The sequence below is a fragment of the Gossypium raimondii genome, chromosome 11 (assembly GCF_025698545.1).
Source record: "Gossypium raimondii isolate GPD5lz chromosome 11, ASM2569854v1, whole genome shotgun sequence".
NCBI lineage: Eukaryota > Viridiplantae > Streptophyta > Magnoliopsida > Malvales > Malvaceae > Gossypium > Gossypium raimondii.
In genome coordinates this window covers 21,035,043-21,107,131 of record NC_068575.1, presented here as the reverse complement: position 1 = coordinate 21,107,131, position 72,089 = coordinate 21,035,043, and the positions used below count along the sequence as shown (strand labels likewise).

Here is a 72,089-nt window from a genome sequence, read left to right as displayed (position 1 = left end):
ATTAAAATTTGAATTATAGGTTAAATAAATTAAAGGGACTAAAGTAGTAATTTTACCTTAGTTACTTTTAAAGTGGACGGTTGTGGTTTAAAGTTCTAATTTTATCATATATAATATGATTTAAATTAACTTTAACATATATGTTTTATAATAATTATAATGATAATAAATAATAGTAATAAAAAACAAAACTATTACATGCAAACATTAAAGAAAGAAAAGAAAATAAGAAAAGAAAGAAAGAAATAGTAAAAGGGACAACACACGACTTTGGGGACTAGGAGTTCAAGTTCAATTTGGTTAGCGTAATTTATCTTTTTTCTTGTAATTTTTACATTTTTGGAATCCTGGTACTTAGAGCTACTCGACTCATGTTGTAATTTTTAGTATTGTTCAAGATTTTGGATGTTTCCATCGTTGAGTATTTTAAGTATCAGGGATTAAATTGATAGATTTTTAAATTAAGTGTAAAAGGACTAAATTGTGGAGTTAATTGTTGATTTTGAGCAATAAGGACTAAATTAAGAAAAAAATCAAAGTTTAGGGATAGAATTGCAAAATAAAGGGTTAAATTAGGTTAGAGTGAAATTATTATAAAAAATTAAGATTAAAGGTGAGATTAAAATTAGTCTCGATTTAGGGGCTAAATTGAAGAATAAACAAATATAGTAGAAAAACTAAAATTCTTGTGAATTTAGTGATATGATATTAATTTATTGTAATTATTTTATTCCACAGCAAACGTCTCCCAGAATCCTCGAGTAAGAAGGGGAAAGACAAGGTTGACTTCGAGTAGCTCGGAATAGATGATTTGTATTTCTATAATCCGAACTAAATAGTAGATTGTTGCATATTTAAATGTTTGCATGTGGTAATCATTTAAGGTGAGTACTTTGGTACTTGGGATTGAATTGAATTCATAATTGATTGAAATGGGTTGATTTTGTATATCATAAAATGTGTTACTTATTTGAATTTTGAATTGAATATATGTCTATATGTGAGAATGTACATATATGAGATTTGGACATTGGATGTATTTAAAAGTGAAATGGAACCCTATTAAGTGTTTCGGGCTAAGTTAGATATAGATGGCATGCCATAGGATAGGAAGACTTCATGGATTTCTTCGACCTCGATTCAATGAGGCATTGAGTGCCAGTTTGCTTCGGTTTAACTGATGAAACACTAGGTGTCAATTTATATAGAGTTGGGCACAGTTATTACTTCGAATTTATCTGATGAGACACTGTGTGCCAAACTGGTGTGTTGGTTAGATCCGTGTATCTGTCCGATTCCGAGTCATGTTAATAGGAGAAATTAAATAATAAATTTATGCGTTTGATATTGAAATGGCAAAGATGAATAATGAATATGAGATGAGAAATGAAAGATGAATTGATGAAATGAGATGTGAATATTGAAATGAATTCAAGTATGGATTAAAGAGATAAATCATGCCATAGCATGAGTTGAAACATTCAAATGCCATTGTCATGTACTAAACATGTGGAATCTAGTAAATGTGAATAAGGAATGAGTAAAATTATATTATTGATTTGAAACACATGTAAATAGCATTACTTGTTGTCTTCTTACATTCTAATTACCTATATCAAGTTTATATTGTTCGGATTATAGAAATACCACTAATTTTTACTTCGCGTGGTTTTGTATTCTGTGCGCAAGCTAGGTACTTTTCAAATTATTTTCGACTCAACATCCAACCTCAATCCCGAGCTCAAGTGTGGTGATATTTCATTTTGTAATGACATGTACCTAGGAAGTCTTTGTTTGAGGTTGTTATAATGTGATAATATTTGGTTTTCTAGTGGAATGATGATTATATGTAAATATGGTAGTGATTGAGGCTATGTTGGTATAATAGCTTAGCTTAATATTTTGGTATTTGTTAGTTTAAATTTTAGTAGCTTAAGTAGCTAAGTGTGAGTTCAATTATGGTAAAATTTGGCATGAAGGGAAGCTTTGAATGATTGATTGCTTTGCTAGTGTGTTTGATGATATAAAATGTGGTACCAATGAGGGTACATTGGTTAGGCACTTAAAGTGGCTGTTTTGGCTTGTTTTAAGCATGCTTAATCGTGTCTTGAATAGGTCAAATGGTTGGTAATTGAGTTGCTTAGTTCCTAAGTAAGTAGGAAATTGTAAACTTGAGTTTTAAGGTATAAATGTGCGCACGACCTGAGACATGGTCTGTCACAGGGCTGTGTGTCACACATGGGAAACATACAAGGGTGTCTGCCCTGAGCGTGTTAAAAAAATAGTATAGGTGTAGTTTCCACATAGGTTGACACACGGCCTGTGACATGGTCATGTAACCCAAGTCATTGAGTTACATGGGTAGAGACATGGGCTGAGACACGATCATGTGTTTCAATTTAGTGAGTTACACGGGCAGAGACACGGGCTGGGACATAGTCGTGTGTCTCAAGTCAGTGAGTTACATGGGAGGAGACATGGGCTGGGATACGACCATGTGTCCCAAATTAGAGAGTCACACGGTCTGGGGCATTTCACACGGCCATGTGTCCCTTATTTTTAGGTATTTTGAAAATGGCCTTAAACTTTTAGAATTGTTCCAAATTAGTCATTGCCTGTTTTTAAACTATTTTTAGGGCCCCGTAGACTCGTAATAAGGCCGTAAGAATAACTTTTACTCTGAATTAGAATGAATTAGCAAACCTGAATTAGGTGAAGTAGGTCATTCTATTAATATCATCGAAGATAGTAATAGTCAGAGTATGGACCAATACTCTAATGCTAATAATTGGAATGGTCTTGTTATGCATCTCACTTCTAGCTTTCAAGAGGGGATAAATTGTGATAATAGTGTAGACAGTGGAAGACCAAGTTTAGCATTGTATAATATGATTGATTATTAGATTGAATAAGACACTATTACGTAAATATTAAATTATATATATTGCCCTTGTATGATATAATGTTAATAGTTAGCTTGCACCTTTGATTTTAATGGAAGTAAATGTTGGTGATTGGTTAGTAATGCCTGTGACCCCAATCCGGTGACAGAGAGGGGTTAGAGGTTACACCCTCTCTCTCCTAGTTTAACTAAGAGATCTTTTTTCTATTAAATATGCATTAAATGCATTTTACTAATTCAATTAAGGCTTCACTTTATCTCCCCATAAATAGATGATACCGGTAGGACTAAAAACACAATAAGTTATATAAAAACTTTTAGATATTTTTATTCTGCCTAAAAATAGTGAGAATTTATTTCTAAATATAAATTCTATTTTTCCAGAATAATTATTCTACTGGTTTCTATAAGAGAGAGAGATTTACTTTCCTACTAAAAGTAAGAAAATTATTTTTAAGTCTATGTTTGATTCAAAATTATTTAAACCTACACTTGAAGTAGTTCATGGTATAAGAATAGCAAAGAAATTCGTTCAGTTGAAGCCGGGAACATCTAGGATCCGTTTAACCTAAAATACAATACTCTTCCGAGAAAAAATTTAGTGTTATAAATATCACAAACTAACTTGGTTTTTCAAAATTTTATTTTTTCGCTATGCAAGAAAACCATTTTCGAACAAGATTTTCTCTAAAAACTACGTTATTTATAGCAATAAACTTTTTACCAAATTCATACCTATGTTTAGGAATAGGAGGTCTAGGTTATTTCTTTGCTTTCTACCAACATAATCTTTTCCATTATTCTAGAACATCGGCTTACTTAAAGTGTGGGCTTTAACTTACGAACTGATGAACACAATAAAAACTTTATTGATGTTCCAATATGGGGAAGATCAGTTACTCTTCAGAGGCTAGAAACCAAAAAAAAACTTTCCAAAGTTCAAATTTATTTGAAGAATACATCTCACTAAAATTTGACAAACTGTCAATGCTAAGTATAATATTTTTGACAAAGCCCATGGTATTTATTTATAGAGAAAATCATAAGAGTTTTAATTGAACAATAAGAAGCAAAACAATAATATTCTAATAGAAAACATTTAGTCCTAGAATCCTTATATGCCACTCATCCCATTACAAATTGGCTTACTAGGCCTTTTTTCAGATTCGGTTCAATTATATGTGTTATTTGGTTTTTAAACCAACGCATATAATTTTACCAACTTAATAACTTGTTTCATATTTCCAAAATATTATTTATTTAATTAATATTCCTAATTAAAATATATTCTGAACCCAATTCTAATTTTGTTAAAGTCATGAAAATTTTATTACAATAAATCAAATAATAATTTGAAGAAATTAAATTAATCCCTAAAAGTCATTTCTTGCTTATAGTAACAAAACGTATTCATTGCAGATAGTGATGCATGCAATCTATTTCTTTAATTTCTTAATTTCATTTATTCATCTCATCGTTCAAAAGCACACCACGAGGGCTACACCGAGCTACCAAAGGGATTGATTGGACATATATAATTAGTGCTCAAATAATCTGTAATTAAATTCCAACTTTTCATTTATTGATTACAATATTATTTAGTCATTGAATCATTCTACTAAACTACCATGATCGAGCTCTCCCTATTATATACCATTACGTAAACAACTTTATCAAGTGCTCGTCTAATGACCTTATCATATATGTGTTACCCTCTTAGGATATCCTTAATCTCATTGGTTAAATTCGTTCACCCAATATGATCTTATTTTATCTCATGGTAACCATTGCATACTCCTTCATGAAAAATTTAAATACTAACACATAGTAATTAAATCATTTGTCCCAAACAAATGACCTGTGACAATATTACTTTTCCATCTATCATATAATGCCTATGAGAGGATATTTTTTACCCTTTATTAAGCTATCAATTTTTCCATCGTAAATGAAGTTATGTCATGCAAAAGTCATATATAGAACGTATCAACATTTAGCTCTATTACCAATTAAACTCAGGCTTTCAATGTAACACCTCATACCCGACCCAATTGTTGGGTTCAAGTTACGGGATGCCAGATCCATTTTTGGAGCAACTACAATATTTTCCAAGTCTTATATGAGCTTATGAAAGATCTTTTGCTAACTTGAGGTTAAATTAGGATTGAATTGTAAAGTTTGCAAAATATCAGGTTAACATCATGACTTTGGGGGTTCCTCATTGCGGTGCAACTCTTTGACAATTTTTCATCGCGATGAGACCGCCTGTTTCCAAAAGGGTTGATTTGGTACCTATGCAAATCACCTAAACACATAACCAATTCTTCCATTTAGCCATTTAACCAAAAATTTCACATTCACATGCTCAATTCAAACCATAAACCAATTTTTAAACATATACATTACTCAAAATGTCATTCAATATTTTGTTACATATGAAAAATTCTATAGTTTTAACCATTTGACCATTTGGTACCAAGTCATTTCTTTTAACATAAAATAACATGTTCATATTAAGTTCATTTCAATTTCAACCATCTCAAACATAACATTTTCAATACCATTTGATTATGTCAAGTAAATCATTTCTACTTAAATATCAACATATCCACTTATGATATTGATCTTCCACAATTCGTTGTGGCAATTAGGGTCTTTTCAGCACTTAACAAGCTTGCTTTCTAGCTCATTTATATGTTTTTATTACATTTTCTGTATTTAGCAGTTTTTAGCCATGTAATGACCTAACAGGTGAATACGGGCTTTGGGATGAATTAGTGAGCTACTTGAGTGTGCAAGACACAATTTTAGGGATGGTAACGCAGAGGAAAATGGCAGCGTTGCGACACCAACATGTGGTGTCGCAACATCGAACTTTGAAGCCAAAGAATTCCCTTTCAAAAGGCAATGTCATGACACCTATCCTGTGGTGTCGTGACATTGGGCAATGAACTTGAATAATTAAGCCAAAGGTGTTTTCGTCCGCACAATAAGTATTTATCAGTTTTTAGGTCTTTAATTAACCTAATTAGGTCAGACAACTTTGGCTATAAATAGATGTGTTTCACCTCACTTTAGGGGGTTGGACGATTGAGCCACTTAGTTTAGTTTTAGGTTTTATTCTAGTTTTTACTTTATTTCAATTTAGTCATTTTATGTTATAAACCATAATTTTTTCTTTATTTAGCTTGGATTCAATTTCGATCCAAGCTTTTATTTAAGTAGTTTATACATATTTCTTTTCAGTTTTCAATTTCAATTGGGATTATCTTCACAATTATCAAAGGAAACATGACTTTCGCGTGCAAATCGATATCGAAATAGATCAATTTCTCTATTCCCTTTTTCTGTTTAATTTCCTGCTTTGTATGTTGAATATGAAATTAGGGAAAATTGCATCTAGATCCATGAGTGGTTAATCTCCTTAGGGAGATTAACGATCAGATGTGAGAATAATGGAAGAATTAGGGTCTGAATCCGAGTTAGTTGGCTTAAATTATGTGTGATTAAATCCTAGAATTGATGACCCTAGGAAGTTATTTAAGATAAATGAGGTCAAATGATATGTTAACCGAGTAAATCATAATTTATCCCGGTCAAGAAAGTGTGGGCAAAAGATAAGTGAGTATTGGTTGATTAGTTAGTTAGTTAGAGGTTGAAAGGTAATAACTGGTTAACTAAAAGCTAACTCGATAAAACCCAAGTTTTGAAGTTAATTAGGAACACTAAAGTGAGTTAATTTTTTACTTAGTTAATTTGATTAATTTCAATTGCTAATTTTATTTAGTGAATTTTATTAATTTATGTTATTTTGGTTAATTAATTTTAAATTGATTTTTCATATTATAGTTTTAAGTTATTACTGTTTAGCCCTGTTAGTGTAGAAAACGAAATTTAGTTTATTTCGACCTCCCTTGGGTACGATCCTGGGAATACTTCCTGAAGTGTTTCGTTGTAACACTTTACTATATTACAATTTGACCCGCATACTTGCGGACATCATTGTTTTATTAATTATCTTTTTACTACAATATTTATAGTCTAAACGTTTGCATATCTGTCGATGGTCAAGTTGTTGATGCCATTGCCAGGAAGGTTTCAGCATTAAATTAAAATTTTATTTTCTACAATTTAATAAGATAAATAGGAAAATCTAGAAATATAGATAAAAATATTTAATTTTAGTTATTTTAATTTTATTTAATTTTAAGTTCTCTGATTTTAGTGCATAACTTGAAGCGGAATCATTCCTATTGAGCCAAATCCTGAACTAGAGAGGACACTGAGATGCACCCATCAACAAATGTAAAAAAATCCACTCGTAGTAGCTGATTTACCTCTGGAAAACCCCCTATTTGAAGAACCACTCAAACCACTATAACAACTTTAAAGAGAGCCATCAATGGCTCGACAAGAGAGAACATTGCGCGAATACGTGCTACCTACTTTAGACGCTGTTCGAGGCAATATCGAGAGGACAACAATTAACGTTAATAATTAAGAAATAAAGATGGTCACCATCCAAATGATTTAGAATAACTTGCAGTTCTGGGGTAATATGATGGAAGATCAAAATCAACACCTAAATTGATTCCTTCAGCTCTCTGATACTTTCAAGTATAACGAGCTCACCAATAACGTTATTTGTCTTCAATTTTTTCCTTTTTCATTGTGCGACAACACGTACGAATGACTTGATTTGCAAGAGCCATGTTCAACCACTACAAGAGACAAATTAGTAGGGAAAATTTTACATTTTTTCCCATTAGTCAAACCATCCAGTTGAGGTGTGGCATTTCCAAATTCAAGAAAATCGAAGGCGAGAACCTATATGAAGCATGTGAATGTTTTAAGTTACTACTAAGGAAATGCCCACATCATAGAATGCAAGATTGGTTGCAACTACAAATATTTTACAACGAGTCAGATGATAGCTTAAGAGATAGATTAGATGGTGCATCCGATGGGGCTTTCATGAATAGCACATATGAGAAGCCTTTCAATTAATTGAGGACATGGATATGAACTCGTACATGTGGCCCAACAATTGATTTTTGTATACTCCAAAGCCATTGGTGACTAAAGCGGTCAAAGAGGACGATAAGTATCAACAAATATTGGAAAAGCTACACCACTTGGAGACCACTGTTAAGTCGTCTATAAACGACATAGCTCGAAGTTATGTTCCATACTCTGAAACCCAACTAGATGAAGTCAATTATTTGGGTAATAGAGGTAGAAATCGCTATTCTAACACTTACAACCCCGGTTAGAAGGACCATCCCAATCTGAAGTAGGGAGGCAATCAAGGTAGCAAAAACCTGACCCAGAACAGACGAAATCCTCTGTATCAACCTCCGCATATTCAAAGATCTAAAGAAAGATCCATGGGAAATGATCACGTTGGTTGTGGTCAAAGATTGGACCGAATCGAAGGAGAAATGCAACTAATGAGGTCTGACATTCAACAAGTGAAATTTGAATGCACTTAAACTCGTGTCGATGTGGCCAACTTAAAAGAAATGTGCAACATTGTAAGCATGTTGATTGAAATGTGAAGGCAAAATGGGCATGGGCATTCCAAGTAATACAGAAAATAACCCCCAAAGGAAGGAAAAGAACACGTAAATGCCATCGTGCTCTGTTCAGGTAAGACTTTGGCAAACCCGAATATGCCCATGCAAAAGGAGGATGATAAGGTCGAAACGGTAGAACGAAACCCTTGATGAGCCTAAACTTAAGGTCCACATGGAGAAACTAGTTGAACCATAAATTGTAGAACATTTGGAGCCAGTTTCAAATCACATACCATTTCCATCAAGGTTAGAGGAAAAACAATGAAGGGATGAAGTGGAATTCGTAAGTTTTTTGAATTTATTTAAATCTCTTAACATTAATTTTCCACTATTGGAATTAATTGATAAGATATTGAATACGCCAAGTACTTAAAAGAGATAATGTCTAGGCATAAGAAATCAAAGAAGGGTGAACAAATTAATATTGACGCCTCTTGTAGTGTGATAATTTCCCGAAAATTACTCCAAAAATTGAAAATTTTGGGTAGTTTTACAATTCCTGTAGAAATAGCGGACAAACATTTTAGTAAAGCCCTTTAAGACTTAGGGGCTAATATTAATTTGATGCCCTTGTCTACTTATTTAAAACTCAGATTGGGGGAATTAAAAAAAATTGATTACACTGAAATTAGCCAATAGGTCTCTAGTACACCCCAAAGGTGTACTTGAAGATGTATGAGTAAGAGTGAGGGTTTTATTATACCTATCAATTTTTTCATTCTAGACTTTAAAGAGAACCAAGACATTCCCATTCTGTTTGGTTGGCCATTTTTAGCTATGTCTAGATCGACCATTGGTATTGAGAAAAATGAATTAATTATGCAAATTAATGGTGAAATAGATGCGTAAAATGTTACCATGATTTCCAAAATAAAGTATAAAAGAATTATTACGTAATTTTTTATATCACCCCTAACAGCCTTGATCAGAGGTATGGTTTTGGTTCAATGCATGTAGGGATGAGTGACAATGGAACAAGAATTCAATAAAGGGACTTCATGGGCTACCGGACCACACCTAATTTAATCATTGAAATCTTTAATCCGTGTTGTAAATTAGTGTAAATTAGAATTTTTTGTGTTTTGGAACTTTATCTAGGATTAGTAATTTTAATTAGGATTGGATTGCGGCCTTAGGAAGCCAAAGTGTGGCTATTTGGGACGTATTTTCAAATTAGGAGTAAACAAAAATGACCGACACTCCCAAGAACACGAGATTTGGAAAAATGTTGGCCATGTCACGACACTGAACCTTGGTGTTGCAACACAGAACTTCCAATACTCCAGTATTTTCAAAAATATGTTCATGTCGTGACATCAGATCTCAGTGTCGCGATATGGTACTTTAAAGCATCCAAATTCAAAAATTCCAGACTAGTGTTGTGACAATGAACCCCGGTGTTGCAACATCACATTTTGAGCCTAAATTATTTTAAAAATCAGGGTCAGTTTTGTGACTCGTAATTACGAATTTAAAAAACTCGGAGCATTTGAAGTTCAGTGTTGCGACATCGATTCAAGTTTTTACTTTTTCGACCCAATTTCTGTACAACCTGAACGGACCCTATATATATCATAACTCATTTTAACCCTAATTTCCCCACTAAACAACCTCTAATCAACCTCTACTATGAGTTGATGAGGCACTAGGTGCTAAATTACTTCAATTATACCGATGAGACATTGGGTGTCAAACTTATTAATGAATGTTGGGCGCAAACTATTTATTTCAAATTTATCCGATGAGGCATTAGTGCCAAACTAGTGTGTTGGTTGGATCTATATATCTGTTCGAGTCCAAATTGAGTTAATAGGGAGAATAAATGGTAAAAGAGGGATATGTATAATTGAAACGATGATGATAGAGTCCTCAAAATTATGATATTGAAAATCTGAAATTAAAAGTGTTATTGGATAATCGAGATCCCAAATAAATATGAAATGTGAAGTAATGTGATATTAGGTTTGTGAGATGTAAACTGGATTGATAATTGTGATATGATAATACAAAGTTGATTAATGATATAAATAAATATCATTAGTATTGAATGCTCTCATGTATCGATATACGAGTAGGAAGGCCAATATAGAAATGTGATAAATCTATGAATTTGATACAAAATTCAAATGATAAAATGGAATAATGATTGTCATTATATTGAAATTGGATGTACTATTGAAAACAAAACAAAATGATACGATATAATCTTTAGATTGATTAATTGAAGCTTGTATACATTGATATAGGTGTACCATTGAGACTTTAAGTTGTAATTGTGAATTGAAATGTTGATTGGAATGTTGTGAATGGTATTCAGTTGTTGATTTCCATGAAATTGGTATTAAAATTATTTGAAATGTCAAATGTTCATATTATTATATGAATTGGTTATGGGATGAACTTACCTTGTTGATATAGGATTGCCAGATTTAGGCAAAATCGTCAAGTTGAATAATGTGTTGTATAAATTCATAAAATGAGGTAAGTTTTTTTAATAACCATGAACTTACTAAGCATTTTTAATGCTTACTCCATTATTTTCCTTTTTCCTTGTAGAGCCAACTTGCGGGACATGTTAGGCGAATCGTTGAAAAGCCCACACTATCCTGGTATTGATTATGTAGTTTTTCTGTCTTTTAAAAAAACTTGATTTTGTGGCATGTATATAGGCAATTCATTTTTGGCCAATCTTGAATGCTGGTACTTTGGTTCTTGATTGTGTGCTTATCCTTGAATCATGGTAGATTATGAATTGGTAATGCTTGATGAGTGGTTGATTATTAGATATATATATATATATATATATAATATAAGGTTAGTTGTTGGCTTGAGATTTATATGGTGAACATTGATAAGTGTATGGCATGTCTTATGTTTATTTAAAAGGTAAGGTTTGGTATGTTTATCATGGCAAGAATGTACCATTTCATTTTGAGATACAATATTTGAATGAATCATTGGAAAGAATCATGTTGGTTTTATAAATGTTGAATGTTTTGGCTTGCTTAGGTACTTTAGGTTGTTTTGTATCATGATTTGGATTGAAATCTTAAACTGTTTAGGCAAGATTTAATGTATACAGTCATGTGTTTGGTAATGCTTAAGGGTTGGATTGTATGAGTTGAAAAAGTGGCCATTTTTGATGTCACACGGTTTGACACACAGACGTGTGTCATACAAGGTTGGTTGACACGGCCGTGTGCCACTGGTAATTTAGATGCAAGATTATTGACACGATCTTAGTCTCTCACACGGCCTAGGCACACAGCCGTGTGAATGTTTGCAAAGTTTTACAATTAGGTCCACACGGTCTGGCCACATGGCCGTGTGACATTTGTTTTACATTTTTACCTCACTTTTATGTAAAGTTTCAAATTAGTCCATACTTAGTTCTGAATTTTTTTAGAGCTATCGTAAGCTCGATTAGTACTCGAATTAATTATAATCATAATACTTGAGTGTTTATGACATGAATGATTATTTAAAGGATTTGTTTAAGCTATAATTGAACTAAAATTTTAAAAATGTTGCAAATTAGTCCTAGTTAAATTCTAGATGATATTAGAGCATACATAAGCCTATATATGATATGAGAAATGAAGTATTTGTTAATTATAAATTGAACTGACTATGATTGGATGATTTTTGTTTAATTTGAGTAATAATTATGCATTTATGAAGTATTCTACGTTTATTTAAGGTAATCAATATGAATTGAATGTGTTATGTTCCGGTTATGACTATAGCATTTTGTAAATCGGTCCAACGACCAGATCAGGTTATGGGTGTTACAACAAATATGTTACACTTTTTTGAAAAAGATCCAGATAGGAGGATTTGTAGGAATTTGTTGCAAGAGATGTTAAATGTGGAGGGTGGGAACACAATTGCATGTTTATTGTTGTGGTTATGCAATGGGGAGGACTTCTTTAATGGCCATTGCTCAGGGTACACATTTGAAGTGGATGGGGAGGCTGAATTTGGTGTCAAATGTTCTTATTGCTACATTGAAGTAGAGTTGATAAAGCTTACTGTTATGAGAGAAATAGAAATGTTTAGGGTTTGATTGTAATGAAGTTTTAATTTTTTTATTTAGATTATGAAGTTTAAACGTTGAAAATATAATGATTAGAAGATTATTAAAATAATTTTATATGATATTAATAAATGTCGGATTAAATTTAAGTAGTTGCTTATATTAAGCATTTATACAATAATGCATAAGTAATATGTTTTCTAATATAATTTAAAATTAAATTTATAACTTGAAAGAAGTATAATTTTGTAAGGAAAATGAACACGATGAAATGAAAAAAACGAAAAGCAAATTTAATTGGAAAGTTAAAGTTGATGTAGTTAGAAATTGGAATGTTTGAAAAAATATTAACGACATTAACTATATATTTAAAATAAACACTAAAAATTAATGAAAATAAATAAATTAAAAATTTAAAGCATAATATTGATTACGTAAGCAGACAATTATGTTTGATTAAAAAATAAGTTAAAAATTATATATTTTAATTTAATTTGTACATATTCAATGTGTATCATTATTTATTGTAAATCAAGAGTTCACACCCTATATAAATAATAATTTTTGTAATTATTGAAGGTTGGTGTGAGTTGATGTATTAGGTCAAACTTAACACATTTAATTGTTATAGTTAAAAAGGTCGCTTTTCATTATGGATAATGAGTCATCTAAGGAAAGAATATATATGGATTAGAGAGGAATCAAACTTGGTACAAATAATTATGTTTACTAACGTGGGTTACCAATATAACAATATATTAATTTTGATTAATGGTTACTAAATAATTTTTAAAAGTAATTTCCCCACACTAAACAAATCAGTGAGAAGTCAAAAAAATCAATCTTGTCTATGAAACAAGACTTTGTGATAAGGGTGTTGTTTAAAGTTTTCCTTCCTTGTGGAAGAAAAATTATTACAGCCTCTTCCACCGAAAAATCCTTCCTTTTTAAGGTTTTTTTTTTCTGAGAGGGAGTTGTATAAACATAATCGTGTTCACAAAATGGAAAAAATGAAACAGTCAGGAACATCTGAGCAGCAATCTTCTAGATTACTATCGTTGCTTGAAGGCATCCTTGCGGAGATTTGCTATCATTGTGTTGCAAAGGACGGGAATGGATTTGACAGTCTACTACTAAGGTTGGTTTATGAGTCCTTAGAAGTTTACTCATTTTTTTGTCTTAATAGGTTTAGATGTTGGATTTTTGTCTTACTTGATTTTTTGTGTTTTGAATGGGGATTATAGATAAAGAAAAAAATTTTATTAACTGTTTCCCCCTTCGGTTTGGAAGACGTTATGGGTTTAGGGTTGTAGAAATGAAGGACTTCTTTGACTTTGTAGTAGAAATGTGACTTCCTTTTTTTTGTTGATTCTTACTAGACATATCTTTGTTATATGAACCGTTGCAATGTTGTTATAGTTGCTGAGCATTGAGGAAGACCTTGAAGGCGAAAATGTAATGAAGGCTGTCAATGTGTATTAAGGAATGATTCCTGTTGTAACTAATGAACCATTAGTAGTTAGTTTGTTAAGAAATGGTTAGCTGTTAGTTATTAAACAGTTAACAAATTTTTATAATTTCTTTTTGCTCAGACTTTTGAAAATAGTTTTTTTGGTTTCTTTCCGTTAATGATGAAGCTATTCATGATACTCTACAGTCATTCTATTTCTCTTCATAGTATTTGAGCCAAGGTTTTGTTGTTGATTTGTTGAATCGCCATGGCGACTGAGGAGGTTGAAGAGAGCCCGAATCATTTCTCCAATACTGGTGGCGAACATGTAAGCTTTCCTTGTTCAAATCCAGGTTCAATCACTTATGTTGTTAACAAACAACTTCAACAATTATTTAAACATGATACTATCAAGCTTGGTGAGAGTAATTTTCTTTTATGGAAGCATCAAGTTATGCTAATTCTTGAAGGTTATGGTGTGTAAGGTTTTGTTCTGGGTACTATTAGTATTTCACCACATGGTGTTGTGGATAAAGAAGGGAAATTAATCGAGAATTCTGGTTATGTTCTACATGTCCAACAAGACAAACTATTGGCTTCTTTGTTGTTTTCAACTGTTGGTACTGAGATCTTAGTCTATCTTACCAGTGCTCGTACTAGCTATGATTTATGGATAACCATTGAAAAGAAGTTTGTAGCTAAGTCTACTGTTAAACTCTCCAGTATGTGACATGCGTTGTATTCTCAGAAGAAGGGTCACTTATCTGTTAAAGAATATTTGTCCAAGATCAAGTCGATGAGTGATATGTTGATTGCGATAGGGAGTTCAATTTCTAAATAAGAACATGTTAGTATAGTTCTTACAGGCCTTTCAGTCGAATATAAGTCAGTGCAGGTAGTAGCTTCAGCTACTTGTGTGTCCCTTGATATATTAACGAGCTACTTCTTGATTGCAAAACAAGACAACTTGAGTTCTTAACCAGTGTTCCAGTACAGGCAAACTTGGCTAGTAAATAAGTTCATGAAGGTGGTGATTAGGAAAAAGGTCTGACAGAGATTATCAACGGAGTAAACAATCGTATAGAGGTGATTTTCAACGAAATAGAGGTTTTCATTGTGGTAGAGGATGTGGGGGTTGATTTTCATATAATCGACCCCAATGTCAGTTATGTGGTAAAGTTAGACATGTTGTTCAAAAGTGTTATTACTGATTTGATGAGAATTTTACAAGTATCTCTGATGGCGATAGGTCGATGTTAGTAAATCATCATCATCTTTTCAATCCAAGACAGACTGTATCTAACTATGGGGTGTATCACTATTGTAATAAATTTCCTTGCTCTCAAGGAGGTAGTGGTCAACCATCTAGGTCTTCAACTAGCTGTGATGATCAGATGTGGTACCCCGACTCCGGAGCCACAAATCATGTTACCAAAAATCTCTCTTCACTTAGTCATCATACTGAATATACAGGTATGAGTCAACTCTTGATGGGCAATGCGACTCCTATCCCTATCACTCATGTAGGGACCTCCTCGATTACCACTAGTAATAGACTTTTGTACTTCAACCGTGTTTTACATGTTCCAAATGTATGCAAAAACTTGATTTCTGTAGGTCAATTTGCAAAAGATAACAAGGTGTATTTTGAACTTCATCCTTATCATTGCTTTGTGAAAGACATCAAGACAGGGATGGTATTGTTGGTGGGACATGTTCATAAAGGGCTGAATCGGTTTGCTTTATCAACACATCATACAGATTATGCAGGGGTGAATGATACTGGAGTTGGGCTACCGCACGCTCATTCGTTTGCAATTGGCACTTCTGTATTTGAGTTGTGGCACAAACAACTTGGTCACCCGTGTAATAGAACACTTACTCAAGTGCTGAGAAATTGTAATGTTGTATCGAATAAGTGTGTTCTGAAAAAAGTGTGTGCTCTTTGTCAGTATGGGAAATCTCATAAACTTGTTTTTCCTGATTCTCAAACTGTATATTCATCACCTTTTGAGCTAGTTCTATCCGATTTATGGGGGTTGGCTTCATTACATTCAGAAGGTTGTCTTTACTACCTTTCATTTGTAGATGCTTACAGTCATTTTACATGGATTTATCTTTTGAAGACAAAAGCTGAGGTTCTTGACAAGTTTCTTCAGTTTCAAAAATTTGTAGAGGTTCAATTTGGGTACAAGATTAAAAGGCTTCAAAGTGACTGGGGTGGTGAGTATAGACCATTGACTATGATTCTTTCCCAACTAGGCATACAACACAGGCTAACTTGTCCACATATATCTGATCAAAACGGTATTACCGAGAGGAAACACAAAAATTTGGTAGAGACGGGTCTCACGCTGCTTGCACAAACTTCTCTACCCATGCATCTCTGGAGTCATACATTTTTACATGCTTCTTACATAATAAACATGCTCCCTACACTACTTCTTCAAGGAAAGTCTCCTTACGAGAAGTTGTATCACACATTATCGGACTATATGGTGCTTAAGGTTTTTGGTTGTTGTTGTTATCCATACCTTAGGCCATATAACAAACATAAACTACAGTACCGTTCTAGACCTTGTACTCATCTTAGGTTTAGTTCTAATCATAAAAGTTATAAGTGCCTTGATGAAAATGGAAAAGTTTATGTCGTATTTGATGCAGGTTGCTATCTGTTTTCCAAGAGAGGGACAGTGATAGAGACTTCATGTACCAAGGACACTTCTTCAATGGTTTGTCAACAGCCAACTGTTCCAATTTTGCCTCGACAATTTTCTACATAGTGTTAGGTACTAAGTAGAAAATGTAAGAAAAATACAGAGTAATACTTTCATCAATCTTTATTACTTACTTTCTTTGAATACATTGTTGGATCCATGTGTGAGGAACGAATCGGGGTGATCAAGGTTACGAATTTACCTAATGTTTATTCAGAGTAGACAGCAACACCTCAACAACAAGTAGTCTGATCTGCTGTCGAACCAAAACCGCAATCTATCGTGATCCCGGTCTCTACGTAATCCACCCAGTTGACTACGAACGGAAGGAATCCCCAAAACAATTTTGAGAGTTATTTTTCTTATGCGGCTGCTAGACTCAAACAAAGAAAAACGTGATTATTTATATCCTTTTGTTTTTTAGGGTTTTTAAGAATTAAATAAATATGATAATATTTTAAACCGAAAATTATAATTACATTAATTATAATATAAGTTCGGTAAACCATATATTTATTTGAATTCTTATGCTAACCAAATTCATGTCCTCACTATACGTACAACAACCTTGTACATAATGTGTTGAAATTTGATTACCGAATTAAATTAATTCTATAATTAATTTAATTCAAGCGACCAAAAACAATACCAACTATGGTATATTCCGTTCATTTCAACTATAGGGTGTGACCTCAGAGGTTCTTGTAACGTTAGCGAGAACACTAGAACGATTCTAATGCTACGAACAATGAGTGGCATCTAGCAATGCATCATTGCTACCTAAGTCACAAGAGATCATGATTCGACATAACCTTTTATGATTAACCTTTATGCAATAATCCTTAAGTCCTTTATCTCGGATTGGACACAAGTCATGGAATAGTCACACTTGCATTGTCCATTCCATGTTCCTTGATCTCTTAAGCAGACTACGATATACAAATAAGTATGACATCTAATATCAACTTATTTGAGCATGGCCATGCATTTCTAGTCTTACTTAATCAAGTGGCCTAAGATATTACTCCCATTATGTAGGAGGGCCCTCTACATAGATTGTGGTATATCCAACATCAGTCTTTATAGAACAACCAGTTACGGTGTACGTTTGACTGTATCAAAATATACAACTCACGATGTTGGGATTATGATGATCTCAAGTCTGAGGATCATATAAATATTAATCATTATGAGTAATGTCGTGACACTTACATAATAATCCAAGAAACATACTCATAACGGGTCAGTCCAATATGTTGTTCTCTAACACACATATTCATGTAATGATTCTGACATTCCATATCAATGACAACTCTTTATCATCAATCAACTACACGTTAGTCTTAATGCATTATCGTTGTCCTATCCAACAATAATACTTGACTAAGGAACTTTTAAGAATAATCATATTATTCTCAGGACACTATTATAAAACAGTTTATTTATATACACAGAAAAGAAACTGAAATAATAATGGTAACGCCTTATATTAATAAACATGATAAATCAAGTATGTTATTACAACCATCTCATGATTGATCTTTGGGCATACTCTAACATACATTGGCTATGTTTATATACTCATACAAGAATAACTGTTCTTAACTAACTGCATATCCAACTGATTACCAGATTCTATAACAGACTAAGAACCGTAACAGTCTTTATATTATTGTTAACATTCACCCAACTTCTCAAGAGGTAAGACCTGAAGCAAACTTCAAAATCAAGCAAATAAAGAGACAGAAAAAGGTTTAGTGAGAATATCTGCAACTTGATCATACGCAGGCACTTCATTGACAAAGAGAGACCCATCAGCCACCTTTTCGCGAACAAAAAATAGATCAAGTTCAACATGTTTGAACTTAGAGTGTAAGACTGAATTAGCTGTAACAGCTACAGCACTTGAATTGTCACACCAAACTGTTGGAGGATCAGAATAACTAATTTGTAACTCTGTCAACAAAGAAACTAACCACGTAATATCACTAGAAGCTGCAGTAATACTTTGATATTCAGCCTCTGCTGTAGACTGGGAAATAACTTTTTGTTTCTTAGAACACCATGAAATAGGAATATGACCAAAGTATACACAAAACCTTGTAGTAGACCGACAATCATCAAAATCAAGTCCCCAGTTGGCATCAACATACCCAACCAAAGGTAATCTTTTAGATCAGTGAAAAACCAACCTATGACTGATGATACCATGTAAATATCTCAGGATAAGTTTCAATGCTATCAAATGAATCGTAGTAGTGCATGCATAAACTGACATACATGATTTACAGCATAGGCAATATTTGCCGAGTCAGAACTACATATTGAAGAGCACCAGCTAGACTTCTGTATTCAGTAGGGTCTGCAAGCCGATCACCTTCATCCTTAGACAAAGTTAGTGAACTAACCATTGGCGTATGAACAATCTCAGCATTAGTCAGAGAACTCCGGTCAAGAAGGTCTCGAATGTACTTGCGTTGACACAAGTGCAGACTGCCATTGGAGGACCTACTGACTTTAATTCCCAAAAAATAATGAAGCTCACCCATATCCTTTAGAGAAAACTTGATATGTAGTTGTTGAACAAAATAGTTGATTTCATTAGTCGAACTACCAGTAATAATAATATCATTCACATAAACCAAGATATAAATAGTGGACTTGTTTGAAACTTTAACAAACAAAGAAGCATCAGCTTTAGACATGACAAAACCAGAAGAGGTAAGAAACTGTTTCAACTTTTCAAACCAAGCACGAGGAGCTTGTCGTAAGCCATACAAAGCCTTCGTCAGACGACATACTAAAGTCTCACCATTTGGTCTGTATTGAACATATCCAGGAGGTTGTTGCATGAATACTTCAACAGTCAGATCTCTATTTAAAAAACATTGTTTACATCAACTTGACGAAGGTTCCAACCATTAGATACAGTAACAGATAAAATGGTTCGGATCATAGCAGGTTTGACTACTGGGCTAAATGTTTCTTTGAAGTCACACCCAAGAACCTGAGAACCTCCCTTTGCTACCAACCGTGCTTTCCAACGATTAATTAACCCATCAAGATTCCTTTTGATTTTGAAAAGCCATTTGCACCTAATTGCTTTTCAACTAAGAGGTAGAGAAACCATTTCCTAGGTAGCGTTGGCCATTAAAGCATCAAATTTAGCTTGACCAGCACTTTTCCACTCTGTATGAGCAAGAGCTTCTTCAATAGATCGAGGTTCAAAATCTATAACATCAACTGACAATGCCTTCGGCTTAAAAATTCCCGCCTTAGATCGAGTAACCATAGCATGGGTATTTCCTATAGGAAGAGAAGGAATAATTTGAGACACACTAGATTGATTGACTAGACTAGCTTCTGTGGACGAACTCGAAATACACTGCTCCCTAATACTGTTCCAAAATTCAGTCAGTAAATCAACTGAGACTGACTAACGAGGATGACATGTATCTGGTAACTCAATCGGAACAGACTGGTCAGACTGACGTTTGGAGCAGAAGATAGAAGAGCGGTCATTGGTGACAAAACACTGATATTGCTGGGTTCTGCAAAAAACTGAATAGAAGAAGTACAAACAACAGGAACATGTGTAGGAGAACTTGAAGGGAACTGAATAGTAGATAGGGCAGGCAAGCGAAATAGAAATCGACGTTTATCAAATACAACATGACGAGAAATAACAACATTACCCTTTGGTGTGAGACAATGATAACCCTTATATTGAGAACTATACCCCAGAAACGTACATGGTTTAGAACGAAAATCCAGTTTGTGTGATAAAAAAGGACGTAAATACAGAAAACAACAGTAACCAAACACCCTTAAGTGATCATATGTAGGTTCGTGGCCATACAGACTCTAATACAGAGACTGACCTTTCAGTACCGAAGTAGGTAGACGATTGATAAGATGAACAACACTGCAGAATGCATATCCCCAATACTCCATAGGTAGATTAGCTTGAGCTAAAAGTGTAAAACTAGTCTCCACAATATGCCTGTGTTTAAGCTCAGCTACTCTATTTTGTTCTGATGTATGTGGACAGGAAACTCGATGGACAATCCCATGACTAGCTAGAACAGACGTAAAAGCACGAAACTCACCACCCCAATCACTTTGAAAATTTTTAATTTTCTTTCCAAACTGTGTAACAATCATTTTCTAAAACTAAAAAAAATAGTCAACTGCTTGAGATTTACGTTTAATCAAATAAACCTAGGTAAATCAACTACACATATCTACAAACGAGACATAATATAGATTGCCCCCACTCGCAATAGAAGTGGGTCCCAACAAATCGAAAACAACCAATTGAAACAATTTCATATATTCAGTAGTAGAATGTAAAAATGGCAATTTATGTGTTTTTCCTTTTTGACAGGCAATACACACATTATCAAAACATTTTTTATTTGAAACAATTTGACACTTATCAAGAACATGTTTAACAACTGCAGCAGACGGATGACCAAGTCTGTTGTGCCACAGAGTAAAAACATCATCAGCAGATGAATAGTTTTGAACCCCGATGTTGTGAACAATAGAACGTGAATCAGATGGAGCTGACTTAGTGGCTAAAAACTGATATAGACCATCACATACTTGGCCCCGTAACAAAGTTTCCCTAGTCTAGCTGTCTTTAATAACACAATAAGACAGATGAAACTCAAAAAACACATTATTGTCAGTAGCAAACTAAGACACAGACATAAGATTCTTTTGTATGCTAGGCACACACAAAACATTAGACAGATGTAATAACTTTTTTGTTGTAGGTAGAACCATATTACCAATAGATGAAATTTTAGCAGGAGTTCCATTCCCTATAACCAAAGAAGAAGTACCTGAATATGGAGTTGTCGTCTTGAGCCCAGAAGCATTCTGACAGACATGATAAGTGGCTCTTGAATCTAGATACCAGGACGAGGTCCCTACTGGCACAGGAATATACGAATCAGTGTTATCAAAATTAAAATCATACTGTGTGGCATCCAAAAAATCAGATACACAATAGTCAGGAATTTAGGGCAGCCCAACACCCTATGAGGAGTCAAAATCAAATACTCGAGCACGAGTTTTGGTTCACCACAGAACCTTGAAACCATTATGTTGCCGAGAACTGTCCAAGCCCACATAATTAGAAATGGGCTTAGATGAATTTTGTGCAAAATGTTGGCCAACATTAAGCTATCCATCGTGTGGCCTATTATGATTATTTAGCCTACATGGCTGACTTGAAACAGTTGGCCTAAGCACCCTAGCGGTGGGCTCAAACTGTTGCTGGCCCAAGTTACGCCCAAATTCGCATTGTACATCAAGCCCAAAGGAAGGCCCAAAATCGTGTTGCAGAACACGCCCAAACAAAGGCCCGAATCCATGCTCTACATCATGCCCAAATACACGGCCCAAACTGCTCCCATAATCACGCCCACTTTATGACTATACATACGGGCCTCTAATTAGAAACCCCATATCCAAAAGTCAATCGCACCCATGAAGACGACTCACCTTCTAGATGATTTATTTGACCGGTGTGACAGGAATGAAAATGCACCGGAGTGAACTCGCTCGGACCACCGTTGTCACTGTTGAATCGATAAAAACACCTTTGAGCGAGATGACCATATCGACTGTAGGTTTGACACTACACCGGAAGACGAAACCCGTGCCCACGTGAGCTAAAAAATGAGCAACCACCACGCCCAGAACGTAGAACCGACTCAGTCACCGCCATAGTTGGAGAAGCTTAAGCCACATTCGTATGCATCGGTACATCTTGCACAGCTTCCATCTGACGAGTCTCAAACACCATCAGCACATCAACCAACTGTTGAAATAGAAGCGTCTCCAATGAAAATGACGCAAGAGTCAATACCGCATGAAATTCAAACAGAAGACTAGCGAGGATCACTTTTACCTTTTCAGCCTCTGAAACGACAAATCCAAAGGCTTTAAGTAGGGCACAAGTGTTTTGAATCTTGGAGATGAACTCGGTAACAGTCAACGCGCCTTTCTTTAGTGAATACAACTCATGCTTGATTCGTGAGATTTTAGCATTGATTGAGGCAACAAACAACCGATTGGCAGTAGTCTAGATATTACACGCCGTTTTAGCAGCTGTAAATGAAGACAACAGAGACACATTATTAGTAGATAGTAGCCAAGAGGCTAAGAGCTTATCTTATTGAAGAAAGGCAACAGCATCTGGATTTGGAGTCAATGAACCATCCGGTGAGGCCACAAAACTAGGCAGAGTAGGTAGAGTACCATCTAACAAACTCATATGTTGCTGCCACTACACAAAGTTTTTCGCATCTAATTTCACTGTGTCATGACGAGGAAAAACTTGAATCAATCACGAACTGGAAAATGATGTAGTAGGACGATCAACAGACATAGAGTCTTGCGAATTAGCCATAAAACAACAAATAAAACAGCAGCAGACGTTGACACCAGGAGGAACTAGGGGACTGATACCATGTTAGGTACTAAGTAGAAAATGTATGAAAACTACAGAGTAATACTTTCAATCAATCTTTATTAATTACTTTCTTTGAATACATTGTCTATGTTTATATACTCATACAAGAATGACTATTCTTAACTAACTGCATATCCAACTGATTACCGGATTCTATAACAGACTAACAACCATAACAGTTTTTATATTACTGTTAACACATAGTCACCAGTTGCTCCTGCTGAAAGGCCATTTATTGCTGATTGTTTGTGTAGTTCTGATGAGGGTTTTGTTGCTGACATATCACCACCAATTGATCAAACCTTAGGCTTTTCTAAAGGGTCATTCCGAGAGTCCACTTCTCGCACAAGGTTAGATTCCATTAATATTCCTATGGAGCAGGTTGGTAATACTTCACTTGGTTCACGAGAAGGGTTAATTCCTCATCTAGAGAGTACTCCTTTAATTGCTCCTGCTCTTATTCCTGTCAACACACACCTCATGCAAACAAGGTCAAAGCACAGCATTTTTAAACCAAAGCTTTATATTACTGCTTCTGCTAATCATGAGCCCTCAACAATCAATGGAACATTCTTGAGTCCAAAATGGTTTGACGCTACTCAACAGGAATATGACGCGCTTTTAAAAAATCACACGTGGGAGCTTGTACCTTTGCCTTCTGACAGAAGGGTAATGGGCTGCAAATGGATTTTTAAGATTAAAAGACATACAAATGGGGCAATGGCTCGTTACAGAGGTTGACTTGTTGTGAAAGTATATCTATAAGAAGTAGGTGTCAATTTCAATGAAACGTTTAGTTCGGTTGTTAAGCCTACAACAATCTGAGTGGTTTTGTCCTTTACTATTACATTCGGCTGGACCTTAAGGCAAGTTGATATAAATAACACCTTTCTCAATGACGATCTTACTAAAGAAATTTGCATGGTACAGCCCCCAGAGTTTGAACAACATAGTGAAGGGTTGTCGTTGGTGTGCAAACTCAAGAAAGCCTTGTATGGCCTTAAACAGGTGCCTCATGCTTGGTTTCAAAAACTGAGAGACCACCTTGTTACAACAGGGTTTGTTTTGTCTAAATCTGATGCTTCACTTTTTATCAAAATTTCTGGAGATGTTCTTCTCTATGTTCTTGTTTATGTGGACGATATCATAGTCACGGGTAACCATCATCCAAGTATTGATGCTTTCGTGAACTCTTTAGACTCGAGGTTCTCTCTGAAAGGTTTGGGAAAGTTAAGCTATTTTTTGGGCATCGAAATCACCTACACTGCTTCCGAGATATTTCTCAGTTAACGAAAGTATATTCTGAACTTGCTGCAAAGAAGTCGCATGGATAACTCCAAAGGCACACCTACTCCTATGATTTCTTCTCCTGTGTTGTCTGCGAACACTAGAAGCCTTATTGAAAATGAGTCTAAATACAAGAGTATAGTGGGTGCATTATAGTATATTGTGATCACTAGTCCCGAGATTACGTTTGCAATAAACATGGTCTGCCAGTTTATGCACAAGCCCCTTGATCATCATTTCAAAGCTACTAAATGTATTTTACGTTTTTTACAAGCCAAAGTTGATCATGGAATTTGTTTCACTGCTGCCCCTAGACTTTCTCTTAAGGGCTACTCAGATGCCAGCTAGGGTGATGATCCTAATGATAGGCGATCCACATCAGGGTTTTGTATTTTTCTTAGAGGGAACTCGGTCTCATGGGGTTCTAAGAAACAACAAGGAGCCTTGCTCATGCTACAGCAGAGGTCACCTGGTTGGAATCATTATTGGGAGAATTACAAGTTCACGTTGCAGGGAAGACAGTTCTTTGGTGTGATAATTCAAGTACATTGGCGGTGTCTGCTAATCCGATTCTACACTCCAAGTTCAAGCATGTAGAGCTGGATATATTCTTTGTTCGTGAAAAGGTGGCAATGGGCAAACTGATCGTTGGTTATGTTCTAGCTCAAGACCAGGTGGCAGACGTGCTTACAAAACCTTTGTTAGCTAGGTTTTTTAACAGGTTCAAGACACGACTTAAGGTTGTCAGCAAAACCGAGGGGTACTCACCAGTTGGGTGAATATTAAGGAATGATTCATGTTGTAACTAATGAACTGTTAGTAGTTAGTTTGTTAAGAAATGGTTAGCTATTAGTTATTAAGCAGTTAACAAATTTTGTATAAATTCCTTTAACTCAGACTTTTGAGAATAGTTTCTTTGGTTTCTTTCTGTTAATGAAAAAGCTATTCATGATACTCTATATTCATTCTGTTTCTCTTCAACGTGGATAGGATGGCCCCTCGTGTCCGGTCCATGCATATTGTGCCACAAATATGTGACTTCATAATGAAGTTCGCAGAGGCCATAAACAGTGAAGCCTTGGTTATGGTGGGGACTGCAATGTTCTTCAATTAAGGCAGGAATGAAGAGGGTATACAAATTATGAGGCACGCAGTGTCGGCTGAGCCACCTCTTCCATTGGTACTGTATTGAATGGCCATAGGTTTAATTGTGACAGGTAAGGGTAGCCATATAGACCCAAGTACTGCTGAAGGTATGTTCATTATGCATTTCATATATGAAAGTGATCCACAGAAGAGCCAAAGAATATGCAGTAGAGAGAAGCTTTGGAGCAGGTTGACTGCCGATAGTGCAAGATTAGTTCCAAGAATGTGGATCTGCCCTGATGACGACAAAGAGAGTGGACACTGCTCAGGCGACGAATATGATGTTTTAGGGATAGGTGAATTTTGGATCGAATGCCCAAAATGCCAATTTGAAGTGAAATTGATGAAGCTGACAATGCGGGATGAAATTTAGCAAGGTTGTGGTTTTTTAAGCATTTTAACATTGTTTGTTTGAATTTGGAACTTAACCTCCATTTTATTTCTATAAAACAAAATTGAATATTTTGCATATATTCACTAACCACATAGAATCTCGGTAGGCCAAATAAGACAAAACAATGTCATCTATAGTAAGACAAAAAAGAGAGCATTGGGATGGCTTTTAATAGTAAATGATTCAGTATCTCCCACTTGTTTAACTTAAATTACTTGTAAGAAGTATCTTTAAGGATTAAGCGGTTAAACCCAATTAAATTTCTTTCTCAACTATAAATTTTATAGTAAGAGACTAAAAGGTCGTATTGTTATTTGGTTGGACCGATAATTAAGGGAAATGCGTTTAAATTTTTAATTGAAAGTTTAAAGTTTCATTGAAAGTATTACGTAATTGCACTAAAATATTTGACTTTATTATTTAAAAAGATGCTGATAAACTAACCTTCCAGCAGGCAGGGTTTGTATAAACAAACGACGTTGGTGTCTGACTCCAAATGCTAATTTTAATCCTAGTAAATTGTGGTACACAATATGCATGCTACAAGAAGTTTTTGAGGGATTGAAAGAAAGCCTTATCGAAGAAGAAACATCTAATGTTGACAAGACGTTTATAGGTCTGTAAGTGGTACGTGAAATGTTGCACAAAGATATGCTAAACAGTTGCTGTGTAGTTGACCTTTATAGAATAGTGAACTATAAGGGCAAGTTGTACTATTTATTTGATTAAGGAGGTAAACTTTATTCAAACCTATCTGACCGTCCTTTGTGGCATAAGTTTGGATGGTTTAACCTATGCGTCGCTTGGGTTTGAACCTCATCTTAGGGAAAAAAAATTCACATGGGAAGGTGGTTTAGGAGAATATATATTTTTATTAAGATTTATGTTTGATTGAAAATAACTTTTGAGTTAACATTGAAATTATACTAAGATAGCCAATATAAAAATATTTTAATACAAATAGAATTCTGAAAATTCGTAAGTAACTTATCATGAATAAAAGTGAACTAAACAGTTAAAATTTATCAGATTAATTAAATTAAATATAAATGTTTAATTTATTTAAGTTAATTTACTTTGTTTATCTATAAGAGGAATTATTATTTATCTTTAAAAATATTTTTATTTGTAAAATATTGAATTTGAGATTATTATTTGTTTGTAATGTTAGTGAGACTGAAGAAAATTTTATTTCCGTCATAAAAAAATATAATAGAAAGATTAAAATCGCAATAGTTAAGTACATTATAATAAAAAAATAAATATAATAATTACAAGTAATTACATTAAAAAGTAATATATTTGAATGTCCTTACGCCGTTTTCTGAGAGGAGAGGAGTGCAAACAATCCGGTTTGGGTAAACATTCGGGTGGAAGAAGGAAGCAGGAAACAGGGCAACTGGAGTCTCCTGATCGGATAATTCTAGTGAAAAACAGCACCACAAGGTAAAATCCTTCCTGCCAGTAAGTCTGTTAAAGAAAAAAAAAAAAGCCAAAGTATTAAACAACAATAAATCAACATTTTTCAAATTTCTTGCAAATTAGGGGTTAGAAAATTTTGAAAATAACTGGTAACATAATTTTACGGGAATGATTAGGATCCCATTTATGCCTCAAATCATGCAATGAACAACTATGCCGCGTGGAATCATGCAATAACCAAATTTGACTACAATTTTGCATTAAAAAAAAATGTTGACTTACCCTTGCCGATCCGGGAATGATGCTTTGCCAATGCATCAAAGTAATTCGATTTTCAAGGTACAGTACCACCGGTTTTGCATGGAAACTCTGAAAAGTGTAAAATAAAAAACAAATAAATGTTAGCAAGAACTAGTGTATAGGGTTTGCTTATCATAAAAGCGAAAGGGTTCAGTTTCAAGTATTTTTTTTACCGCAGGATGACTTTTCCTCCACTCCTTCCGTTCTCCAACTAGTCTCTGTCTGGCTATTTACGATCCTAGCGCCTCCGAGCATAGAACATCTTCCTCCGTCTCTTTGCTTTGCCTCTTAGCGAGAGAACTTGGTGACCCATTTTGATTCAAGTGGAAGTGAGGGGCAGATATTGAAAATATGCAATAGTGAATAGTTTATAATGGTGTCTCTCTCTCTATATATATGCAAATAAAGAGTGGTTATTGATATATTTGCTGATATAGTAATCTCTCTATATATGAAATAGTGAATAGTTTAATTGATATGACTAAAAAAGGACTTGTGCTCACTATAGTTTACCCATTAAACTTGCAAATCATTCTAAAATAGGATGTATAAGTTAAATGTATGTTAATTTTCTTGACGTGACATTTATATAGCAGTCTTTCGTGTTTGGTCCATGCATAAATTTATAAAATTATAATTTTTAATAATAATTTAATATTATTATAATACTTTCTATATATATGTAAGAATACTTTAAATACTTTTTTCAAAGATAATAACTAACTTTTATAAATAGTGGATGGCAGGGAGGCCAACATTTCTTGGTTTCAATAGGACTCCTTATAAACGTTGTTTCTATCTACTATTATCTAAAAATAATCAAGTTATTAATGACAGGACGAAACCACGAAATAACCCCTCACGTGCGAAATTATAGAAGATCTCCTTTAAGATCAAACAATTCCATCGAATTGAGTATGATTGTATATGTGTTAGCATCTACTTATCCAGGAATATCAATGAACACGATTATTGCAATTGCTCAGGATACCCTTTTTTAGTTTAACTTCTAGAATCTATTTCTTAGTTCAAGGTCTCTCTTTACCAACTGGAATCAAAGAATTAGTAGATCTGTTCCGCCCAAAATGAGAATGGGTTGGGGTTATGAACTTATAATCTATAATTTGATGATCGAGTATATTCCATGATTATAAGTTCATTCCATGATTAAGAGAAGGGGTCATTCGAGCGTATCTAAATAGATACTATGTTTACATATGGATCCCTACGTCGTTACATTCCATTTAGGATTAGAAATGAGCGTAATCGGGCCTTCTTTTTACATATCTCTCATTATTTGAGACCCTATTCACCTCTTTTCTTTTTTTCTTCTATTGAATTGAGAAATAAATAGGTTTGATCGTCCATCTTTTTGATATAATATATATTTAATATAATCTTAATATAGACATCCTCTAGATTGTTAACGTCCACGTGTATGCCACTCAAAGAAATTAATAGGTTGCTAAAGCATAAAATAATCTTTAAATATGTTAATATTAATGTAACTTTTTTATAATTTTATTTTTAAAACACTTTTATATTTTTCTTTCAAATTTAATAAGTTATATTAAAAGGTAAATACATCTTGATGTGGCATTTACGTTCTGATCTATTTGTATGCCATCATAGAAGTAAATATCTTGTTGAAAATTAAAATATTTTTAAATATTTGAAAAATTATTAATATTATTTTAGTAATATTTGTAATTTTGATAAGTTTTACAAAAAAATACATGTATTTGGTCCAATTATAAGTGCTTCCTAGACTTTTAACCTAGCAATTTATACTTTAATCCAATCTAATACATGTTTATTTATTTTCAAAATAAATATTATTTATTTATTTTAAATAAATTAAAATTTCAATTAAATAATTTTCTCAATCCAATTCTAATTTCATTAAAATCATGGAAACTTTACTATAAAAGAATCTATGAGAAAATATATTTAACTTCTTCATCCAACGGATTCATAATGACAAATTACTGTAATTCCATTTTCGAACTTCAATTAATTAAATAATAATTCGAAAAACTTAAACTAATTCTCGGGTCATTTCCCTACTTACTGAGAAACCACACTCATTTTCGAATGCAACCCATTTCTCCAACTCTATCATTTTTATTCATTTATGTTCATTTGATTCAAAATGCTCTTCATTTCTGGTTTAAATAAACTAGTGGAGGGACCGATTGGACATATGTAATTAGGGCTTGGAACTTCATGCAAAGACTTTATTAGCTTCGCCTGTGCATGATGTACAACAATTCATGATTGTGCTCTTTCATGAAGTTCGTAACAACCTATCTACTTTTACACTTTTTTAGTGCAACTCTCATAATTGCTTTATACCAATTTGAGTTATATTTTTCGGCTTTTAACTCCTTTTATTATTATTGTTTTGTTTCTCCGACCACTCACCTTCTTATTACAGTATAAATATTTGGCAACAACATCCCATGTTTTGGGTTGTCTTTGTTTCTTCAAGCCTAACACTAAAACCAAGCATATGAGCATAACTTAGATAAAATGATTGAGCTTCATTTGAGCTACTGAACTTCATTCCTCTCATTTCCTCTGTTGTTATCTAAGTAGCGTAGTTAAAATAAAAAAAATCATGAACCTATCTATTCCAAAAAATATTTGGCATTCTTTGTCCTGATTCTTTATTTAACATTATCTCTGTTTTGTCCTGAAGATTTAGTCATTCCTAATCAGTATCCTATTTATCCCTAAACACCAAACTTGAAAACTATACAAACCCAATATTTTTCACATTTAATCATTCAAAATAACATAATCAATGTACTTATTGATTAAGGTGCTTGACAATAGTTTCAATATTACCCTAATACTTTGAACTAAAAGCTTGATTAACCTGTGTTTTTAAAGATTTGCAAATGGCCACCTATAACACTCCAAACTTGATCCTTAAGGAGGACTCGAGAATGTTGTGTCACTACTTTAAATCCATTATCTTAAAAATTATTTTTGGTATAAACTAACTTAAACTATAGTATAAGTTGTTATGAATAAACCATTTGTTGTACAAGACTAAATAAAATAGCACATTTTATCACCATAAATACTTCACTGTAATTTCATTAAAAATCACACTTTCATGAACACAAGTTTAAATACAAGATTCATTCTTCAAAATTAAACATCTTGACATCGCTCTCATGTCATGCATAATACAAAACAATAGAAATCTCACAACAGCAATTGTCCTCTAGCATAGTCCTAAAAAATACTTCAACAGTAAGCCTAAGAAGCAGAGGTAACTAAGTTAGTTTAAAGAAATTAGTGAGTTCTAACAGAAAACATATCAAATATTTACTAGTAGAACCAAACGGATCATTTCAAAGAGTTAAACAATCACACAATACGCCAGATAACGAGTACTGTACACAGACAATCTATACGCCCATTGCCTTTCCTTTGGCGTATACAATATGCCCATAACACCATTTAGACGAACTTTCTTCATATTAACCATGTACATAAATCCTTTAGTTAGATTCATATAATTTATTTCCTTTGTTGTGATTTGTCAATCTGGTCTGCAATGTATAATTGCCCTACTAGAGGCTACACAACCATTTTCATGTATCACGATATGCTTGTTCAATGTACATTTCATTGAAGGAAACGCCATGAGTACATTTTCCTTAATCATCACTTCCGTGATTTAGTTCATATCGTTCTTGCTAGAGTAAAAGGTAGTAGTTTAAACTTTAAGAATAGTTCTTACTCTTTTACACAGACAAATCGAAACCAGACTAACGACTCCAAACAATCATATTTCATGTATAGATATCTCATCTTTATAGAGTATGAATACTTACCTTAAACAAAGTATAAACAAAGATAGAATATAGATGGAAGTAAGAAGGAACTCACTAGAAAGTGTAACAAGTCTAAACAACATGACCTTTGCCCTTATAACAGGAACTTTCAAGAGTGTCTTGAGCTATAATATAGATAGTTAAACTTATTAGATCACTATACTAAAACTAAACATGCTTGCAAGAAGCATTATCGTAAAACCCAAAATCAGGAAGTTTCCTTCCTTACATACAAATCTGACACTAAAGCATGCATTAAGATTACGTAAATAACCAAGAAAATAACCTAGAGTTCATAATAGTACCAGGGTGCTAAAACAAATGAAGGAGTTGGCTGAATATAGCAAACCCAGCTTCAAGAAGGTTTCTGGTCTTAAGTTTTAAAGTGAGTGAGTAGAGAAAAATCTAGAAGGAAAATGAAAGCCAAGAAGACATAAAACTTGTCCAAGAAGTTACTACTAACTTTATACAACTAAACACAGAAATAAGGTTTAGTGGAAAATTCAAATTATCCCACTAACCCTCTTTCGATAATCATGTGTAACATCCCGATTTCGGGCCTAGTCGAAATATAGTTTCGGGACCACAAATTCGATGAGGAAATTTTTTTTTATTGTATTTTTATGGTCTACAATTTCATGGAATGATTTTGTCAAATTTTCGTTCGAAAATTTCGTCGTTTGGGCACTCAATTTAGTCAAAAGGACTAAATTGTAAAAAGTGCAAAAGTTGAGTTCTACATGTTAGAGGTGTCCAATTGTTATGAAATTTTAAATTGGAGCTTCTTAAATTGCAATTATACCATTGGTTAAATTGTGGACAAAAACTGACATGAGATAAGTGAAATAGGATATTTTTAAGTGAAAGGTATTTTAGTCATTTAGTAATAAAAAAGAATTAAAAAGGGGAAAAGATGGCAAAATATGCTATCTTCTTCATTTGGCCGAATTTAGCAATGGGGAAGCCATAGTTAGGGTTTTCAAGCTTCCAAGCTCCATAGTAAGTGATCCCAAGCCTCGTTTTTAATGTTCTTTACGTTTTTGGAGTCCTAGTAACTTGATTTAGCTTATTCTAGCAATAATTTAACCCAGGGTTCATATTTGGAAAAATACCCATAGGTGAAATGTGTTATTTTGATGTTTTATGGTAGAATATGAAGCTTGGAATTATGTTAAACAACTTTTGCTAAGCAATTTTAAGTGAAAACAAGTAAAACGACATAATCGGTAAAAATACCTAATGTTCATAAGTAAGTGTTAGAGTGGGAATTTGATATTGCCATAGAAGGGAAAAATGTTCAGCATGTCATAAAACATAAGAATAAGGGATGAAGTTTAATTTCTGAGCTTTGGGGAAAAAGTATAATTATGTAAAAGTTTAGGGGTAAAATCATAATTTTTCCAAAGTTCGAGTCAAGGATTGTTTTGATGAATGTGAGTATTAATTAAGATAAATTTTCTATTGTAGATCAAGAAGAATGAAATCCAGAGTTAGATCGGGGAAAGAAAAAGGATGAAGACTAAAGTACTAGATTTGATCATATTTTGTACCGAGGTAAGTTTATTGTAAATAAATGCAATATTTTGATAATTATTATTAATGCTGTTATTTTTCAGCAATTATGTATTTATTTCATGAAAATATCTAATGTTGACTTAAGTATGAGATGACAAAGAATCAATGATAAAAGCCCCGTTGAAACATTGGGAATGTATCGGATACAAATGTCATGACATTAAGGGAATGAGATCCCATGTAAGACCATGTCTGGGACATGGCATTGGCATCATTGAGATTACGAGAGGTCCCATGTAAGACCATGTCTGGGACATGGCGTTGGCACCGAGATGAGAGGTCCCCTATAAGACCATGTCTGGGACATGGCATGGGCACCGATATGAGAACTCCCATGTAAGACCATATCTGGGATATGGCATTGGCAGTACAGAAAACATCCCATGTAAGACTATGTCTGGGACATAGCTTTGGCATGTATTATCAGACAGGAGACCCGAGTATCCTTAGTATTCCAAGTGATTCAATGGGATAGTAAATAGACCATGTTACATGAAAGTTTAGATAAAAGCATAATAATAAATTCAGGAGAGTTATAAGGATTGAGAATATCTCAATTACCAATTAAGAAAGAAATTTCAGCGAGGGAGGAGTAAGTTATAATCATGAGTTATTTAAGTAAGCAAGTAAGTAAACAAGTAGGTGAGTAAGTAAAGAAGTGAGTAAAGATTCTAATGTTTGATGAAATTTATGAGTATGATTATTTATAATAAATGTTGTTATTTATTTACTTGTAAAATTACTAAGCTTTATACTTACTTTCTTTATTTTCCTTATTTTTATAGTATCACCAAGTCAGTTCGAGGATCACAAGGACGTCAGAGTTCGTCTCACACTATCTACAGACATCTTAGTATTATATGATTTCGAAACGTGTAAAGCTATGGCATGTATAGAGACTTAGTCATTTTGAGTGTGTTTATATGATATGGCTAATGGTTAGCTATTGAAATGGCTAATTAAGAACATGTTTGGTGTTATGGATGCCTAAATGATAGTAAATACAAAGAAATTATAAAAGAGTAAAAATTTGCAATGGAACAGTTTTTGGACAGCAGCAGTAACGTGATTTTGAAAAATCACCAAGGATAGTAGAAATGGAATTAGAGATTGAATCAGATATAAAATTAAATCTTATTGAGTCTATTTTCACACGAAAGAAACGGTGTAGGCAAAAGAATTTTATATTAGGAGATATTTGAATTTTAGTGAGACAAGGTCAAAGTTGTTGTTGAAGTCCCCTTTTCTGACTTTAGAAAATCATTAAAAATTGTATAGAAAGAATTATGATTCATAATTTATATGTCTAGAATCCTTAGTGAGTTTATTTTCAAAAGAAACAAACGAGAACATTATATGAATTCTTTGCAATGAGATAACTGATTTTTAGTACAAAGAGGTCAGAACTGTCGAGTAGAGAAACAGGTAAGACTTTAACTAATAAACTGTACTAATTGGCTAACCCAAAAATTCTGGAAATTTTATAGTAAGAAGATATTTGAGTCTAGTTTCAGGGAAAATTTACAGATCTAAATTTCGATTTTGTAACTCGAGTTATAATTAAATTAGTGACTGTCGTGCGAGTGGACAGTTTTACTGTGAATAGTGATATAAGTTATTTTTTATTTGTTTAAGTATTCGGAAAATTTTTAGTGTTTTCGGTTTGGACCCAAATCATTTTTGTTACATGTTTTAGGGTCTCGAGGGTCATTTTTAGGGACATATTGATTGAATGTGAGCGAATTAATTTTAAAAGAAAATTTTTATGCTCCGAACTGGTAAGTTAAATCAGATAACGCCTCGTGCTCGACTCTGACAACGGTTTCGGGTAAGGGGTGTTACATCGTGACTAAATACTCTCACTATAATTTTAGTCTTATCAACTACAATAACTTAGTTCCATTCTAACTAGCTCTCGTTAGACTAACTAAATCACCTTACCATAATAATAGATAATTCTATCAAACTACGAACTTAACTTAAACACCTAAATAACTAAGGTGGCGTATACTCCACAACAGAGTTTGCCAAACTATGGAGCTCGCCAAACACAAGATTTGTCAGTTGGCGCATTCACAGAATCTTATGCTTAGTCAAAATTAATGTCTTACCCACTCAAAATTTACTTTAAATACCAAATTTCAATAAATAGTAACCGGATGCTAGGAGTTCGCCGAACGGGCTGTTACACCACCCTTGAAGTTGGTACTTTTTTCCCCTTCAATATGTTGAAATTTGGTTCTTGTTTGCAATAGTTTTTAGGGTTTAGGTATAATTTTTCCTTATAACTCTACTACAATATAGAAAGATAATGGTATTTCTTTCAGTTGAAGCTTCACTGAAAATTCACTTGCTCGTAGTTGGAACCGGTTGAATTAGTGGGATGGTAATAACAAATTATCTATAAAAATCTGAAGTAGAATCATCAATGGTCCATGTGTGTTACTTTTTCTTCCTTTTAACTTCAGCCTTGATTTAAAAGGATTCTATAAGATCTTACCCGAAGGGAATCTTTAAATAAATGTCGCCATGAATTTAACAATTACCATTCAAGTAAAAATGATCAAATTGAAAAATAGGGACAAAATTCACAATTTATGCATAACACAAGACTAATGGTAAAATTTGACTAAATGAATTTAGCTAAACTAAAATTTCAAATTTGAAAAAAGAAATACAAAATTTGCCTGAATTATAGTATATCCAATATATCCACAGCGCAGGCACGAATGACATAAATTGATTTTTTTTCTATAGTTATATAAATATATGTTTTCAGCTAAATTGTAAGGAAATATATTACACGTGTTTCCATGTACATCTATTTAGATTAGCATTAACTATGAAGCTAAGTGTTCCTCGAATTGATTCATAGTGTCACGAACTAAGAAAATTGTTGGATATTGGTAACTTCAAAGCAACTGCTGACTGAGCTTACACTAGGACAGTCCAGATCTAACACAAGTTCACCATAAAAAAAGAGAATGGCTTTCATGAACCTGTACTGACAGAATCCAAACTTCTATAGCCTAACAGGCAATCCATAGTTATGGAATGTCTTGATTGTTCCATTCCATCCGCCTGCAACAATCACGAGTCCCCATGTTTCCGGAAGGCTCGTGTGGTCGTTGGCACCAGTGTGACAGAGTTGCTGCTGGTCATACGTGTAACTCTCACGCTCCACAACTGTTGCATCCCACAAAGGAAGCTTTTCTTCAGGCCATGTGGCGGAGCCCTTGGATGACCCAGACCCATCAATGGAGAACCAGTTACCAATGGAGAACTGTTCTGAATCTCTGATCCAGGAACCACCCTCCATTCGACCTTCTCTTGGTGCTCGTGCCGAATGCCTATGATCTGGACCCTGGCCTAACCAAGGTATTGCGACAGACACATCCTGGCAAAAGAAGTGCTCACAAGAACGAACAGATTTTGCATGTTTTGATGTTTGGAGACACATGTCATTGTAGTTCCAGACATAAACACGACAGTCTTCTCCAACTGAGATTATATGTTTCCCGGTTGATGTAAACGATGCCGACATCTGACTTCCTGACTTTGGCAGCGCTGCAAGGATGCAAGACAAATAATAGAGATAATCATATATATTAAAGCATAGGCAGGCAACACATGCACAAAACCATAAAAAAGTACTACATAGCCTTCAACTCCAAGCATGTTGCAAAAGTCATGATAATATTTACTATTCAATGCTTGATCTATTCTAATTTATCTTCGATGGATGTTTAGAAAGGAGTTATATGACATTGAATCCACCATACCTTTAAATTTACGAACTACGTCTATGCCATCGAATATTCGGAGTTTAGAATCTTCACAAGTTATCAGAACTTTGCGTGATTCATCCCGGGAGAACTGCAAGTCGGAATGAAACTAATTAGTACTGAAATGAAAATATTAGTGTGATAAGCCACATATATATGGCACCAATGGCTTTAGTGCAAAACCTGAATACTTGTGATTTTGTTGCCAGAGGTTTTCTTTCTGCCATGAATATGAATCTCTGCCTCCAAATTGACACCGATGCCTATTGCACAGAAAAAAATAAATGAAAATACACTCGGTGCTGTACCAGAACAAGAAAACGATTACTGAACAACTACAAGTAGTATAATACAACTCTGATTGGCAATAACTTATTACCTGATGCTTCATAAAAGCGGCAAGTGCCCGCAATGGAACCAACCACAAATTCCTGCTAGAATAATGAAAGGACATGAAATGATTACCATTTTAAAAAGTTACGAAACCCAAAACAATCTTGTTTAGCAGATGAACAATGATTAGAGTATTCAGAACTGCGTGTACCTTCCCATCTGGCCGGTAACTTATAGCAGTTATAATGTCCCGCATGTCCACCCAATGTACAACTCGTTTCTCGGCGACTCCCCAGATCCTAACTTTTCCATCTATTGAACCGCTGATGAAGTAATTGTCATCAATGGGATTGAACTGAATGCATGTGACTGTTTCCATCCGAAGAAAAAGCATAGTCAGAATTTAGACCATGGCATTTTTTATTTCAGAGGAGACAGGAAATCGAGTCCTTCCATAGTTACCGTAGTTATTATGATAAAAAACATTTAGACATTGATTGCAGCCAACTTGCCACAGACGAACAGTTTTGTCCATGGAAGAAGAAACAAGAAACTGCAAAAAATAAAAGTTGGTTCAGTATAGCAAAAAAGCTAAAACAGAGGTCTAAAGAGCATTGAATTGAAGTATAAACAGATACACTAGAAGGTTTCTGCAGGATCGACTCACATTTGCATTGGACCATGCAAGATCTAAAACATCACAGCCATGGCCATGAAACTCTTGCATTGGTAACTCCTCAATCTGAAAAATCTTATTAGGGACAACAACTGGTGATGGGATAAACTTTTTTCTGCCAAAACCGAACTTTCTTTTGCTCATCTTTCTAACCAAACCGCCCTCAGCAATAAAAGGTTTACTAGAGGCATCTGTTGATTTGACTCGCCATATCCGTACTACTCCCTCTTCACCGCCGGTTGCCAAATACTGACCATCCGGGCTAAACTTCATTGTCCAGATGAAGCCGGTGTGAGCCTGTATTTCTTGTCCCATAAAAATTGCTGTAGACTCCATGCATCCTTTCTTGTTGGGCTGAACCATCATTTTGTTCAACTTATGTACTTTGATGTCATGTTTCGATACCTTAGATGCACGTTTGGTTTCTCCTCCTTTCCTCGTGCTCAAAAAGTGTTTCCACCATTTCTTGAATTTTTTGGTATTAATTTCACATTCATCCAAGTATGCTTGAGCTTCCTTTTGTTCACATCCTTTAGTAGGGGAAAATCTCTCATTCTCAATGTCGAGAGCGAAGCTCTGTCCTAGTTCTGATTCATCAACCAAAGGAATAGCTTGACAAGTCATTTCTCTCTCGCAACAAGCAATACTTCCTTCGCCATTGTTGACAGATAAAAATGAACAATTTGGGACGGCACCACTGCACTCTGTGATCCTCTTCACATCCTTTATCCTTGATGACTCTGTAAACTCAACCAGATCCATGGATCGCAGAAAACTTGCACGTCGCTCCTTCACACTTTGTAGCTCATTAATCCAAATTTCATACTCTAATCCATGTTTCGCAACAAGTGATTCTTCAACCAACAAGCAATCCAAGGAATCAAAGAACACATCATTTTCTCCCTCATAAGAGCTCAGCATGTCTTAAGACCAATGTTCCACATGAAAACCAGCTCTATGCAACTCAACAACTTTCCTAGAACCACCTTTAATACCTTTCAAAGCCCCCAATTCACGGACCGAATTTTACTCTTTTGATTATGTAAAATAATGGGATTGGAACCCAGCAATTCAACATATGAATATACAATTCTAAAAACATGGATAGATACGAGGAACCAACTTCTGGTCCAGCAGACCACCAATAAGGATCCCAATACAAAATTATAACATTAAAAAAAGGATATGATGCCCGGAACTGCTTACAAATATCAATTAGTTAAAAAAAAAACCAAGACGAAAACTTGAATGTACCTTGGGTTCAATGCAAAGCAAACAACACAATTCAAAAACCATCACCGACTTCCCTTTGATCGTGGGTTGCTCAACACTTTAGTAGTCAATTTTGACGAGTTTAAAATTTAACCCCTGCAACTCTTATTTTACGGCAATAAAAAGAGGGTATCAACTATCAAGTGTAAACATAAACAGAGAAACTGGCGGTTGAAGAAAAGGTGAAAAAAAAGAACATCGAATCAAATGGAATCCATTGAAGAAAAGGTGAACCAAATGGCTTATCGAGATGTGTGTTGGACACGCACGAGGAACAAGAACAAAGCGGCGCTGCCCCGGAAAACAAGAAGCTACACTTGTGGCTTCTGCAACTAATTCTTTCTCTTAGCTTTTTTGTTGGTAACAATGGTGAGATGGTTATGAAGAAATACTGGAGCATGAATACGAATTAGTGATAATAATAGCTCTAAATCATTCTTAGTACCCGACAAAGCAAAATTTTAAGAAAAAAAAAAGAGAAAAGAAAAACTCAGACAACTCAGCTTTTTCAGTGTTGACAAGAAGAGAGCTGTGAAAAGGAGGTAGCATCTCAGAGATTATTGGTGCAAAATGTTTATAGTTAACAAAGTTAAAAGAGAATAACCATTAAAGCTACCATAGTTGGTTTTTTATGTGATCACATTTTGAAAATTTGTAACAGGTTACTGAGGGGGGCGTTACATGGTTGATTGCACCTAGTGTAAGACAGCAACAAAGGCTAGGGTCAACATCATTATAGCAGGTTACTTTCATAGGAAAGGGTCAACACCAATAACAGTCTAGTGTCTAAACTGAGGTAGCAAAAAAAGGAAAGAATGAACCTGAAATGGTTAAACATATAGGGTGGTTGCTTTTCGGCAAATTAACAAGAACACGCACAGATTCGCTCTCCTTCGCTGCTGCAGCAGTTTATGCTGTGTGTTTTTTTTTTAAAGAAAATACTGTTCTTAAAAAATAATTAGAAATTTAAGCCTAGAGAAAAATAAAAACAATGTTGTTGACTTTTTAAAAATGCTTTCTACAAAACACTTTTTATTTAATAACTTGACAGATTAACTAGTATTTTTTTCAAATACGTTTACTATTTCTCTCTTTAAAATCTACCTATTTCTTTAAATAAAATTTGGCCTATTTTCCATTATCTTCAAAAATTGATCAAAAATTATTTTGAGTCTCCTTTTAGAGCCAGATTCCGGGTTTTGGGGGTTTTTGTTGGAGAATAATCCAAAAGAAGATAATCATCAAATAAAAAGGGCCACCGCTTTGGATTCTGGCTTTTGTACTTCAAAAAAGAGAAAAAACAACAACAAAAAGGATTTTCATCTTGAGATATTGACCCATTCTCTTTAGTTTTCAATTCTCGCACAAAGCTTTCAGTTACTCAGAATCTCCCAAACCCAATCTGGTTTTGCCGTTTTCATTAACAAGAGTTTCAAAACGTGCTACCACTCTCTTTTTTTCCATGATTTTATTTCAGGTACAGATTTTCTGATACAGAAAAAGCAAGATTGACGGTCTCGAAGGAACCAAAACTAAACAAAGAATCCACGTTATCCGATCCCCCTTCAAAACAAGAAGAAAAACAAGGCTCAATTTTACCAGAGGTCCTTGTACTATTAGTTTTCTCCTACTATTAGAGTGACTTATTTCGGTTTTTTCTTTTATCAAAATAAAAAAAAATTAATTTAAAAAATGCCAAAATACTACAGCCAAGATTTGGTACAGGAAAGATAAAATTAGTTTCCTCAAATTGATTTTCAGGGTTTTTTACCCAAATAGTATAAAAAAAAATACTGAAATAGGATGTCAGAAATTTTTTTTATCAAAATAGGTTACTTTTTCATTGGAGCCTATTAGATAGGCGCCAATGAATAAAATAATAATATTTTTTTTGAATAAAATATAATTTTATACTTTTCCGGGTCAGTATATAACCCGTATAATATATAGTATTGGCGCCTATTTGGGAGGCGCCAATGGTGGTGCCTATCTAGGAGGCGCCAATGGTGGTGCCTATCTGGGAGGCGCCAATGCTCTGATTTTTTCGGGTTTAGGGTTATGTTATAAATTTAGGATTATGTTATAAATTTTTGTGTTTGTAATTATTTAAAATTCAATTTATTAGTAATAAATTACAAAATTACTAATAAGTTATACTAATAAATTTATAACATAATCCTAAATTACTAACAAATTAATTATAAAATAATTACAATATTCATACAAAAATTACAATATTACAATATATCCCGACATTACAATATTCATACAAAATTACAATATTACAATATTCATACAAATTATTTAAAATTTAGGATTATGTTATAAATTTAGGATTATGTTATAAATTTTTGTGTTTGTAATTATTTAAAATTTAATTTATTAGTAATAAATTACAAAATTACTAATAAGTTACTAATAAATTTATAACATAATCCTAAATTACTAACAAATTAATTATAAAATAATTTCAATATTCATACAAAAATTACAATATTACAATATATCCGACATTACAATATTCACAAAATTACAAAATTACAATATTCATATAAAATTGCAATATTTTTTGTTATTAATTATTAATTATAGATTATCTATATTTAGTATGAATATTGCAATTTTTTGTATGAATATTGTAATATTGTAATATTATAATTTTGTATGAATATTGTAATGTCGGGATATATTGTAATATTGTAATTTTTGTATGAATATTGTAATTATTTTATAATTAATTTGTTAGTAATTTAGGATTATGTTATAAATTTATTAGTAACTTATTAGTAATTTTGTAATTTATTACTAATAAATTAAATGTTAAATAATTACAAACACAAAATTTATAACATAAATTTTATTACGCCTCTCTATAAGGCACCTTCATTGGCGCCTCTCTATGAGGCACCTTCATTGGCGCTACCGATAGGCGCCACCCAATTGATTGACCGTATTTTGACCCGTATTTTTTTAAAAAATTATTAAAAAATATTTTATTCAAAAAAATTTTTTATTATTTTTTATTCATTGGCGCTATCTAATAGACTCAAATGAAAAAAATAACCTATTTTGATAAAAAAATTTTCTGACATCCTATTTCAGTATTTTTTTTTCTATACTATTTGAGTAAAAAACCCATATCACATCTTTCTACGAATTCATCAATCCCTAAAGCTTTTTTCTCATAAAAATTCAAAAATTAAAATGTCATGGTATCTGTCAACCGGTCAAGTCAGGGTCTCAATCAATGTACAAGGTTATATTAGGTTTTGCAGACCGATCAAATCCGTGTTAAGTAAACAGAAAAATTGGTTTGACACAACCCGATTCCAACGTCAATTAGTGATCCATCGCGTCGGCAGCTGCACAACTCCAAGGGACGGAAATCGGTCTGGTCTGAACTGATTTTCGTGGTCGTCCCATCCACGTTTAGCAATCAAATTTAATTGGTCGACAGTAAAAAGACCGGATAAAAAGTAAAATTTTCAGTATCCTCTCCGCCCTCAGCCCTCAGCTCTCAACTCTCAGCCAGGGAGTCTCAAGGTAATGTTTAGTTTTTTTTAATAATTTGGAAATATTAGAAATATAAGTTAAACAAAAAAATTGAAAATATATGTTTTGAATATTATAATTTTTATATTTAGATTAGAAAGGAGTTCTTTTAGAAAAAAATAGTTTGGAAATTATTATAAATAGTCTAATATATATACTATAGTAGCATTTTTCACAAAATGGAAAGTAAGCTTTGTTATACAAGTTCATATTTTGACATTTGGCACTACATTTTGTTGCCACGTGAATTCTAATTATGTTAGTCTTTTTGCTTTGTTTAAAAATTGATAAAAAAATGATTATGCAGAAATGTTAACTAGATTCCCATAAATTTGTATAAAAGAACCAAAATTTCACTTTTACTAACCCAAATTCCATAAATCATTGTAGTAATTTATATATAATTTTTAAAAAAAAATGTAAATCAACATTATTAATGTAGCACCCTTCACAAATTTGATCGTTAGATCCGAGCTATAAGATGCCATATTTGTTGTCGAAGCAACTACAGACAGATATACAGTAAATAATCATTCATACATGCAAACACATGTTAATTACATTCAAACAATCATAAAAAATCAATATCGAGTCTCAATCGAGCTTATGAAAGCTCTTTTATCGACCCAAGCATGAAATAGGACCAAATTGCAAAGTTTTAAAATTTCAGGATCAACATCATGACATCATCTCCTCTATGTCGTGACGTCCCAAAACAGTTTGTCACATTGTGACCTCAGGTCACTCGACGTCATTGAGGTAACAATGTGACTCACTGCCGATCAACGTTACGACAAGAAAGGTTGTTCCTCGGGACGTAGACTCTATTTTTGATAAAAAAATGAACCACTTGATACCTATTGCATCATGCACCACAAATGATTCATCTTGAGACAATCTCATCAATTAGCATGATGTGACTAGTTGTCCTCTTTGCAAACATAATTTTTTTGATATATCGCATGATAATACCTACCACAAAGGCCGGTCCAATTATCATACTATTATAAGAAATTTTTGCTTACTTTCAAGAAGTCTTCTCAGTGAAATTCACATGACAACATTTACTTTGGGGTAGGTCCATTTAATGCCATAATAAGAAAATATTGACGGAGGTCATAAGTCTTGTTTAGAGTCCCGCTATGCAAAGTTTTTAATGTTCGGTTTCAATCATGAATGGTCAATATATGCATGAAAAATACATGTGACATTCTCCCCTAATCTATATGGCATGCTTATCTCATATATACATGAACATACATTCGCAGTCATATAATTATCATCATGCTTATCTTATAAAATTAAAAGCATAAAATTAAATGACTTGACCAACGAAAGTTTCAATGATTCTATCCTAGAAAAATAAAAAATTACAAAATTCACCCAAAGCATATTTTGTGTATTCAATTTTTCCACCATGGACTTATGTTGTAGTATCGGTTCATGTTTCTGTCATCGCCGTCTTTCCACCACCGTCGGTCACCATCGATCGCCGTCGATCACTATCACCGGACCACTGTCGATCACTTCCCAGTTTGTTTGGGTCAAGTTCACATCATCTCGATCGATTTGGATACGTCTCGATTTTTCGGGTTTCCTTAGGGAAAAATAGATTACAAAATTCCTTTGTTCATTTTTGGCTCACATATTTTATTCTAAATAAATAATAAAATAAAAACCCTGCGTAGAGATGATATTTCACGATCTAAAGTACACATGCCCGAGATAATAATAAATTACAATTAAATTGTTAGGAATCATAACTTTGGCAAAATTACTTTATCATCCATAAAAATAAAATAATATCATACATTCATTCACATACATTCCCTTAAACATGCATACAATTACGAGAATGTCACATCTTATAAAAAATAATCATACATGAAGAAGAGAGAGAATTTCAGTCTCGATTTACACTATAAACATACCACAATCGTAACTCTGATACCAATTGTTGGAAAAAAATTCGGTTTAAAAATGATTTTCTTGTACATCGAAAAATAAAAATTTTGAAAACTGACTCAGTTTGTGATATTTATAACAATAAAACCTAGACCAAAATTGTACTTATGTTTTCAGATAGATAGGTCCTTATCATTCTCAGCTTTCAACTAAACAATCTTCTTCGCTATTCTAGTACCACGAATTGCCTTGAATGTGGGCTCGATTAAATCAAATCAAACACAGAAAATAAAAATAGTTTTATTTTCTTTTGGGGTGAAAATGAAAATTCTCTTCTCAAATAGAAACCAACCAAATTATTATTCTAGAAAAATGTATTTAATAATTGACAGTAAATTCTCTCTATTTTTTGGCAGAGTAAAAATATCTTAAATTTGTGTGTTAATAGTCTTATCGGTGTCATCTATTTATAAGAAGAGAAAATAAAACTCTTGTTGAATTGTAGAAGTTTATTCCTATTGGTGAATGTACTCATATTGTAGTAAACATATAATTGTTTTCTATTTATTTGAATGATGAATAAATTTCATGTTTCACTATTATTTCTTTTGTATTTTTTGTATTTTATATTTTGCATGCATAGCAAAATTGTGACAAGCAAATATTGTGATAGCCCGAAATAGGGCCTAATCGGAACAGTGGTTTCGTAACCACAAATCCGAAGTGAAATAGTTTAATTTTATAAATTTTTATTAATTACCGATTGATTGAAATATTGTGTGAAAATATGGATAGGAAATTTTAATGATTTAGTGCCTGATTGAATTTTCAGGACTAAATTGAGAAAAATGCAAAGTGTGTCTAATTAGTGATTAAAGGAATTAATTGAATTATTGCATGAAATTGGAAGTGTTTATGTGGCAAGTAGGCCATAAATTAGTGTTATGGACACATAAGGGTAATTCTAGAAAAATATCTAAGTAAGTGGGTCAATGGAATTTTTGTCAAAATTGAATAAAAAGACAAAATAATATGAAAACAAGTGTTCATCTTCTTCAAATTAGACCCTTGCTGCCAAAAATTTCATGTCACCATAGCTAGGGTTCTTGATTTTTCTAAGCTCAATTGTAAGTGATTTTCTACCCCGTTTTTAATTATTTTCGTATTTTTATGCTTATTGAAGCTTGAATTTCATGTTTTTACCATTTATTTTAAATGAAATTAAAGTTTAAAAAATTTACCCATTCATGATATAGTTGTAATTTGATGAGTGATGATAGATAATGAATTATTGAAGTGCTAATTATGAGTTTTACTAGATGAATTTCGATAAAATGTTGAAAAAGGACTAAATTGTGAAAGATAGTAAAGTGTGCATAAAGTTGTGATTTTGTGAAATTGAGGGCTGTTATGAGCATGAAATTTTGTGAAATTAAGAAATTTAGTGAATTTTATTTTTACGAGCTTTGGGGCAAAAGTGTAATTTCTAAAAGTTATGGGAAAAATATAAATTTTCCAAAATATTGTGTATGAATTGTATTTGAATGGAATGTTGATAAAATATATTAAATTGTGTTAATATAGATCAAGAAAGAAGGAATAGTGAAAGTGATCGGGGAAAGAGAAGGTTATCAACTAATTTACGAAAATAGTCGTTTTGCATCTAAGGTAAGTTATGTGTAAATAATAGCAACATATTTTTATAAATTGTGAATTATATTTGATATGTGAATTAATATTGAATGTGGAAGGAAAATTGTTCATGAATTATTCAAGTGATAAAGTGTTTAAAATAAAGTGTTAAGTGTAAATTCCCGGTTGAACTTAGGAATAGAAGTGGATACAAGTGACATGTCACTAGAGACTAGTGTTACAATGTTACAGTGTTACAGTGTTACAGTGAATCCCGGGTGCTGGGTGATCTAGCATGTGTTGCAGGTACCTGATAGCTTGTATGAGCAGGCCCGTGGACATTTCCAGTGTTATTGATCGGTGGTAGCTTCGGCTACATTTCAGTGGTAGCTACGACTACATATCAGTGTGGCACTTATGCGCTAATTCTCTACGTATCCGTGTATATTTCGAGTGTTCAACGGGATTAATAGTGAGTTAAAGTGAATATGAAATGAGGTGTGTATGCAGGTACATTTGAAAGAATGAACATATGTGATAAAGGTTAAGTGTGTAAATGTATATGCAAGTGAATTTGGTAAGATTGTGCATGTATAAGTGATTGAAATTGCTAAGAAATGTATTGATTAGTTATATGATAAAAAATGTTAATTATTAAATGAGTGCTTATTGTTTACATGTAACTTACTAAGCTATTAGTAGCTTACTCCTTTCTTCTTTTCCTTTGTTTTATAGTATTTTGAGCTTAATCGAATTGGGGATCATCGGAGCTTCGTATCACACTTTCAGCAGACATCTCGATATTATGTAATTTCAAAACGTTTAAAGCTATGGCATGTATAGAGACTTATTCATTTTGAGTATATTCATATGATATGGCTAAAGATTAGCTATTGAAATGGTTAGTAAAGAACATGTTTTGGTGTTATATATGTTTAAATGGTAGCTAATACAAAGAAGCAGTTTTTGGACAACAGCAGTGATGTGAATTTAAAAAATCACCAAAAATAGTAGAAATGGAATTAGAGAGTGAATGATATATATAATTAAATCTTATCAAGTCTATTTTTACATTAAAGAAATAGTGTAGGAAAAAAAATTATATTTTGAGATAATTGAATTTTAGTGAGACAAGGTCGAATGGTTTTTGAAGTCCTCTGTTCGACTTTAGAAATTCATTAAAATTAAACAAAAAGAATTATGGGTCATAATTTATATGTATAGATTCCTTAGTGAGTACATTTTCAAAAGAATCAAACAATAATATTATATGAATTCTTTACAATAAGATAATTTAATTTTAGTGACAAGAGGTCAGGACTGTCGAGTAGTGAAACAGAGAAGAATTTAACAAATAAACTGTACTAATTGGCTAAGCCAAAAAATTCTGGAAATTTTATGGTAAGAAGGTATATGAGTCTAGTTTCAGAGAAAATTTACAAATCTAAATTTTGAGTTTCGTAACTTGATTTATAATTAAATTAGTGACAGTTGCGCAGGTGGATTGTTTTGTGGGGAATAGTGAAATTAATTTTAAAAACAAAATTTTGTGTTCCGAATTAGTAAGTTAAGTCAGATAACGCCTCGTGCTTGACTTCAGCAATGGCCTTGGGTAGGGTGTTACAAATATTAGCTCATTCATTGTTTAAAGTTCAAACTGAAGATAAGTGGCATTGTAAGAATGTTTACATTGCGAGAAAGATAACTTACTTCAGTAAATAATCTAAATGATTCCATAATCCCGTAAAAGAATCAAAGTGCGCATTTGATTCAAATATTAAGGAGGATTATTATGTCATCTACAATTCCGATTGGGGAGATAGCTAGTCTTGGCTATCGGAGCAGTTGACTCCATGAGTAGAGACATAAATGTATCCATTGGTAGAATGATACATTGGACTGGACCCAAGATGAATTAATTCTGAATAGAGCCTTGGGTCATTATTTTACACACACTTGAATTCAAGAGCAAGTTGTAGAGAAAAAATTCACTGAAGAGATTATTCTAGAAAATTTCTAGAGATTTTTTATTTACAAATTGACCCAAAAATTTAGATAAATTGTGAAATTACCCCATTAGTAATTACCCCAGACTCGACAGACGTGAGCTTGAGGATAGCGAAGAAGGCTACTCGGTCGAAGTGCTCATCCTAAACATATCGAAAATGTACAATTTTGATTAAGTGTTTATTACTTTAGATATCGCAAAAAGATCTTGTTTTGGAATTTTTTTTAAAACTCTGGTTTTTCCCTAATTTATTTTACGCTGCATTTTTCAAACCCCCTTTTTTTTCAACAATTGGTATTGAGCCAGGATGTGTTCTATCTATAAGTATAAACAGATAATTAAAATAAATTTCTCTTCTTCTTAAATGATTTGATTACATAGAAAATGACATTCTTTAGATTTTATGCATGTTTTGAGTTATATATGGGAATGGATGTGATATTATATATTTGTTATATAATTTTTTTTATTGTAGAGGTTGTGGTTCTTAGGAAATAGACCATGGACTATCATCTCTACATAGGGATATTTTTTAAAATTCATAGAATTTTTCTGAGCCGAAAACGGACATAAGACTTAAATGTAATTTTTTCAAAAAGAGTCCATGAAGAGGAAAAGATGCAATGGCGGTTGAAGACACAAGGAATGCCTTGTGGTGAAAAATTATGTAATTTTATTTTTCCATTTATTTTCTAAAAATAGAACCATGAAAACCTTGGCTAACAATTTTATTTTAATTACCTATCTCTTTATATATATGTTTTATACTTGTTTATAATATTTATATTATGTAATGTTATAATTGTGATATATATATATATATAAGATGATCCACAACTGATAGATTAAAAAAAATAAGAAGTGTGCTAATAAGAAAATACATGTGTTGTATTGTTCTATTCACTTCTTTATGTTATTCAATAATTGTGAGAAGTGTGATGAGAAGGTGCATGTCTAGGATTGCCTCTGGCTAGGAAAAAAATTGGTTTTTAAGTGGTCAAATTTGGCTCACCTCCCTTTCCTGGGACCCTACCTGGTGCACAGTTTGCATTCACTTCTTCGATTTGTCCCTTAAAAGAAAAACTGTGAAGAATCAAAATTGTTTATTGTTATGATTGATTAAGTCTTGTGAATTGGTATTATAAAATTTCCATAGCATGCTATGCATATATTGGAAGTATGTCATTTAGATTAGGTAAGAATGCCACTAGGACTATTGTATGATCATTCTTGAAATTTGAGATAAAAAACCTTGTATGATTTTAAAATATTGAGTGGGAGAAGGTCATTGAACAAGAATCATGGCCTACATTGATGGTTCCTAAGTGAAAGCATGATAAAGTTTCGAGTCGATTCCTACCCTGGCTGTACCCTAAGGTAAACTTTGTCATGTGGGTTCACTAGATGGGATTTCCTTTTAAGGAGAACTAGTCATGCATGGCTTTCAAAGAGATTGTCCCAAGATGACTTACAAATGAGAGCATGTTCATGATGGATTTTGAGTTAATGGTTACACACAAATTTCTTATTAGCATTTATGTTGAGAATAAATAAAATGTGGATAAATTTCAAGAATGCAAATGAAACTTGCTGATTATTTTTAGCTGTGAGAAACGCAAAACCTGCCCTCTTGAAGCTCAACCCAAAGAAAGAAATCGCTGGAGAGATTCTGACCCAATTGCACGATGTTATATGTTAGCTTGTAACACATGAATTTCTGTACTGCCAAAGAGATCATGACAAATTTAGAGGATTTGCTCGGAGGTCAAGTCGCATTGGCTCGACAATTCGCTATTACAAATTTGATGAACTCTCAGCAGAAACTCGACACTTCGGTCAAAAAACATATGCTTAAGCTTATTGGATTCTTTGCGAAAGCAAAGGACAATGGGATTGAACTAGACATGAACACACAAATTGAATTAGTGTTCAAATCCTTAATTAAGGAGTTTACTGGTTTTAGAGCCGCTTACAACTTGGGGAACAAGGTGCTTCCCTTGACTTAGCTCATGAAGGAACTACAATCCTATGAATTGATACTGAATGGTTGTAAGCCGGTTCAGGAGAAATCTAAGGCAAACTTAGCTATGAGCCCCTCGTCTTCTAAGGGGAAGCAGAAAGCTAATGGAAAAAAAGAAGAAACTGACTAAGTCTTTGGTTCTACCTCATGTGGATAGGAAAAATGCTAAGAAGTCAAAATATCCTAAAAAGGTCACATATTTCTTCTGTAACAAGAAAGGGCATTTCAGATAAAACTGTAATGAGTATTTGGATTACCTAGCAAAAAAAGGCAAATGTATGAAACTCTTTGTGGTTGAAGCTTGCTTAGTGGAAGAATCAATTGACAATTAGGTGATTGATTCTAGAGCCACTAGCCATGTGTGTGTTTCTTTACAATGGTTTAGCGAAATGAGAAGTCCGCATGATAGGAGCCTCTCGTTGTGAACCGGAGATGGGAGCTATGTTTCAGCCGAAGTAGTGGGAGAAGTTATTTTACACTTTGATAAATTTAGGCAGATTGTTTTAAAGAACATGTTTTATGTACCTCATTTTAAGAGGAATTTAATTTATGTAGCATGTTGTAACGTTCGAGTTTGTGCAAGTGTACACAGTCGTTATCAAGTAATATGTAAGTATCGAGTTATCCTCTTCACAGGGATTGTATTTGTGCTAAGTCACTTAATTTTTAAAATTATATTAACAATTTGAAAAATAAAAACAAAATATAGTTGAGAAGTGGTATAAACTAGATGCAATGATCCCTAATGTAAATTATCCTAATATGCAGACTATATGAATGAAATAGATTTTAGCAAAATTTAACACAATTTGCAACAATTATAACATAAATAAACTAGGACAATTACTTCAATTAAACTTAATTTATTATCATCATGCTTAATAATATTCGGAAAAACATTCCATGGCAACTCGATCTTTCATGAGTTTGGAAACCAAATTAGGTCATTCTGGAATCTTTTACTTAGTAAATATGCATTTTATTGATCCTTATTTAATAAGGGTTTCTTAGCATTCGTGTAAGGTAACAGGGACATGTTAGGTTTGAAACAATTTAATCACACAAATCTAAAAACTATGCAGATAACATAGCTTGGTTAGGGTTGTTATGCAACCTACAATTTAATCGGGTTAGGATCTAAATTGAGCATGCACATTTCAATTATGTGTCCATTAGCCATCGTCTGGTTAGGATCGTTCAGCTAATTCAGGTGCATTTCAATCACGTATGAACGAAATACAGACTTGATTTTAATTGAAAACATGATCGATTGAGGCACAAAAATTAAAAGCATGAATCAAATAAATATTATTTAATTAAAATAATCATCCTAGCTTAAATAAAATTAAGTTATCATTGTTGTAAACAAGAATAAAGAACTTATAGAAAATATCTTTAAATTAAATTAAAGAAAAGAAAGATTAAACCCAATTTAGAGTGGCTGTCACCCAAGACTCTGACTGACGAGGCTCCTTCGCTTCTTTACGTTGCTCCTTTGCTGATGGCTCTCCAAGGTGGCCGACCGAGGGTTCTTTAAGAGGCTAATTTGCTAAAATCCTTACGCAAGGATGAGGATAGGCGTGAGAGCTAAGAGAGTCGAAAGAGAGGATGAGAGATGATAGGGATGAGGGATGATTGAAAAAGGTGAGAAGTGAGCTCTTATTTATAGGTGAGGCAAGGGAGCTAGTTTGCTAAAAATGAGAGTGTCCATCCTTTGAAACCTCCTCCAAGAGTGGCCGGCCATGAATTGAGGAAATTTGGTTGATTTTCTCTTGATTTTTGGTCGATTTGAATGCCACAACAACTCAGGACTAAGACTTAGTCTCCAACAAATCTTCAGGTAAATCTCTAATTTCTTCAACTCTTCAAGGGCCTTGTATAATTAAACTAAAAATTGGTTTATAATCAGCCATATGCAGTCAGAAATTAGGTACACTTGCTCCCCACTTTGGATGGTTTTGCAATTAGAAGAAAACTCTCGAACCTATCAAAAATAGCAGATAATTTAGATGACCAAATGAATTAATTTAACTAGTTTAATTAATCAATTTACTTCATTAATTAAACTCAATTTTATTAATGAAATATTTAAAATGAATTATTAAAATATAACATTATATTTTATTATTTAATTTAATAATGCATGACCCACTTCATAGCTTAAAAATATAATATGCTTAAATTAATATAAAATAAGCCATTTATGCATGAAAACTATATAATAAAACATAAAATCACATTTTAATAATTTCTATGTCCTAATTTCATATTTTCACATATTACATTAATTTATTAAACAATTACTTGGTTTTAACAACAATTTTAAGTGAAAAGGTGATGAAAAATATAGGAAAAATCCTATATGTTTTTCCATTTACACATGTTTATTTTATAACGGTTATACCGTGACATTCAATAAAGAGATTGCTATTCACAAAATTTGTCCAAATACTTGGGCTCCAAGCAATGCAATAATCAAAATTAAACCTATCCAAAATATGCCTAAACAAGCCAAAACATACCAATTCACAATCAACCTTTGTGCCTAACCAATATGCCTTCATTAGCACAACAATTCAAATGTATATACAACAACCATTCAATCAAAACATGTACACAATTTTGTTTCATTCAAACTTCCTTTAAACATTAGATAACAAACATCAAATTTCATATAGCTGAACATAACAGGTCAATAATCATATATCAAGATATAAATCATCATATCTTTCTATTCCATTTCCATTTTGATAATGAACTGTTTTTCCCGAATAACAATAGTAAATTGACTTCGGATACACGGAAGGGTAATGCTCGCATGAGATAACATAAGGACATTAACCAATACACGATGCTACCCATACAAGCTTTACAAAATCTGTAACACTTGTAAGACCTCAAGCCATCAATACAATATCCATCACCGATATATAGTACTTACTAAATAAAACACCAGCACAAAGCGCCTACTACCAAAAACACCGGCACGAAGCCTACTAAATATACACCGACAGAAAGCCTGCTACGCCTTAGTGACATGTCATTTGTATCCTAACTATTCACTAAGTTCACAAGAGCTTATCCTGTATACCATAACCTATACATGCTTACAACTTTTTCCATAATCACATACATTTCGTAATCTTTCCATCTTAATGGCATAATCCCATATTTCACAAGATAAACACATACCATGTCATAATATAATTCAATTTCAACTCATAACATTTCTGTTCTTTACATTTCAATCCATTATTTTTACAATTTAATTCATATATATACCTTTGCCATATTTTACAAATTGGTTCTTTGTTTCCATTTTAAAACTTACCTTAGTTAAGTATGTAAATTATAAGTACATACATAAATATATTTATATACCTATTCACATATAAAGAAATTTAATACTGAACTTACCAAAACCGATTCTACAATAAAAATGACTCCAAAGTTTAATTAGCAATTTTTACTTTTTCGCTTTGGCTATCGATTTATTCGTTTCTTGATTTATATAATAATTTCATTCAATTATTCAATTCAATACTTTTAAATACTAAAATTCACATATTTGACCTTTTATCAACATTTTACACTTTTATCTTTTATTCAATTTAGTCCATCAACTAGAAACTTTTAAATCTATCACAATTAAACCAAGTTTATGCTAGTAGAATTTTTCCTATGCAATTACTGACTCATATTTATTAAAATACTACAAGAATTTCATGTCAATTTTATTATTTTTAATTTAGCAATTAAACTTAAAATTAACCAAAATTACTTAACAAAATAATCCTAAAACATTTCCCAATTTCAAAATCTTTCATTTAATATCAGGAACATCCAAAAATCATCAATGGTAATTTTAACAAACTTTAACAGTTTTGAAAATGGAGATACGGGTTAGCTGGAACTAGTTGTAACGATATCAAAAACATAAAAATTACGAGAAACGGGTGAAAATAGCTTACCATGCAAGAGAATATCAATGATCGAACCTTGGAAGTCTTTAACAATGGCTTCTCATGCTATGTTTTCTTATTTCAGTGGAAGATGATGAATAAAAATAAAAATTGGTTTTTATTTTACTTAATTTCATACATTATAACTAATTAAAATTATATTAACATTAAGAAAATTCACTTAAAACAAAACATTACCGCCCCCTACATTACACTAGGGTCTAATTTCCATTTAAATCTCTACACCAACATTAATTATGCAATTTAGCTAATAAACATCAATAGAGAATAACTTTTACATTTTTTACGATTTGGTCTTTTTTCTTTAATTAACTAACAAATCACTAAAATTTTCGGACTAAACTTCAATACACCTATATAATATTAAATATTTACGGGTCCAGTTTACAAAAATGAGGCCTCGAAACATCATTTTCTAAACCACTTGACTTTAGGGACAACCTACTTGTTATTTACTATTCGTTCAATTAGAAAAAAATTATTAAACCAAAATCCAATATAATATTATAATTTACTTGTAAATATTAAATTATAATATTTACAAACTCACTTGTCGTATTTGTGGTCCCAAAATCATTATTTTCGAAATCACTGGAAAATGGGCTATTACAATGCGACTATTGTAGGAACCAAGGCATATGAAGGCAACATATCAACATTTAAGGGATGCATTGAGGACAACGCCTTGCTAACATATTTTATTTATTTTTTTAAAACAATTTTATTCATTTTTATTGTACACAAATTTCTTACATCGCTTTTTTTGTATAAAATATGTTCATTATTTTGTATACCTAACAGGTTATTTGGTCACATTACACTTTTTACTTTCAACTTTTCATAGAAATTTAGTGATAATAATAAAATTACCCTCGATATATTTTGTTTGCCATGGTGAAATAGCGAATAAGGCTAAACCAAGTGCAATAATTTACCTTTAAATATTTATAAAATTATCATTAAATGTTTGATATTAAATCTTATAGATGGAAAATTTTGTACAATATAGATTTGAATTTAAAAAATTGAATTATTAGTTGCAACACAAATATAACAAAAAAATGATCATATTTTATTGATATCAATTATATTTACATCACAAAGTAAAGGAAAAAAGATATCATCTTCATCTTCACATTGACCCTCGTATTCATCTTTATCTTGACCCTCGTCTTCATCTTCATCCTCACCCCCGTCTTCGTCTATGTACAATTTAAGTCACATTTGTGTCCGCATTGATGATGACATTCGTGTCGACATTTGTGTCAGAATCGAAGCATAATATGCTGGGGACGAACGTGTCGCAAAATACACACCTAGAGGAGGTGTAGATGCAGTATGTGATGGTGGTACATAGTGTAGTGCTTGTGAGGGAACTGACCGGGATGTGGTGCAGACATCGATGCTCATAGTTCTGTATTTTTTCTTCACAAATATTACTGGAGCACTCCAGGGAGAAAAACTCAGTCGTGCGAAACCTCTATCTGTCAACTCTTGCAACTGAGCTTTCAACTCTTTTAATTTGGTCGGTGACATTCTGTATGGAGCTATCGATATCGGAGTTGTTCCCGGCACTAACTCAATACCAAATTCAACTTCTTTGATCGGTGGCAAACCTGGTAACTCTTCAGGAAACACATTTGGGTATTCACACACAACTGGTACTGACTCAATCTTCTTTTCAATCACTTTAGAGACGAGTACATAGGCAAAGTAATCTTCTGAACCCTTTCTCACATGTTTTTAAGTTAACATCAAAGAAATCACTACCGGTAAACCATTCAAATCATCTGACTCAATCCAGATAATTTTATTATTCTAACATCTCAAATCGATCATCTTTCGTTTGCAATTCACAATCGCAGCATGCAATGTTAGCTAATCCATACCCAGAATTATATCGAATTTGTCGAATGGCAATAACATCAAATCGGCCAGAAAATACAAATCTTGAGTCACCAACAGACCGTTCTTGCATACTTTATTAACCAAAACACATCTGCCTAAGGTGTTTGATACTCTAATAACAAATTTAGTAGACTCTACAGGAAAAGTCTTACTGGATACTAAAGTCTCACATACATAAGAATGAGTTGATCCTGGATCTATCAATGCAATCACAGTAGTATCATACAGAGTGAAAATACCAGTAAGAATATCTGGAGATGAAGCTTCTTCGCGAGCGCGAATAGCATAAGCTCTGGCAGATGCCCAGGCTTCAGATCTAACAATAGTGTCTTTAGTTCCTCTCTGGCTACCACTCACATTACCCGTGTTTCTGGGTGGTCTACCTCTAGATGTAGTGTTACTCTTCTACACTTTATCTTGTTCGACCAACTCAAGACATTCACAGATGAAATGATCTAATGATCCACATTTGAAACAAGCCCTATTATTCAATCTACAATTGTTGGGATGCCGTTTACCGCAATGTTTGCACTCAGGTTGATTTGATCTGACATTTCCAACACTAGCTATTGAACTAACTTTAGAACTCGCAGGTTGTCTGTCTCGGTCTCTTCTAGAATAACCCCTAGTAGCCTTTGAACTATTAAAATTATCTCAGAACTTCTTTGATGCTAACTGAAATGACTTACTCGATGATTTTTTTTGTAAAACCACTGTTCCGATTTAGCTAAAACTGGGTAGTTACAACTCTTTCCCCCTTAGGGATTTTCGTCCCCAAAAGTCTTACCAGCTAATAGGTTTGGATATTCCTCTCTCATAGCGTGCTTGAGCTCCCACGTAGCTTCTTCAACCCCGTGTCGATGCCATAAGACTTTCACTAATGAAATTTTCTTATTTCTTAGTTCTTTAACCTTACGATCTAAAACTCAGATCGATTCTTCTTCGTATGTCATATCACACTGAATCTCAATCTCAGACGAGGAAATCACATGTGAGCGATCAAATCGATATCGTCGAAGCATCGATACATGAAATACATTATGAATCTTTTCTAATTCAGGTGGCAACAACAATCTATAAGCAACTGGTTCGATTCGCTCGATAATTTCATATGGCCCGATGAAGTTCGGACTTAACTTGTCTTTTCTACCAAATCTAAGTATTTTTTTCACAGAGATACTTTCAAAAACACTCGATCCCCAATTTGAAACTCAATATCTTTTTATTTCAAATCTGCGTAAGATTTCTGACGATCTGATGCTGCTTTTAGACTATCACGAATCACTTTCACTTTCTGTTCAATCTCTTTAATCAAATCGACCCCATGAATCTTATTTTCACTAAGTTCAGTCCAGTACAAAAATGTTCAGCATTTGCGACCATATAAAGCTTCGTAAGGTGTCATTTTAATACTCGATTGAAAGCTATTATTATACACAAATTCAATCAACGGCAAATACATTTCCCACGTACCTTCAAACTCAGGAATGCAACATCGTAACATATCCTCAAGCATCTGAATAACTTGCTCGGATTGTCCATCCGTCTGTGGGTGAAAAGCGGTACTGAAGTGTAGCTTTGTATCTAGTGCATCTTGCAGTTTCTTCCAAAACCGCGATGTAAACCTCAGATCTCTATTCGAAAGAATAGAAATAGATACTTCGTGCAATCTCACAACCTCGAAAATATACAACTCAACTAACTTCTCACAACCTCGAAAATATACAACTCAACTAACTTATCAAGCGAATAGTCCGTTCGTACTAGAATGAAATGAGGTGATTTCGTCAATCTGTCAACTATAACCCAGATCGCATCCTTCTTTGTCGGAGATTGGGGTAATCCCGACAAAAAATCCATAGTCACTCTATCTAATTTCCACCCAGGAATCATAATCGGCTGCAAGAAACCAGACGGTACCTGATGCTCAGCTTTAACTTGCTGACAGATCAAACATTTAGAAATGAACTCTGAGATGTCACGTTTTATACCAGACCACCAGTAAAGTTGTTTTAGATCGTTATACATTTTCGTTTTTCCCGGATGAAAAGACAAACGATTACTATGAGCTTCATTTAAAATCATCTGAATCAACTCTGAATTTCTCGATACACATATTCGACCTCTGAATCTTAAATAATCATTAGCATCAATTGGAAACTCTAAATCAGAATTCAAATCACATTGAGCCCATTTTGCTAACAATTTCTTATCAACTTTCTAAGCTTCACAAATCTGCTACATAAATAACGATCTTGCTTTCAACTAAGCTATAATCGAGCCGTCATCAGATAGAGCTAACTGAGTATTCATTGCACGCAGAGGAAACAAAGATTTCTAACTTAAAGCATCACCAACAACAGTGGCCTTTCCCAGATGGTAGTCAATCACTAACTCGTAATCTTTTAACAATTCCATCCATCTTCGCTGTCGTAGATTTAGATCTTTCTGAGTCATCAAATATTTTAAGCTCTTGTGATCAAAATAAACATGACATTTCTCACCGAACAGACAGTGACGCCATATCTTCAACGCGAACACGATAGCTGCTAATTCCAAATCGTGCGTCAGGTAATTCTTTTCATGCGGCTTTAATTGTCTCAAGGCATAACCTATGACTTTGCCTTCTTACATCAATACACAACCCAGTCCATTCAATGATGCATCACTATAGATTACGAATTCTTTACCCAACTCTGGCTGAACTAACACTAGAGCTTCAGTCAATAAGGCTTAATAATATTCGGAAAAACATTCCATGGCAACTCGATCTTTCATGAGTTTGGAAGCCAAATTAGGTCCTTTCGGAATCCTTTACTTAGTAAATACGTATTTTACTGATCCTTATTTACTAAGGGTTTCTTAACATTCATGTGAGGTAATAGGGACGTGTTAGGTTTGAAACAATTTAATCACACAAATCTAAAAACTATAAGATAACAGAGCCTGGTTAGGGTTGCTATGCAACCTACAATTTAATCGGGTTAGGATCTAAATTGAGCATACACATTTCAATTATGCGTCCATTAGTCGTCGTCTAGTTAGGATCGCTCAGCTAATTCAAGTGCATTTCAATAATGTATGAACGAAATATAGACTTGATTTTAATTGAAAACATGATCAAATTGAGGCACAAACATTATAACCATGAATCAAGTAAATATTATTTAATTAAAATAATCATCCTAGCTTAAATAAAATTAAGTTATCATTGTTGTAAACAAGAATAAAGAACTTATAGAAAATATCTTTAAATTAAATTAAAGAAAAGAAAGATTAAACCCAATTTAGAGTGGCTGTCACCCAAGACTCTGACTGACGAGGCTCATTCGCTTCTTTGCGTTGCTCCTTTGCTGATGCTCTCCAAGGTGGCCGACCGAGGGCTCTTTAATAGGCTAATTTGCTAAAATCCTTACGCAAGGATGATGATAGGCGTGAGAGCTAAGAGAGTCGAGAGAGAGGATGAGAGATGAGAGGGATGAGGGATGAGGGATGATTGAAAAAGGTGAGAAGTGAGCTCTTATTTATAGGTGAGGCAAGGGAGCTAGTTTGCTAAAAATGGGAGTGTCCATCCTTTGAAACCTCCTCCAAGAGTGGTCGGCCATGAATTGAGGAAATGTGGCTGATTTTTCTTTGATTTTTGGTCAATTTGAATGCCACAACAACTCAGGACTAAGACTCAGTCTCCAACAAATCTTCAGGTAAATCTCTAATTTCTTCAAGTTTTCAAGGGCCTTGTATAATTAAACCAAAAACTGGTTTATAATCAGCCATGTGCAGCTAAAAATTGGGTTGACTTGGTCCCCACTTTGGATGGTTTTGCAATGAGAAGAAAACTCTCAGACCTGTCAAAAATAGCAGATAGTTTAGAGGACCAAATGAATTAATTTATCCACTTTAATTATTCAATTTACTTAAGTAATTCAACCTAATTTTATTAATGAAATATTTAAAATGAATTATTAAAATATAACATTATATTTTATTATTTAATTTAATCATGCACGGCCCACTTCATAGCTTAAAATATAATATGATTAAATTAATATAAAATAAGCCATTTTATGCATGAAAACTATATAAAAACATAAAATCACATTTTAATAATTTCTATGTCTCAATTTCATATTTTCATATATTTCATTAATTTATTAAACAAGTACTTGGGTTTAACAACAATTTTAAGTAAAAAGGTGATGAACTATATGGGAAAAATCTTATATATTTTTCCTTTTACACACCCCCAAACTGAAATCATTGCTCGTCCCGAGTAATGTTCATGCACAACACAAGGTCTTGTTAAGGCAAATTTTGCTAAGAGTGTAAGTAGCATCTATCTTCGTCTCATAATCGTGCATCAACAAATTCATGCTCATAGATCTTCTTTATTAACAAGTAACTCATATACAAACATTTTGAAAATTTTATTCTAAGTTTCAAGATATGCCAACATGAATCATAGTTTGCATGTATGTCACAACCATAGATAATATTCTTCATTCAACACAATTTCTCATCAATCAAGCAAACAATCATAAGGCATATTTATGATCTTCATATGTTAAACTTAATACTTCCTCTCCACTAATATAGGTGACATAATCATCAAATCAATAGGTCTTTTATAAGGTTGTAATGGGGCTTGGTTAAAGGTAGGGATTTTAAAAGATGGGACATTTCAGTTTCAAAAATCTTAACCTTTAATTTGTCCTGGATTTCTTGAAATTCAACCTTTTTCTTCAAGTGAACCTTTGGAACACCACCAAACTGATTTTGAACTCAAGCTCATACATTTTTCCTTTTTGAAGACTAGGCGAACTTTTCTTCTCTCTTTCTTTGTCTTTGTGATTATTTTTATTTTTTATTTTTTTTCATAAGCATGAGCATATACATCTTTATGAAAATTTCCTCAAATGTTTACTCCCAAGACAACTTTAGTTAAGATAGGTGCACAAAATTAGGATAATTTTAAAAAGATGGTACTGGCATATAATGTAGGTTCATTTCAAAAACATTCCTTAAAGCTCAAAATTGTAGTTTCAAGGGTATAATATCATAAGGTAGGCTTGAAAAGGCTCAAACGGTCCAAAGAAAATGGTGCCTATATCATTTTTGATTTTTATGTCACCTAGGATTTCGCCTTAAGAAAGTTACTAAGTCAATTCTAAAGATATAAATCTTTATGCATGTCTGATCTCAAGAGAAACTAAGTTTTCATGGCAAACATTACCTAAGACTAAGATCATAAAAACATTCCATTTTTCATGATAACATACAATCACTCAGATAAAATCATCATTCATACTTGCATACAAGCTATCTTATTAAAAAGAATTTCTTTAAACATTCATTTATTAAAACATACTTATGAAAGAAATGATTGAAACATACTTGAAAATTTTAAAATTTGAGCAATTTAATTGCCTTACCCCCTTTAAAAAAGAAGCAATGTCCTCATTGCAAGAACAAGTAATGAATGAAAACTGAACACCAGGTAGGGTTGTGAAGAAAGAGAGGTGAGTCATTAAGACTGCTTAAATACCAAGTCTTTCCTAATAACCCAATCCTAGACATGTTCATTCCCATTGCCACATCACTTAGTCTTTTTCTTTCTAAAGAAGTATTTATTCATGCTTGCTCTATTTTATTTTAAAAAAATTAAATCCTAATTACTAAAGAAATAAATTCCTAAAGACCTAAAAAACAATTAAATAAATAACAAGACAAGAATCCCCCTTTTATTTTTCTGACTAATTTCTCTTGTCTTCTTTAGTTCCATTTCTGCTTGCATCGTCAGTATCTTTCGTCCATGTCTCAAAGATAGCATTTGGGAACTCAGGAACAAAAGTGTTAGAGATATTCTTAAAAGTATTTCGAATTGAATCATCCTTAATTTTTGCATGTTTCCAGTAAGTTTGCTGTTGATTGTGCATGAACTTGCACATATCCATCAAAATTGACAACTTTGATTTCTTTGAAGTACTTGCAGGAGTCGGCAATGGAGTTGTAAATTCTGGTTCAACACTTAGCTTGACTGGTTCTTCTTCTAGCTCAACCCTTGGTTCAGAGTTTTCAGTTCCTTCAGTTGGTTGAGGACTATTTGGTTCCTTATCAGATTCTTCTTCTTCTTCAGTGTCTGTAACTGAATCAACTTCAGTTTCAGTTTTATTTGTTAGCTCTTCGGTTTTTGGCTCAATTGGTTCCTCTTGCTCGCCTTGGTTCATCTCATGCACTCTCTCTACTAATCTTTCAAGATCATGACTTGTGATGCACCCTTGGACATACTGCCCCTTTAGATTTTCTTGTGTTTTAACACGGGGCCTTAAGTAAAGTGAAGTGATTAATAATGGGAAATAAGCACTTCCTGCCTTCTTTTTAGCACAATCGTGAATTTCCTTGAGGATAATTTTCCCAACATTAATGGACTTTTTTTTGTCAAAATTGCATATAACAAAAGCATTCGTTACATCGAGATGGTGGAACTATGTGAGATAGGCATAAAACTGTAGTGAACAAAATAAAATCATACCTTTGCTACTGGTTTTAAATATTCTCCTCGACAAGAATGGCTTCCATACTTTCTTATAATCCATTGGGATCCCAGATTTGTCACAACATCAAGCACTTGTTGAAGAAAATCCCAATTGATATTGTTCATCATAGGGTAGTACTCATCTTCCTCTACATCAAGTAGATTAAACAAATCATTGATGGACTCAGAAGTAAGAGATACATTTTTCTTTCGAATGATGACTTCTGTAGCATCTTGTGTAATCAAACTAGCATAGAATTCTCGAACTAGTTTATCATCGGGAAGTGAACGAGCATCACAGAATCGTTCCCACTTCAGAGCATTGATTATCTTTCTAATCGGCACAGGGACAACCATCACATCATTGGTCTTCAGGTTAAAACCCTTTTCCGGCATCATAGGTTGATGCTTGAAAATTGAATCAAATCGCTCTTTCACTTCTTCATCGATCAAAATCGAGTTTTCAAAAGTAGTTTTTGACGATCTAGTTCTTTTACGAGACATTGTATTTTCCCAAAAATTAGGTAAAGTTTTGTCTTGCAGACGCAAAAGAGAAATAGGAAAAAGAGGGTGGATCTTGCTTCGGTAAACCTTGCGAAGGCAAAGGAGTTGCGGCGGCGACGATAACATGCGGCAGTAATGGTAGTATGTGACGGCAATAACAGCTGCGTGTAGCAGCAACGCCGATGCTTCAGCAATTCTCTTGTTTTCACCGATGCTTGTGGCGGCACTAGGTAGTTTCAGCCAAAGAAAAGAAAATGGCTAGAGATTCCTTTCGAGATTTGAGGCTAGCGGCACAAAAAAGAGATTTTAAGGAATTTTAGGGTGTAAGCAAATTACTTTGAGGGATATGAAAATTTAGTAGAATGGAGAGGGGTTTATATAGGGAAAAATTAGGGTAACATGTAGCAAAAATTTAGCTAAATTAAAATTACTTGAGCAGCAAGTAATGGCTGTGACGGCAAGGGTTAAATTTTTCCCTCATTTTTGCTATATTGGGCCTCAAACTCAGACTGTATCTCACTAAAAAAACTTATTAGTACTTGGGCCAAATTTGACCCCCTTTATTAACATAAAATTTTAAATTTTATCAAAATGATTTAAACTAGAAAGACATTTTAAAACCTAATCAGAAGATTTCTTCTTAACAAATTACATTAAATTAATTCCCAAGAAAGGTTGGAGGGGTCACCGCGGTCCTGCTTAAGTTTCAATCTCCTTAGACAGAATTAATTAAATGTAATTAATTAAGAAAAATAATTTCTAATTATTTATTTATTTACAAGACGAGTTTATGAAAAATCAAGGGCCTGTTAATTTGAACAAAGATTCAACTCGCTCAATTTTACCATCCCAGTAGTGTTTGAGATGTTGACCATTAACTTTAAACGTACCTCCATAATTGTTGTACAATTCAATAGCTCCATAAGGATAAACTAGGTGGATGGTATAAGGTCTTTTCCATCGGGATTTCAGCTTCCCAGGAAATAACTTCAGCCTTGAATTAAACAATAACACCTTCTGACCTTCTTTAAACTCGTGAGGTTGTATATGACTATCATGCCATCTCTTTGATCTTTCTTTACACATTTTGGCATTCTCATAGGATAACAACCTCAGCGCTTCCAACTCATCAAGTTGTAACATCCTTCTCTCACCAGCTTGCTTAAGATCAAAATTTAACTACTTCAAAGCCCAGTGAGCTATATTCTCCAATTCTAATGGCAAATGACATGCCTTTACAAAGACTAACCGATAATGAGTCATTCCTAACGGAGTCTTGAATGCCGTTCGATAGGCCCATAATGCATCATCGAGCCTTCGAGACCATTCTTTTCTGTTAGGGTGTACTACCTTTTCAAGGATACCTTTGATTTCAAGGTTCACTCTTTCAACTTGTCCATTAGACTAGGGGTGATAGGCAGTAGCAACCTTGTGCTTCACATCATATTTGTCAAGCAACCATTTAAGCTATTTGTTCACAAAGTGAGAACCTTCATCACTAATAATAGCTCTTGGTGTCCCAAATCGTGTAAACACGTGCTTATGTAGGAATCACATGACTACCTTAGCATCATTTGTAGGGTATTCTTCAGCTTCAACCCACTTGGATACATAGTCCACAACAACTAAGATGTATTTGTTCCCGTATGAAGACGGAAATGGGCCTAAGAAATCAATTCCCTATACGTCGAACAATTCAATCTCCAAAATGTTTGTCAAGGGCATCTCATTCCTCCTTGATATATTTCTGGTTCTTTGGCACTTATCATAGTTCTTCACATAAGCGTAAGCATCTTTAAATAGTGTAGGGCAAAAGAAACCTGCTTGGAAAATTTTTGCTGCAGTACGTGAACAACCAAAGTGTCCCCCACTTGGAGATGAATGGCAATGATATAAGATCTCAGCAATCTCACTTTTAGCTACATACTTTTGGATTATATTATCTGCATATTGTTTATACAAAAACGGATCCTCCCAAAAATAATATCGACTATCATGAAGGAATTTCTTCCTTTGTTGGTATGCCATTTCTCGAGGAATTATTCCACATGCAAGATAATTGGCAAAATCAGCAAACTAGGGTATTTCATGAATTCGACTTACCTCAAATAAGTGCTCATTTGGAAAATTCTCGTTGATAGGCACACCAGACTTGGTTACCTTATCTTGCTCCAACCTCGACAGATGATCAACTACTTGATTTTCGACACATTTTCTATCTTAGATCTCAAGGTCAAATCCTTGGAGTAAAAGTATCCAACGAATTAGCCTTGGTTTTGCATATTTCTTCGTGAGCAAGTATTTAATGGTCGCATGGTCAGTAAATACTGTAACTTCGGTACCTATAAGATATGAACAAAATTTGTCAAAAGCAAAAACTATAGCAAATAGTTTTTTTTCAGTTACCCTATAATTGAGTTGGGATCCCGTCAAGGTTCTACTTGCATAGTAAATGGGATGGAATACTTTATTTCTTCTTTGACCCATCACAACTCCAACAGCATAATCACTTGCATCGCACATCAACTCAAAAGGTGAGTTCCAATCAGGTGTAACGATTATTGGGGCTGTAATTAACCGATTCTTTAGATCTTTAAAAGCTTCCAAACATGTTTTGTTGAAATTGAACACTGTATCTTTCTCTAACAACAAACACAGGGGCTTAGAAGTTTTTGAGAAATCCTTGATAAAGCTTCGGTAAAAACCAGCATGGCCTAAGAAACTTCTGACTCCTTTCACATTAATTGGGGCCGGTAATCTTTTAATTATGTCCACCTTTGCTTTGTCAACTTTAATTCCTTTCTTTGAGATCTTGTGACCTAAGACAATTCCTTCATTAACCATAAAATGACATTTTTCCAAATTAAGGACAATATTCGTCTCTTCGCATCTCTTCAATACCTTAGCCAAATTACTCAAACAGATATCATAAGTGTTACCAAAAATAGAAAAATCATCCATGAAAATCTCAACAAAATTTTCAACCATATCAGTAAATATTGCCATCATGCATCGTTGAAAAGTTGCAGGTGCATTGCATAAACTAAAAGGCATTCGCCTAAAAGCAAACGTACCATACGGACAAGTAAAGGTTGTTTGATGTTGGTCCTCCGGGGCTATAACTATTTGGTTATATCCTGAATAGCCATCTAAAAAACAATAGAATTCATTACCTGCCTGTCAATCTAACATCTGATCCATAAAAGGCAACAGAAAATGGTCCTTCCGAGTGGCTTTGTTCAGCTTTCTGTAGTCAATACAGATTCTCCAACTGGTAACAGTTCTTGTTGGAATTAACTCGTTATGCTCATTTTCAACAATCGTGATTCCACCTTCTTCGGCACACACTGCACCGGACTTACCCACAAACTATCTGAAATAGGATAAATGATTCCTGCATTTAGCCACAAACATCCTCTCTTACAACTTCTTTCATAATAGGATTGAGCCTCCTTTTCCCATCAATCCGAGCTCTTTCACATTCTTTTAAAATGATTTTGTACATGCAAAAAGAAGGGCTTATACGTCGAATATTAGCTATGGTCCAACCAATTGCTTTATTAAATTTCTTTAAAACAACAATCAATTGTTCCTCTTGATCTTTTGTCAGTTCCGTTGAAATAATCACAGGAAAAGTAGAACAATCACCTAAATACACGTATTTCAAATGGGAAGGAAGTACCTTTAGTTCGAGTTTAGGTGGTTCTTCAATTGACAACTTGGGTTGCACAAATTCTCTGACTTCTAACTCTACTAGTTCAAACGTGTGGATTGAATATAGTTTCTCGGATTGGCTTTCATCAAAGCCATGTGTTCTTCACCTTCTTCATCCTCCAAATGGTCAAACTCTAAGACTTTCTCCAATGGATCTTCTTCAAAATTGCTTTTCAAAGAAACCAAGGTTTCTATCTCTTCCATAACTGAACACTCCTCTATCGGATCGGGAAACTTCATTTCTTTAAGAATGTTAAAGGTTACCTGATCATCTTGAACTCGCATAGCGAGTTCACCTTTCTACACATCAATTAACGTTCTTCCCGTGGCTAGGAAAGGTCTCCCAAGAATGACCGGCACTTCCTTGTCTGCTTTAAAATCTAAAATAATAAAATCAGCAAGAAAATAAATTTATCAACTCTTACCAAAACATCCTCGATCTTTCCTTCGGGATATGCTAAAGATCTATCCGCTAGCTGAAGCGTCATAGTTGTAGGTCTTACTTCACCTATCCCTAACATCTTGAAAATAGACTTAGGCATCAAGTTGATACTCGCTCCTAAGTCACACAAAGCTTTACCACAATAAGATTCACCAATATTATAGGGTATAGTAAAGCTTACTAGGTCTTTCAATTTCGGTGGCAGTTTGTTTTGCAGGAATGCATTAACTCCTTTGTCAAAGAAACAGTCTCATACTCACTCAGTCGTTTTTTCTTAGTCAGTATATCTTTCATAAGCTTCACATAATTCGACAATTTTTCTAAAGCCTCCACCAACAAAATATTGATGTGTAACTGCTTCAGAACATCCAAAAACTTCTTGAATTACACCTCCTATTTATGCTTGTGTTGTTACAATCTTTGCAGATATGGAGGTGATGGAACTTTCGGTTGAACCAGACAACTTTTCGGAGTAGGTAAATCTGCATCCAAAGAAGATGTTAAAATATCTGAATTCACTAGGTGAAGGTTTACCTTATCAGACTTTGCAGATTCTGATTCCTTTAGTGTAGGAACTTCAACAGCTGGTTGACTTTCCTCCTTTTCAAAATACTCATCATCGACATAAATCAATCGGGGTTCCAAAGTCTTTCCACTTCGTAATGCCACTGCCTTGATATTTTCTTTACCCAAATTTCTTAAATTCTCAGTATCGCTCGGCAAGGTTCCTTGTGGTCTATAACGAAGCTCCATAGCTAGTTGACCCATTTGGTTTTCCAAATTTTTCAGTGTTGTTGCTTGGTTTTGGATCAAAGCGTCATTCTTTGCCATGTACGCTTTCAAAAAGTTCTCCAAACTATTTGATGCCTCAGCTTGAGGTGGTTTTGGAGCTTGCTGATTAAACCCTTGAGATTGGTTGGGTCTTTGCTGTAATAAGTTATTGTTTGGTCCATTTCCTTAGTTGCTCCAAGAAAAGTTAGGATGATTATACCATGAAGGATTGTAGAAGTTGGACTGGGGTCCCTATCCAGTTCTATTTTGATATTGGTTCCCCACATAGTACACGGACTCAGAATTTGATGGACAATTTTCAAAAGAATGACCTTCCCCACAGTACACACAGAAAACTACTTCAAACGGACTTGGTGGCTGAGCTACAAAATTATTAGTACTATTAGCAGTTAACTGTTTTAACATAGAGGAAATAGACGATACTTGAGCCGATAACGAAGTGAGAGAGTCAACTTCATGAACTCCGGCTACTCTTCTTCCTGAAGCTGTTCGATTTGTTGGCTATTGATAGTTATTACTCGCGATCCTCTTGATGATCTCATAAGCCTCATTATAATACTTAGACAAAATTGCACCATTCGCGGAAGCATCTACCATCAATCTTGTATGTGCATTGAGACCATTATAGAATGTCTCCAACTGGATATAATGAGGAATCCCATGATGAGGACACTGACGAAGTAACTCCTTGAATCGCTCCAAAGCCTCATACAAAGACTTGTCATCTAGTTACTGGAAAGTTGTGATCTCGTTCCTCACTTAGCATTTTTGCTAGGGGGAAATACTTAACCAACAATCTCTCTGCTAATTCCTGCTATGTAGATATGGAACTTGGTGACAATGAATTGAGCCATGCTCGTGCTCGATCTCGTAAAGAGTACAGAAACAACTTCAACTTGAGTGTGTCTTTCATCACATTGGCTATCTTAAATGAATCGCTCACCTCCATAAACAATCGAAGGTGGAGATGTGGGTCTTCCGTGGGCATACCACTAAATTGGACCACCATTTGTAGCATTTGAAACATCACTGGTTTCAATTCAAATTGGGTTGCCTCAATATCTGGCCTTCTAATTCCTGGATTTAGCTCACTGAAAAGTGGCACAACATATTGTCTGATGCATCGATCCCTATCATCGGCAATGAGGATAGGATTTCCTAGATAATTGGCTTCATTACCTTAGTCTTGATTCTGACTTCCAAGGTCCATCTCAACTTTTCTTTGAGTTATTCTTTCACGTCTGCTTTGTCTGAAAGTTCGCTCAATTTCAGGGTCTACAGGGAGTAAATCGATAATTCAATCTATGCTCATAAACACTTGAAAAAAATCACAAAATTTAAAAAGAATAAGTTAGTAATGTTAGAAATAAATCAAATTGAAAATAAATAATTTCACGAAAAAAATGACTACGGCAACAGTTGACAATCCCCGGCAACGGTGCCAAAAACTTGTAACGCTCGGGTTTGTGCAAGTGTACACAGTCGTTATCAAGTAATAAGTAAGTATCGAGTTATCGTCTCCACAGGGATTGTATTTGTGCTAAGTCACTTAATTTGTAAAATTATATTAACCATTTGAAAAATAAAAAAAATATAGTTGAGAAGTGGTATAAACTAGATGTAATGATCCCTAATGTAAATTATCTTAATATGTAGACTATATAAATGAAATAGATTATAGCAAAATTTAACACAATTTGCAACAATTATAACATAAATAAACTAAGACAATTACTTTAATTAAACTTAATTTTTTATCATCATGCTTAATAATATTCAGAAAAACATTCCATGGCAACTCGATCTTTCATGAGTTTGGAAACCAAATTAGGTCATTTCGGAATCCTTTACTTAGTAAATATGTATTTTACTGATCTTTATTTACTAAGGATTTCTTAGCATTCGTGTGAGGCAATAGGGACGTGTTAGGTAACAGGGACGTGTTAGGTTTGAATCAATTTAATCACACAAATCTAAAAACTATGCAGATCACAGAGCCTGGTTAGGGTTGTTATGCAACCTACAATTTAATCGGGTTAGGATCTAAATTGAGCATGCACTTTTGAATTATGCATCCATTAGCCGTCGTCTGGTTAGGATCGCTCAGCTAATTTAGGTGCATTTCAATTACGTATGAACGAAATATAGACTTGATTTTAATTGAAAACATGATCGATTGAGGCACACAAATTAAAGCATTAATAAAAAAATATTATTTAATTAAAATAATCATCCTAGCTTAAATAAAATTAAGCTACCATTGTCGTAAACAAGAACAAAGAACTCATAGCACACATCTTTAAATTAAATTAAAGAAAAGAAAGATTAAACCCAATTCAGAGTGGTTGTCGCCCAAGACTCTGACTGACGAGGGTCCTTCGCTTCTTTGCGTTGCTCCTTTGCTGATGGCTCTCCAAGGTGGCCGACCGAGGGCTCTTTAAGAGGCTAATTTGCTAAAATCCTTATGCAAGGATGATGATAGACGTGAGAGATAAGAGAGTTGAGAGAGAGAATGTGAGATGAGAGGGATGAGGGATGAGGGATGATTGAAAAAGGTGAGAAATGAACTCTTATTTATAGGTGAGGCAAGGGAGCTAGTTTGCTAAAAATGGGAGTGTCCATCCTTTGAAACCTCCTCCAAGAGTGGTCGGCCATGAATTGAGAAAATGTGGTTGATTTGCCTTGATTTTTGGTCAATTTGAATGCCACAACAACTCAGGACTAAGACTTGGTCTCCAACAAATCTTCAGGTAAATCTCTAATTTCTTCAACTCTTCAAGGGCATTTTATAATTAAACTAAAAATTGGTTTATAATCAGTCATGTGCAGTTGAAAATTGGGTTGACTTGGTCCCCACTTTGCACAGTTTTGCAATTAGAAGAAAACTCTCAAACCTGTCAAAAATAGCAGATAGTTTAGAGGACCAAATGAATTAATTTAACCACTTTAATTAATCAATTTACTTAATTAATTAAACCCAATTTTATTAATGAAATATTTAAAATAAATTATTAAATTATAACATTATATTTTATTATTTAATTTAATCATGCATAGTCCACTTCATAGCTTAAAAATATAATATGCTTAAATTAATATAAAATAAGCCATTTTATGCTTTAATTTATTAAACAATTTATTAAAATTAATAGTTTCTATGTCCTAATTTCATATTTTCACATATTTCATTAATTTATTAAACAATTACTTGGTTTTAACAACAATTTTAAGTAAAAAGGTGATGAACTATATAGGAAAAATCCTATATATTTTTCCGTTTACACATGTTTACTTTATGACGGTTATACCGTGACATTCAATAAAGAGATTGCTATTCACAAAAATTGTCCAAATATGCCTAACAAAATTAAACCTCTCCAAAATATGCCTAAACAAGCCAAAACATACCAATTCACAATCAAACTTTGTGCCTAACCAATATGCCCTCATTGGCACAAGAATTCAAACGTATATACAATAACCATTCAATCAAAACATGTACACAATTTTGTTTCATTCAAACATCCTTTAAACATTAGATAACAAACATCAAATTTCATATAGCCGAACATAACAGGTAAATAATCATATATCAAGATATAAATCATCATATCTTTCTATTCCATTTCCATTTTGATAATTAACTGTTTTGCCCGAATAACAATAGTAAATTGACTTCGAATACACGGAAGGGTAATGCTCGCATGAGCTAACATAAGGACATTAACCGATACATGATGCTGCCCATACAAGCTTTAGAAAATATGTAACACTTGTAAGACCTCAAGCCATCAATACAATATCCATCACTGATACATAGTACCTACTAAATAAAACACCAGCACAAAGCGCCTACTATCAAAAACACCAGCACGAAGCCTACTAAAT

General features: G+C 33.5%; 1 protein-coding gene and 2 non-coding genes across 3 annotated transcripts; 1 reads left to right on the top strand and 2 right to left on the bottom strand.

Annotated features, from left to right (window-relative positions):
- Positions 1–7,682: 7,682 nt before the first annotated feature.
- Positions 7,683–7,788, bottom strand: LOC128035154 (small nucleolar RNA R71). Its single transcript, XR_008191555.1, has one exon. It is a non-coding gene; the product is annotated as a small nucleolar RNA R71 (small nucleolar RNA).
- Positions 7,789–35,927: 28,139 nt separating this feature from the next.
- LOC105788068 (WD repeat-containing protein YMR102C) lies at positions 35,928–40,072 on the bottom strand. The gene is made up of 7 exons (XM_012614774.2): positions 37,929–40,072; positions 37,724–37,814; positions 37,473–37,630; positions 37,308–37,359; positions 37,112–37,191; positions 36,926–37,019; positions 35,928–36,710 (listed from the first exon to the last, which is right to left on the bottom strand). Exons 1-7 carry the CDS (start codon positions 38,856–38,858, stop codon positions 36,166–36,168), a joined length of 1,950 nt encoding a protein of 649 aa, XP_012470228.1. The 5' UTR covers positions 38,859–40,072; the 3' UTR covers positions 35,928–36,165.
- A 28,784-nt stretch (positions 40,073–68,856) lies between these two features.
- Positions 68,857–68,961, top strand: LOC128035054 (small nucleolar RNA R71). Its single transcript, XR_008191457.1, has one exon. It is a non-coding gene; the product is annotated as a small nucleolar RNA R71 (small nucleolar RNA).
- The last annotated feature ends 3,128 nt before the right edge of the window (positions 68,962–72,089 follow it).

Coding starts and splice junctions, on each gene's coding strand:
- LOC105788068 (XM_012614774.2), bottom strand. CDS start 38,858: ATGCTGAGCTCTTATGAGGGAGAAAATGATGTGTTCTTTGATTCCTTG. Junction 37,192..37,307: donor CCGCTTTTATGAAGCATCAG/GTAATAAGTTAT, acceptor TCTGTGCAATAG/GCATCGGTGTCAATTTGGAG. Junction 36,711..36,925: donor CGTAGTTCGTAAATTTAAAG/GTATGGTGGATT, acceptor GCATCCTTGCAG/CGCTGCCAAAGTCAGGAAGT.